The 71,336-nt window shown below is 47.7% G+C and overlaps 1 protein-coding gene and 2 long non-coding RNA genes across 3 annotated transcripts in view; 2 read left to right on the forward strand and 1 right to left on the reverse strand.

The window, feature by feature from the left end:
* Positions 1-6,745: 6,745 nt before the first annotated feature.
* Positions 6,746-37,267, reverse strand: LOC137447795 (uncharacterized). Its single transcript, XR_010988930.1, has 3 exons — positions 37,135-37,267; positions 8,873-8,966; positions 6,746-6,826 (listed from the first exon to the last, which is right to left on the reverse strand). It is a non-coding gene; the product is annotated as an uncharacterized lncRNA (long non-coding RNA).
* A 20,965-nt stretch (positions 37,268-58,232) lies between these two features.
* LOC137447796 (uncharacterized) lies at positions 58,233-62,142 on the forward strand. The gene is made up of 3 exons (XR_010988931.1): positions 58,233-58,357; positions 61,052-61,229; positions 62,047-62,142. It is a non-coding gene; the product is annotated as an uncharacterized lncRNA (long non-coding RNA).
* Positions 62,143-68,774: 6,632 nt separating this feature from the next.
* Positions 68,775-71,336, forward strand: part of SOX9 (SRY-box transcription factor 9) — a 3,819-nt gene continuing 1,257 nt past the window's right edge. Inside the window, exons 1-2 of the mRNA XM_068151175.1 lie at positions 68,775-69,623; positions 70,577-70,830. Coding sequence (XP_068007276.1) covers positions 69,193-69,623; positions 70,577-70,830 — 685 coding nt within the window. The 5' untranslated portion in view covers positions 68,775-69,192. The remainder of the gene's footprint in view (positions 69,624-70,576; positions 70,831-71,336) is intronic.

A 71,336-nucleotide genomic window follows, 5' to 3' on the forward strand; every position in this document is an offset into this window, starting at 1 on the left:
ATTTCTTCCAGCGTGGTGTTTTAATGAGGGACTCAAAGAAAAATCACCCTTCAAATGTAAAGTTCTTATTTTCTTGTGACTCAAGTCTCACTTAAGCGATGGACAGATCCTTACGGATGAGCCAAAATGACAGCAACTGGGTTTGGGGGTTGGGTTTTGGAACCCGCAATCACTTCCTTTGGATTTTTTACTTTTAAGTTTAAAAAAGCCATCAACATGCTCAGACACAACACAACACATGTTGCAGTGACCCAGACAGAAGGAAAAAGGGTCCTCCACCTCCAGAGAGCCGCGGCTGAGTGCGCCTGACAAATGCCACCGCGTGGCACCGAGCAGAGCCAGGCACTGCAGAAAGCATTCCCGGGGCGACGGCCTGGTGCCTCTCCAAGCTGACAGAGGAGGTTTATATTAACATCACATGGCTGTCTTCAGCTGCATTTGTTAGCACAGCCCATTTGGAGATCTTGCCATGTTGGGCTGCACAGGAAATGGCGGGGGGGGGGGGGGGGGGGGGTGGAGGGAAGAGAGAAAGTGTAAAAACAAAGAGCAAGCAAAACATCTCTGGGATTTGAACAGCAGTGTCTTCATTGGCAACACTCTCAGACTCTTGCTCCTCTGCCCTTCTCCATGCAAAACCTTTGTACAACACTTGTAGGGCAGCTTTGTAAATTTTAATATTTTTTTTTTAACACATAACACATAGGAAAATAACATACTGTAGAAACTTGGCAATGAGTTTGTCTCAGGTTGCCAAGTTGGGCACGGGGAAAAAAAAATTATTAGACAATAAAAGGTCAATTCTAGCCAAGCTTTAAGTGAGTATACAATACATACCTTTTTTTTTCCTTGCTCTTTGCCTTCGTTATTGGCCAACTTGGCTAAGAGCTTATGGAAAACACTGAAGTGGAATTATTATAATTAGTTGGGTTTTTTTTTGGGGGGGAGGGGGAAAGCTCTTTTTGACCAAGCAAAAGTTCTTACAAGCAATAATTTCATTATAGCACGAGAGTAACACAGGCACAGTTTTTAAGGATGTATCATCACATTAAAAACCCAAAACAATCTCTTTTCTACACCATGCTTTAAACTAAGGCTACATCCTCAGCACCAGTGACCTGACATTGATGCTTTATGAGTTATTTTCTTTTCTTTTTAAGAATCATTTATTCTAAAGTGTGTCATAAAGCGGAACATTGCTGCTGCTAATCACATTTCCAAGCAGGCAAATTTAGAACTGAGTGCTGTAAGTCAATTAGGATAACAAATAAAATCCCCAAAACAACCAATCCTGCTGGAGTGAGGAAGGATCTCCCTTGGAACTGACATCTCCATCCTGCTTCTGGCAAGCTGTTACATGGGGAGCAAACAGGAGATGTTTAACCTGTGGCTTCTGAAGCCACCCTCCCAGCTTGCCCCTTGTGTGGTTGCTCTCCTCTGAGATGGCTTCAGTTGGTTGCAACATGTTCCCACAACCTCCTTCCTTGCCCCCAGGTAGTTCAGGTGCCTCAAATCCTTGCTGACGTAGGCTGTGCATTTCACATCCTGCTCTAGTTCATACCTATGTGCAGCTTGAGTTTTATTTTAGGGTTAGTTTAGGGGTGGGTGTGTTTGTTTGTTGGTTTGGGGTTTTTGGTTGGTTGGTTGGTTGGGTTGGTTTGGTTTGGTTTTTGGAAGGGCAGAGTATAAAGACAAAAATCAGTTCAAAGGAAATATGGGATTTTTGTTTTCCTCTCTGAGGGTCTAACTTGAGGCATCCTCCTCACATTTTGAAGGCTGGGGGCTTTCTGTCTGGAGATCTCCTGAGAAGTTTGACTTTGAAACATGGATAACTCCAGCTTGCATCAGCTGTGTGGCCTGGGCCAGGTACTTCAGAGAAAGCTGCATAAGTAGCTCACTGAAAGCAGCTTCTGTGCACTGGAATATCCTCATGACACTGAGATAATTTGATGCAAGGACACTGATGTAAGATGAGTTTGAAAAGCTGATCTCCTACATAAGGTGGAAAAGGAGTTGAGCATAACAATGAATGGGGGGAGGAGGGGGAAGAGATTTGAAGATGAAAAGCAAAAGGAAATAGGGTCCACAAAGCTGAGATCAACGGGGAGTTTATAAACTGCAGGTTTAAGCTGTCTTTAAATAAGAACAGGGAATTCCTCTCCACCACTTGTCAATTAAAGAAGGCAATTGGTTCTCAACTGCACCTCATATTCTCTTGGAAATGTCCTTCCAAATTGGAAGACTTTTTCTTGATAAATGAAGCTTTTGCCATTTTTGCAGTCACCTCTTTGTAACTTTGGGGTTGGGTGGGGTTTTTTGGGTTTGTTTTGGGTTTGTGTCGTTTGTTTTGTTGGGGTTTTTTTGGGGGGGGGAGGTGGTCTTTTCACAAAACAAGAATCTAAAGTGTAAAGAAAAGAAAAAAACCCAAAACCAATATTCCCCTTCAATTCCTGCTGATGGAAAACAGGAGGAAGATAGATACAGCAATGGAAAAGGCAAAATATCTTCAGTTTGGGGAAACTGATCTTTTTGGAATAGAAAATATTGATGGCCAGACTAATTGTGCAAAGAGAAGGGCATTTCCCCCCAGCAATATTTCATAGCACAGCTCCAGGCTGTAGCTAGTGTAGCTGTAGCTAGTGACCTCCAAGCCCACGCTGGTTGCAATATGGAAGCAGCGAGTGAATGGGAATGGGCTGAGTGCAGCACAGTCCAAGGGTGCTGTGCACATCCCCAGGCAGGTCTCCAGCCTGTGATTTGGCACTGAGTGATGTACCACAACGCTGGAGCAGCCAGCCCTCTGGGCAAGCTTCACTGCAAGCTGTTTACTGGTGCTACTGGGGGGTTTGCAGCTCAACAAGCCTCGTCAAGCTCAACATGTATAAAGCAGGTGTGGTGATCTCTAATTATACCCTTTGGGAAGGACTTACATGACCTAACATATCTAGCACATAAGAAGTCCATTCCACACTGTTTAGATGGCATTTGCTAGCTGGCACAACTGGTTCTGTGCTGCAGGGAGCAGGGAGTTGGATGGAAAGTAAACATGGTGATTAACACCAGAGTCATGTTGGATGGGACGTGTAATAACTTGATCTGTGACAAAAGCAGTGGGGAGCCTGGCTGAGCTGGTTGGATGCCTCAAGGAATTGTCTCTGGTGATGTCCTGCTGATGCTTCACTTTCATGAGTTTGTAGAGAGAATCATCTACAAGAGAAAATATCCATAATGTTTCAATGTATCCATAATGTTGATGAGCCAATGGGAAGGGTGTGGGATTGGGTTACACAGATCCTCACTGCCTGGCCTGTCTCCATCCCATCAAGCCACACATTTTTGGGCAAGGAGATTCCCTTTCATTCAGCATGTGCCCAGTGCCTCTTCTGCTTCCTTCTCTTCTGCTTGCCTGTTAGCCATGCACCAGCAAAGCTACTGAGAAATGAAACCACTCAGTAGATGTATGTGTATTGCTGGGGAATCTGCCCAGAGAGAACTGGGGATGGGACATGGCCTCCTGCCACCCTCTCCTCACTGACAGGACTGGTGTCTGCCATAAAAGCAAATTTCAAGTGCCATGCAGCAATTGTGAAAAGAGGAACATGCCTTTTGCTTGCAAAATCCAGAACTCACCCACTGCTATATCATCTTGTCCATTCTTGGTCTCTGCTGTCCCTCATCTCTTTTCCTCAGCCTAGCCCAGACACCCCCCATTCATTCATCTTTTGGGTTGATGGGACACAAAGACTCACCCAAGTGCAAGACCCTCAGAGCACCAATTGGACATCTCTGGCCAAACAATCTGGAGACTTCCAGCTTTTATGAGCCATTGTCATCATCTCAAGCAACAAGAGAAGGAAATTGCTTCAGGGCACTGTTTGAAAGTATTTGTTGACAGCATAATGACTGTGCCAGTTATGTGAACCTCAGGCTGGAGTAGATCTGAATGCAAGATTCCCAGCTTTAGCATAGGTATGTTGGCCAGCTGAGCTGAAAAATTAAGGTCTCAGCATCACCAGGAGCTGGCAGTGACTTAGAAGTTACTACACATCTTTGTGCACAGTCTTTGCCAGTGACAAATAAAACAATAGGGACCTGGCTTAGCTGAGGACAAAAATGTAATTAAATGTCTACATACCAATGTAATTAGAAAGAGGTAGGTGATTAAACACCATCACAGATCTGGACCCAAACCTCTTAGAGGAGACAATAGGTTGCAAATAGCTACTCACACTTGTGCCAGTGAGTTACACAATCTTACACTCCTACTGCTACTGCACATTTCCAGGCCTGGCTGGTGCTCCCATGGTCTGATGACATCACCAGGAGGATGCTCATTTATTCCAGGCAGTGAAAGTAGCATAGACTGGATGTTTCCCTTGTGACTGACCCATGTGTCATCCACATGTGTCATCAAGACAAGTCACTAAATTTAGTATTTCCAAAAGAACTTGCAAGCAGACATCACAGCTTCTACTCAAAAATAGGTGTGCATTAGCAAGGATGCTAACTGCTGGGTCATGTTCCCCCAGCTTTACCTCCTGGACAGCTCACAAGATGGTAAGTCTCCACCTTCTTCACCCCAGTGATGAGCTTGGATTTGGTTTGAGGTTAAAAAGATAAAGGTAAAAAAGATAGAGTGAGAAGGGAAGTCTCAAGCCTGGATGGAGGAAAGAGGCAAAGGGATAGACAGACAGATGTGATTGTCCTAATAGAAGTTAGCTCTCCTGTCCTTTCCCGTTTGGAGGCTCTCCCGTGCTGCTGAAAGGTAGGGATGGTGCCTTTTCAGGAGCAAGCTAACAGCTTCACAGAGGTGCACTTAAAAAGCAATGAGAACATCCCTGTGTGGAAGGTGTGCTGATGGGGAGAGGTGGTCAGTGCAGGTAGAGACGAGGTAAACAGCACAGAGCTTCCCTCCAAGGGTGTTTCCCATTCCATGCCTTGGAGGCAGCTTCATCACTCCAGGCTGTTGACTCACCCTGACAGTTCTGGATGCGTAACCTCATCATCCTCTCAGCAGAAAGACATTTCTGTCTCCATCCCCCCAAAAAAAAGAGGAGAAGATTTGAGGAGGCTAAAGGAAAAATCGCTGTGTGGCTTCCCTAAAGGAGGTGAAGACAAGGAGGTGATCATCAGCCTTCTCTTATCATCTGATGGGGCTTGAGCGAACATTGTTCAAAACGGGTGGACAAATAGCAGTGCTTTAACTCCAGGATAACCCACTCAGAAAAACTGGCTGAGATCCTTGTGTAGCTGAGAGCAGCTTGAGACCTGGCCAGCCCGGGCAGGGTATTTTGTTGTTGCTGTTTAAAAATGATCTTCATTAAGACCGGAAGTCGGGCAAAGTTCCCCTCTTCTGGTCAGGCCAGCACGCTCTTCTGCTCTTGCTAATACTGAGGGAGGGAGATGTGGGGGGTGGGGGAGGGTGGTGGTGTGGAAAGAAACCTAAGAAACCTCAGAAAATAAAACTTATTTGGCACTGCTGATTAAATCCAGTTTGTGTTTCATTGTGAGCGCTGCATTTGCTCAAGGTTTATTCAGTCCTGGTCTCTTCCATCCACATAAGGTTTGTTTTAATGACCATGGAGTTATATGAATCTATTAATTTCTTTCTTTTTATTTTTTTTCCTGAAGGTTTCATAATAACAATTCCTGGTGGGGTTTTGGGGTTTTTTTTTGTTTCTTTTTTCCTTTTTTTTTATTCATACAGCACTTTACAGCCATGAGTCTGGAAATGCATTGCAAACGGGCAATTAGTGTCAGCCCTGGGCTGAAGGTTGCAGATTCCAAGCAAGATGATTCCTAAAGAGCAAAGCCAGCAGCAGGCATTCCTCTGGATCTTAAAATAAATAAATAAAATGGATCTAAAGCTTGAGAAACCTCCCCCCAGGCCTGCTCAGCCAAGGACAAATTAACAAGAGAAGGGCCACGAGGATGATTAGAGGGCTGCAGCACCTCTCCTACGAGAGGGGATTGGACGTGGCACTTGATGCCATGGTTTAGTGGTCGTGAGGTCTTAGGTGACGGGTTGGACTTGATGATCTTTGAGGTCTTTTCCAACCTTATTGATTCTATGATTCTATGAGGACAGACTGAGGGAGTTGGGGCTGTTCTGTCTGGAGAAGAGAAGGCTCTAAGGAGACCAGATTGTGGCCTTCCAGTATCTTAAGGGGGCCTACAAAGAAATCTGGGGAAGGACTTTTTTAGGGTGTCAGGTAGTGACAGGACTGGGGGAAATGGAGAAAAAAACTAGAAATGGGTAGATGTAGATTGGATGTTAGGAAGGAGTTCTTCACCATGAGGGTGGTGAGACACTGGAACAGGTTGCCCAGGGAGGTGATACAGCCCCCATCCCTGGTTTTTAAGGCCAGGCTGGATGTGGCTCTGAGCAATCTGATGTAGTGTGAGGTGTCCCTGCCCATGGCAGGGGGGTTGGAACTAGGTGATCCTTGAGGTCCCTTCCAACCCTAACAATTTTAAGATTCTGTGATTCTAAATGCATAGCATCTCATTCAGCAAGGAATTGTGGAGCACAGAGAAGGGATTGAGTGACACAAGGACTCACCATCACTCACCAGGCAAGCTCGTGTTGTAGACAAGCAGGAGTCATCAGTCATCTGCCCTCAGGAGAAATGATTCTGCAAAACCTCCAGGTCTCCTGGTCCACTGCTTGCCTGTAAATAGGCAAAGTCCTTGGGAGATGCAGTCTCCTACCACCAACCCTGGAATGCTGACAGATGCTCATGGCATCTGTTGTAGAAGTGTGGTGGCCCAGGATAGGCAGACAAAGGGAGGGTAGCAGGGATGTATTGACCCACATGGGTGGTGTCTTCTGAAAAAGAGAAGGAGGAAGAGAAGTGTTTCAGTAATTCAAGACTTCAGTGAGGAGGCTGCAACACTTATATCCCAAACCCAGTGCTGTGGACACCCACTCCAAGGAGAGGCTGATGGTCACATGTTTAGAGGTTCCCTTTTTTTGACAAGACCTTGTGATTAATTTTTTTTTCCTCTCCAAGTGTTTTAATGGAGAAATCTGAAAAGATTGAAGCTTGGAGTTGGAAAACAGTAAGATATTATTTGAGGCAAATCTCTAACCCTTTACTTGGGTTCTGTGAGAAGCAAGACCAAAATGTTATATGCAGGGGAATATTAAAATATTGTGCCTAGATTGAGGTTCCAAAGACACATGACTGCCTGCTGCCTCCTCAGATACCTGCCCCATTCCCTGATGCACTTGACTGGATGGGCTTCTGCAAACGAGAGGCTGTGGTTGTGCTCAGCCACAGCTGCTGCCAGAAATACGGTGTGCATATGTTCAGCCCTTGTTGGAGCTGCTGGACAAAAGTCAAAAGCCCTGCAAAAGCCTCTGCAGCCTGCTCTGGGTCCACTTTCTTTAGCAGGGAGCTGGGAGTAGATCTTTGAGGTCTCTTCCAACCTTGGTGATTCTGTGATTCTGTGACTAGATGATCTCCAGAGGTCCTTTCCAATCCCCACCACACTGAGATTCTGCATGGCTCTCAACCTTTCTATTGGGCCCAGCCCATGCCAGGCTGGATCATCCCAGGATTCCTGTTCACAGATGGTGCTCCCAAGCCTCTGCCCACTGACAGGCCACCCAAGAGCCACAGAGTAGCAGCTGAGGTGGTGCTGGACATGTGTGCTGGGTAATGGCAGACAGCTGGGAGGAGCCAACAGCAGGTACAGGACATGGGATGGGGCAAGATCAGAACCAGCCAGAGCGAGCTGCCCCCCATATTTCACTTTTCTACTGATCCTCAGAAACCTGCCTAGAGATCATTCCACAGGAGCAACACGTGGATCTAATTCTCTAGTGCCAGTTATCCACATAAATCCTGGAGCCCTGACACAGCCTTTTCATCATTTAACTGGAGTTTGTGGGCAAGAAGAAGAGGAGGGAGCATAAGCTGGGAGGGAGAGATGTGTCTCAGAAGCAGGCACAGCTCCTCTTTCCTCATGGCCTTTCTCCTCCTTAATAATCCTCTCTCTATTTCATGTACCAGCTGATAACATGTGGGTCCTATTTCCCCCACCCCTCCCCACATCTGAGCTAGATGGCAGATAAAGCTGTCCTGCCATCTGAGGCATGTTTGCAACTGCTCTTGATTAAAAGAGAGAGAGGGGGAAAAAAAACCTTGCTGTAATGAGTCCAAGGCTAGGGAGGGCTCCCCATGCCACCACAACGTGCCTGGGGTGGCCAGGCTCAGGCTTCGTGGTGCTTGTGCTTGGAGCTGATTCTCTTCTGCCTTCAACCTTCTGCCCCTAGTTTCAAGTTCAGTGGCACAGGGAATATTTTGCCTTTAATTGTCTCCTTAAGAAATAAAAATGCATTAAATAATTTCAGGGAATTAGGAATAAATCCCTGTGTTTTGGGGTAGATTTTGAGAGGGGAAGAGTGTTTCATCCTAAATAATTTTTTAGTGTGGAAAATGGGTTTTGGTTGATTTTTGTTGTTGATGTTGTTTGAAAGACTAGAAACATAAGCCTGAAATTCTGCAACTTTAAAATGAATAGGGAGGGATTAATGAAGCAAAACTTCTTCTCCTTTTCTTTTGGGGGTTAGAATTAATACAAACGATTTGGATAGTGGGGGTGGGATACAGCAGAAAGAAAAAATACCTGGTCAAGTGGAGTAACAGCAAAAATATCAGCCCAAACTGGGGACCTTTTCACCATGAGATGTTTCTGCTGATACTTGTAATATAAAAATGTAGGAAGTTTGAAATGGACCCTGAAGAAGATTTCTATTTCTTCAGACAACTCTGTTGCCAGAGTTGCCGGCAGGGAGTACTGTCCTCCAGGTTTGGTTGGAAGCTGGGGGCAAGGATGGGGCCAAAAGCAAGAGAGCAAAAGGACTCACATCTCCTGTGCCATGGACAAACACTTCATTATCCAGAGCTTCCAGCACTTCTAGGTGGCTTTCAGTTGCTGCAAGTCCATGAAGTTCTTCTTTCCTAACAATAAAAAACAGGGAAAGACCAAAACTTCAGTGAAGGGCCCAGGACCAGTTTTGGCCTGAATTCACCTCCCAACACCATCAATAGTATTTTGCTTCACACATTCATTTATCTACCAATTCACTTGAGCAGATGATAGCCTACATTTCCAGCCTTCCTCTTGCATTGCCCTCCACCAGCTGTATCAAGCCCTCCACAGGTTTTCTGTGGTTCAAGCTGCTTTGCTGCCCTCCTCATTGAGGGCTTGGAAGGTGCTGCCATCCAGCCCTGTGCCAGGTCTCTGAGACTCATTCCTGTGCCTTGGGTAGGTGCCGATGCTCCACCTGGAAGAACAGCCCCTGCTAAGCCCTGTGGTTTGGAATGATCCTGCAGCAGACTGGGAAATCTCAGTTAATTCGATTAGAGAGCAGGTCCTGCTCTTTGAAGCTGCACAGGCTGGAGCTTAGGAGAAGTGAAGAGTGAAGAAAAACACTAAAGGAGAAAAGATACTGCGAGGGAAAGAGATGGTGAATGGCAAGAAGGGAGTTAAGGAGAGCCAGAAACTCGAGTTGGAGAAATGTTGATTTTATTTAGCATTAATTGCAGGAATGAGCCTATAAAGTGCGGTCAAAAATTATTAAGTACCACTATGCAATGCCAGCTTTGTGCCAGCCATCCCCACCAAACAGGTGTATTATTCCTAGGTCCCTAGGTAGGAATAAATAACTGCTTTTCCACATTTTTATTTTTCATTTTTTATGATGGCATTTCATTATTTTTTACTGCCATATTGTTATGGCTCCAATTCCCCCAGAACAGGCTTGGAGATCCGCAGGCGAGGGGAGGCGTGGGGCGTGCTCCTATGCATGCATGCATGGGTTGGCACCTGTGAGCTGTGGGACCTGGGTGAGGTGTCTCAGAACACAGCATCCCAGAGGAGCATGCAAAGCCTGATCCCCCTCCCACAGGTCAAAACATGGTCTCGCTTGTGGTCAGAGCTCTGACAGCAGTGTCCAGACAAAGAGAGAAAGGAAAATTGCAGCCATGATCATAAGATGCTCTGCACCATGCCAGGGAACCACTCAGCAAATCCAGAGGGAACAACTGCAACAGGTTGTCCAAGTTACCTTTCCTGAGAGAGGGACTGCCCTGGGACAGGACATTTTAGAGGGCATCACCCTGATTCAAGCATTGGTTTCATCTCAGCCCATTTATCTTGGGTTTCCCTGAGCTGTCCCATCCACCTCTCACTCTGTTGTGCATGTGGTGAGACTAGAAAAGGAAAATACAACCTGGATTCCACTCCACTCTCAGTTTTCCACTCATGCTCTTCCCAGCATCACTTCAGGCAGACTGGTAGTGCCTGAGTTAAGAACAACAAGGGCAGTTCACGTTTTTCCTGAGCATTTTGGGGCTTGTTTTATCTAGTCTCTCACTTCTCAGAAGGAGACTCAGCAGGGAGATAAGCACTGGATGCATTTTCCTAGCAGTGCCTCTTGCCTCAGAGGAGGCCACCAAAGATGTTGGGGGAAGCAATGATTCCCTGGTAATGCTTCAGTCCAGGCTGTGACCTGGAACCGTGGGCTCTGCAAATATGCATAAATCTTGAGCTCACGTCCAAATCACTGCAAGGTTCAGTGAGAACAGCAAAACTGCCTGTGAATCTAACCTAAGCTTTAATCCAGCTCCAGCATGATTTATGAGCTCAGGTGGAAACCAGGAAACATGATGGCTTCAGCCCCAAAGCGGGGCTGGAGGACCAGCAACTACCCCAGCCCAGAGGTGTATGCATGCGGTGAAGAGCTGGGACAACCAGAAGTAGAGATGAAATTAAACACCACAAGCACCAAGTCTTCAAACCCTCTTCACTGTGTCTTGAGTACACATAGCTGACACACAAACCGGTGTCCTGCTCACGTCAGAGACAAGGAATTAAACACATCAAAGAACAATAAAGATAAGCAAGCAATAAAGCTATGTTTCCTGATCGAAAAAGCAGCAATTTGGTGGCTTCAGCATTTGTGAAGAGCACTTCCCTCTGCAGCAGTGCTAAGGTATTCCAGGACATTTATAATGTTTTTTTTAACATTTATTTCCCTATCAAGATATTATTCTAGACAGTAGGAGACACAATTGTTATTTCCTACCCACCCAGCTCCCCCCCCCAAAACAAAGAGAAAAAGAGGAAAGGGAGAAGGATGCAGCCTGAAGGACCTCATTTTCTAGGGAAGAACAGGGAAAGATGCTTCTGTTCTCTGCTGACAAAGATCCCCCCCAGCCAGAAGCAGGAATGATTACCTCTACAGAGCCTTTCCTTCTCCTTTCTCTGACCCTTGTTATCTATCTATTAGCTCGGAAAAACTGATCCCAATACCCTTTATCAAGGTCCCAGGTGATGTGACCAAGAAGACTTTTGACCAGTCTGGGTACCAACACTGCATATCACAAGTAACCTCCACACCATCGTTTGCATTCAGCCTTGTATTTTGAGTCTCTCTAATAGCTTAGCTGAGAAACTGGGAAGTGGGGAGGGAAAGGATGGGTGAAGGAGGGGGATTTCTGCAACATTACCCTATTGAGAGGCAGCCACCAGGAGCTGCTCAACTCCTAGTCTGTAGTTTCTAACCCATGCTGACGTGGGCTCATGGCTGTGGCGTCTGAATCCCATCCTGGTGCCAAGTTCATCTTTTTTCCAGTACTTGGCACCCTCTCCCATGTGTGTGTAAATCTCCAAAGGGAAACACTGCATCACAGGCTGTGACCAAAAAGGTAATCTCAGGAGGCACATTACAGCAACACCTGCAATGTGCTGCAGCTTTTCCAGCCCAGACTCTCAAGGCTGTGGCACAGGGCTTCCACCAGCACCTCCAGGCCCTGCAGACAGCCCTGAGCTAATTAACCACAACACAGATGGTTTATGCCACCCCACAGGTTTGGGGGTCAGGAGGCAATGGGAAACATGTCACCCAACCAGTGACACTGGGGGAGCAGAGAAGGTGAAGATGCAACACCCAGCTCAGTGTGGGAGGGGCTGGTGGAAAGGGCATGCATCATGTCAAGACAGAGATGTTAAGAGCAATCAAGGTGCCAAGGAATGGGAAAGCTGAATTCTCTGGAGACATTCAAAAGCCAGCTGGACACATCCCTGTGCAACCTGATCTGGGGAACCCACTTTAGCAGTGGGGTTGAACCAGATGATCTCAAGAGGTCCCTTCCAACCCCCACCATTCTCTGATGCTGTGAATCTCTGCTTCCTGGTTAGGTAGCACCCAGAATCACAAATTCTCATTTGCTACTTCCAAGCTCAACTTCAGCTGCATTTTTCTTTCATTGCTTTATGCTCGTGGTGAGCAAGCACTGTCACTATAGGAAAGCTGAAAACCCAAGTCCTTGCAGCTTTTCCCAGTGCCCCCCATCTCTGCTGGGTGCTGTGCAAAGGAAGCTGGAGGTGAACAACCCTTTCTGACAGCAGTGCTGTGAACATCATGCTTCCCTGACTCTGGGATCATTATCAACCTACCTCATCTGCTCTGTGCCCCTCTAAAACCTCTGGTGTATTTACCAGGCTCATGACACAGCCACCTTTGCCTTCAGAAGGCTTAGACCAGCTGGAGATGCTCAGAACAACATCCCTGATTCTGAGTTTAATTCACTGCAGAAGTAAGAAGCTAATGACTTTACTTTTATACCACACCACTTTCTTTAGGCAGAAAAACCTAAGGCAGTCTCCTAGATTTTCATAGCTATTTATCATCCCAGCATCAGTAACTGTAACATGGCCATAGATGTCACAAAAAGCCACCTGACCTCATCCCTCTCTGCTCAAGCCTTAGGCCTGTCCTAGTCTGATCAAGGCAAAACCATCATTCAGAAGGTTCATTCTCTCACTTTCTTTCAGTGCAAAACCAGAGAGACTCCTGTCTGCTCTCATAGGAAAAAACAACCTTGCACTGAAAGGGTTTATGCGGGACCTCTCTTGTAAATGCAATTAGATTAGTAACAAAGTTTTTGCCTTTATATATATATATATATATGTTTTGAGTGAAAGAAAGAGTGTGACAAGGAACCAGGAGTCTGTCTGCCATGGAATATTCCTGCAGTACTTGGGGCTGTGGTTTATTTTACTAGTGGTGACTAGTTCAAGCCACATTTAGTCAATAAATATGAGATATGAGGTCACTCCACCATTTAGCTGTTACCCTGTCTACATATTTCACAGCTGGGTAGTAACCTTTTAACTAGCGTCTACCTCGGTGGGGAGTCTCCATAAAAAAAGAGCCAGGATCCATTGGTCGTGGTGGGGGATCAAGACATAAGAGCAACATGTAGATTTCTGAGCAGGCTGAGGGGGAGAAAGGGAAAGGCAAGGGACTTTCTTTCACTTTCTTTCCCCGGTTTCCAGGGTCATAGCACCCAGCCGAGGAGCAGGAGGCTCCAAGCAGGCCCTGCACCTTCACACAGGTGATGAAGCAGCACATCCCACGTGCTGAGTTTTGCAGGGAATTGCCCTGTCTTTTACAGAGAAATGGGCCAAAAGGCAAATTTCCTCCAGTTTCCAGCTTTACAGAACAAAACTGTCCGAGGCAAACATTTCCAAGGGGTTAGTTTCTCCTTTTATCCACATCTTATAGGATTTAATAGATTCTCAGCTTTTTTAAAAGGTTAGTTCTCCCTTTACCGAGTCTGTAGCCTTTACTCATTGCCTTTGTTTTGCTTTGGGCTGAGGAGGACCCTTCTCTGCTTTCTGAGCTGGTAACTCTGGGCTAAGGTCTGGTCAAGGTGGAGAATCTCTGAGTCCAGCATTAAGCCCTCACACCAGAACAGGATGCAACAAGAATAAACTTTCTGTGATGGTCCCAAATATAAGCAGGCTGCATCCTCAGACCTGCCCTTGCCTTGATTTGAAACCTCCAAGGTTTGGAGTACAGGGATCTTCTGTAACCCTAGCTTATGACCACCTCACTCCATCACTGGCATGATCCCACACAGAGCTCAGCCTCACAGACAGTGGCAGCAATCCACAAGAAAGCACAGAGTGTGAGAAGGGACCTGGGCCAAGTCACCTGGCCTGGCTCCAGCAAGGTATTGAGGTATCTAACAAATGAAACACATGAGTGGATGTAGCAAGAAGCGGGCAGGGAGGAGAAAGCAAACCCATGAGTAAAAGAGGCCACACTAGGGAAGCCAGCTGTGGGCCAGGCCAGGGGCTGTGTTGCTTCACACTAGCTCTGCCCATCGTGCTGGTGTACGTGCGCTGGAGACACACAGAGATCCAGGACCTCAGCTGGCCTCATCCTTCCCTGCAAACTCCGGTACCTGCAATGCAACCACCAACAGTGAGCCCAGGGAAAGGGGGGAGATGAATCCACCCTGCAGAGCAAGGTGCTAACAGTCCCCTCCAAGGTGCTAAACAGTCCTTTCCAAGCATTGCACACAATCTCCAAGAGGAGAGCCAGGAAAGCAGCAGCTCGGCACTGCTGGCAGGGTCACAGCGATGGCTGGGGTGAGTGCCCAGCTCCTGCCCTCGGCACGCCGGGAATCCCAGCCTGGCTCTCCCTTCCCCAACGTCATGGCTGGGACTCAGCACCAGCAGACACGGCTTCGGCGCCAGCAGACGTGGCCAGCTCCTCCCAGGTCAGCTGGAGCCTCCAAAATCAGAACCTCTTCTGTCAGCTGCCTTTTTAGAAGGGCTATAAAACCACGAGTCCATGGACAAGTCTGTCAGATGTTGGCTGGCATCAGCTTCTGTCACCTTCATCACCACCTCCCTGGTTCCTGCACATGTGTGCTCCCAGCTACCTCCATCTCCAGAACCACCATCTCAGAAACAGCACCCCTCAGATGGAAAAGTGGCCATGGAAAGATGGACTTAGAGCAACTCCAGCTCAGATGGACATGCCCAAGCAAAACAGGGCACAAGTGAGGCAATGAAATGCTCTCTCTTGGAGACTCCCCATGCTGATGATGTTTGGTGGCATAAACATCAACAACACAGGGCTGTGGCTGGACACCACTCACCAAACCCTCCTCACCAACCACTGCCACAGCCCTCAGCCCCTCACAGGGGGCAGCTGTGCCACAGGCTATTATCAGACACCACTAATAACGTGGACACTTGTAATGCTGGGCCTGGTGACAAGAACAACATGAAATAACACTGCACCCACCCACTGAGAACACCAAGTGTGTCACACTCCTTGGTGTCATGTGTTTAAAAATATCTCTACTCATAGTTTCTCCTTTTTTTTTTCCCCCTTTTTCCCTTTTATTTCCATATTTATTTATTTATTTTACATGCCTGACTTGGCCAGGTGGAAAAAGTTTGCATCAGAGCTGAGGATGGTGATGGGTGTCTGCTTGTTTTATATTAAAGAGAAGGAAAAGGAGTCCAAAAAAAAAAAGAAAGTTTGCAATTATATGTTCTTTGAGGAAAGGTGTGGCCATTGGCATGGAGAGAGGCTTCAGCCTAAACCACACAGACAGATGCTCAGGGAGGTGGCTTTCGTGGCCAGTGGAAATACACAAACAGGGGCAGCCTGCAGCTGAGATTTTATGGGAGCAAAGGGATTAGAAGCTAATTGAAAGGCTGAAGAAGAATTTGGTCCTCCTGAGAGCTTCCACTTGGTGTTAATCACTCTGCCCAAAGCTGCAGAAGAAGTTGGCAGCTCAGGGTGACAGCGCTTGGGTCCTCATCCAGATCCACAGGCGCTCACTGCAGTGGGGCTGGTGGCTGTGGCTATCCCAAGCAGCAGGTCTCCGCAGGAGGCTAAAGCTGCCTGAGCCCTGACTAGCCAAAACCAGCAGCACACCAAAGGCCATGCCCTGCAGAAACACTTTTTCTACTCTTTTACTGTCTGCAATTATCTTTTCCTTTAAAAAAATAAGCACTGAGATTAGCATAGGTCACACAGGAAGGCATTCAGATGGGTCTTGAAAGTCTCCAGAGGAGACTCCACTACCTCTCTGGGGAGCCTGTTCCAGTGCTCTGTGACACTCACAGTAAAGTTCTTCCTCATGTTGAAGTGGAACTTCCTGTGCTGTAGTTTCCATCCACTGTCCCTTGTCCTATCACAGGGCACAAGTGAACAGAGGCTGTCCCTGTCCCTTCCTTCCTGACCCCCAGCCCTCAGATATTTATAAACATTTATTAAATCCCCTCTCAGTCTTCTCTTCTCCAGACTAAGCAGCCCCAGGTCTCTCAGCCTTTCCTCATCAGGCAGTGCTCCAGTCCCTTAATCATCCTTGTAGCCCTCCCTTGGACTCTCTCAAACAGATCCCTCGCCCTCTTGAACTTCCAGTGTCCATCACAAGAAAACATACTAGAAATTAATGGCTGAAACAGTCCCAGCTTGAAGCCTTTACACTTCACTGGGTTAGGTTTTGAGGTTTGGTTGGTTGGATTTTTTTTCCCAAGCATAACCACACAACAGCCACCTAAAAATACTTCAGTGGTGCTGAGGTAGTCATGTCACTATTTGGGACGTGCCAAGCCATGGGAGATCCATTATGGCCATAGCTGCACTGCTCATGCAAACCCGCTGGCAGAAAACACATCCCTGAGCCCTCCAGAGCTGTGGCTGGAGCCCAGCTCCACCAGAACTCTTCAATTCACCAAGTCCACACAACTCCACCTCACCCAACAGGCATAAAAGCACCAAGAGCTGGACAGTGCTGTTTCTGTCCTCTCTTCAGCCTAATTTAATCGTGCAGAAAAATGAGTTTTGAGCTATTTTGGATTCTATTTCCAGGATGGGAAAAGGACAACAACAATGCAATGGGAGGCCTCAAGCTTAAAATTTCTCCCCCTTTTTTTTTTTTTTCCCCTGCTTGCTTTCTTCCACAATAGCAGGGCTGAGACACCAAATCAAATTGCTGGCCTGTAACACATGGCTGCTGCAGGGTAGGAAAAAAGCAACTGAGTGGTGCCTACAATTGCCATGTTGTGGCTTTCGGGAGGCTCTGCTGCTGAGCTAATTTGGTGCAGTTTCCTGTTTTCCTATAGCAGATACAAGGAGAGAAGGGAGATGCAGCTAATCTGAGCTCCTCAAGATTGCAGCTTTTGTGCTCCTGTGCTGAAAAGCTCAGTGCAATGTGATCAGAGCCCCAGCTCAAGCCCATGCTTAATAACAAACCCAAAGCAGTTTATCTGCTGTGAGGCCATAGATACACAAAGCACCAGCTGGCTCTCACAACTGGAAGCCAAGGGATGGGGTTTCACTTGATTGCCTGGCAAAGGTTTGGGTTTGCAGCATGGACCATGGCTGATCAGCCAGCTTGGAGCTTGCACAAGCCCCTTCCAGCTTTGAATGGCCATGGAATCATAAGTCATAAAATCATAAAAGCGTGTGTTGGAAGAGACCTCTTAAGGCCATCTAGTCCAACCTCCCTGCAGTGAGCAGGGACATCTGCAACTAGAGCAGCTTGTCAAGAGCCCCAAACAACCTGAGCTGCAGTGGTTCCAGGAACAGCACATCTGCCACCTCTCTGGGCAACCTGGGCCAGGGTCTTGTCAACCTCAGCATGAAAAAAAAACCTTAAAGTCTTACTTCAGTCTACTTTAAATCTCCCTCTTCTAGTTTCATATCATCACCCCTTGTCCTGTCACAACAGGCCCTGCTAAAAACTCTGTCCCCAGCTTTCTTATTGGCCCCGAATAGAATAGAATAGAATAGCATTAACCAGATTGGAAGAGACCTTTGAGATCATCGTGTCCAACCCATAATCCAACACTAATCAACTAAACCATGGCACCAAGCACCCCATCCAGTCTCCTCCTAAACACCTCCAGTGATGGTGACTCCACCACCTCCCTGGGCAGACCATTCCAATGGGCAATCATTCTTTCCATGAAGAACTTCTTCCTAACATCCAGTCTGAACCTCCCCTGCTGCAGCTTGAGACTGTGTCCTCTTGTTCTGGTGCTGGGTGCCTGGGAGAAGAGACCAACCCCCACCTGGCTACAACCTCCCTTCAGGTAGTTGTAGAGAGCAATAAGGTCTCCCCTGAGCCTCCTCTTCTCCAGGTTAGGTAACCCCAGCTCCCTCAGCCTCTCCTCATAGGGCTTGTGCTCCAAACCCCTTACCAGCTTTGTTGCCCTTCTCTGGACACGTTCCAGCAAATCAACATCTTTCCTAAACTGAGGGGCCCAGAACTGGACACAGGACTCAAGGTGTGGCCTAACCAGTGCAGTGTACAGGGGCACAATGACCTCCCTGATCCTGCTGACCACACTGTTCCTGACACAGGCCAGGATGCCATTGGCCTTCTTGGCCACCTGGGCACTCTGCAGGCTCATGTTCAGCCTACCATCAACCAGTACCCTTTCTGTCTGGCTGCTCTCCAGCCACTCTGACCCCAGCCTGTAGCTCTGCATGGGGTTGTTGTGGCCAGTGTGTAGAATCCGGCGCTTGGATGTGTTAAATTTCGTGATCTTGGACTCTGCCCATCTGTCCAGCTTGTCAAGGTCCCTCTGCAGAACTCTCCTACACTCTAACAGATCAACACCTGCCCCCAGCTTGGTGTTGTCTGCAAACTTACTGATGATGGGCTCAATCCCCTCATCCAGGTCATGGATAAAGATATTAAAGAGCATGGGGCCCAGCACTGATGCCTGGGGCACACCACTAGTGACTGGCTGCCAGCTGGATGCAGCACCATTCACCACCACTCTCTGGGCTCGGCCCTCCAAAATAAGGTTTCCCTGGAGCCTTCTCTTCTCCAGGCTGAACAACCCCTACTCCATCAGTCTGGCCTTACAGCCCTTGGAGCTTGGATCAAAGGACCTCACTGAAATATCTGCCCCACCACCCTTCACGCAGTGCATCTGTACAAGCCAACTGGAGCCACTCCAAGCAGCAGCCTTCCCTTCGGCATGAGGCACAGGCTCACCTCTCACCAGTGACCATGAAGAGGTTCCTCATGCCACAATCCCTTGTTTTAACATCTGCTGGCCCTAACAGGAACAGCAAAATGCATCACACTCTATGTCCTGATATGGACGATGATGGATGGACTTTAACAATGCATCTCATCATCTGTCCTGGGGAAGGGTTTCACCACTGCCAGTTGGTCCCAGCACAGCATGCAGCATCATCTCAGGTTATGTGACACTGCAGCCAGGGACTTCAAAAAGGACAGGATTATTGTCTAATTTGGTTTCTGGTCTCAATTACATGAGAAGGGAAACCAAATCAAAGCTGGCATGGAAAGCTTCAAACACAGAAGCACAACAAATGGCTAATTTACAATGCATTCACCTAGAAGCATGAGAGCAGGATGCAGATGATCTTCTCCAGGTAACCAGGGACTCACCTGCTCACAAAGGAGCCCACAGATACTTCAGGTCAGTAAAGATCAAACATATCCAAATGCCACCTCCTTTCCCTGCAGCATCGCAGTGACATGGATGGTACCTGAAGGAGAAAGTTTAGCAGGTGATCTCTGACTCCTTCCTCCTTCCAGACACAGGCTGGGCTGCAGGAGACAAGTGGGATTGAAGGGGGCAGCACCCCTGCAGCTTGTCTGAGAAACCTCAGGAAACTCAAATCGGTTTCACCTTGAAATCAGACAGAGATTAGGGTCTAACAAGCAGCTAAAGCAAAGTAATGGCCTGGGCCACATGTTGCAGATCAAATGCCATGTGAGGCTAATTACTGCATCCCAAAGGTTAGAATGGCTGCTCAAGCATTTCCACATGGGCTTGCAGAGCTGGCCCTGGGAGCACCAGAAAGAGCTGAGTCAATCAGTACAGAGGTACCAACAGCTGATGGCCTCTGCTTATGCTGTGCTGTGGGGAGAGGACAGGTGGGAGCCAAGAAGCCTCCCGTGGCCAGTGCATCTACTGGTGTGGCTGTGCCACCCTGCACCTCCCCAGCACCATCCATCAAAGGAAATCAGAAATCTTTAGGTTAAGTTCAGGCCTACCCTGCTCCTTTTCATTGCTAAAGCAAAGCAGTGATGGAGTCAATCCAGCTGCTGTGTACATAGGGCACATACCCCCATCCCAGTGCAGGAGATGAGACCAGAACGTGTCCCAGGTCACCCAGTTAACTGCCACTCGGCTCTGCTGACCAACATTGTGATGATGGCATCACCACCTTTTGCACAATCCAGCAGAGGCAAGGGGCTTCCTTACAGTTGCTAAAATCCAACAGCCACCTACAGCTTTCCAAATCTCATCTCCTGCGACATAAACCCTGGGAGCAGCCACACTTCAGGCTCCTGCTCTTCCTCTACTGGCTACTGGACCATGGGGACTGTGTATCCCTCACCCCCAGGACCCCTGCAACAGCTGAGAATGGAGCAAGAGCCACTTCCCCATGCACCAAGTGTGGCCAACAACTGGCTGCTGGCCCCTGAGAGCCCAAGGCTCCTTCTCTCCCACTCTGACTCCTCAGGCTGGACCCTTCAAAGGCAGAAGCATCCCCACAGCACCTTGGAGAAATTTTCCTCCCTGCCCTCTGAAGGACATCACACGTGGAGCTGGGAGACAAGCCCATTTGTCCTCCCTACGGGAATAGACTCTGGGAGCCTGGTGTTTCTCTGCCAGCTCTGCCTTCCCCTCTGCCAGGGCAGGGGGCTTGTGCAGCATAAATGTTTCCCTTCAGGGCTGCTGATTACATTGTTTAACTCTATCTTGGCAGCTGATATAAAATTTGGGTTTGCACGCTTTTGCATAGCACGTTTACATACCCACAGGGCTAAACTCCACTTTGTGAACGTTCCATAGATGCAGGAGCCACAGTGGCTCCACAGAATCCCACTGCTACCTTGGCATCACAGGGCTAAGGGCTGTGCTCCCTGGGGCAGGGAGCAGAATTACATTAACATTTGGGGTGACAAACCCCTCGCTCCCCCTACAAATGGTGTTGATAACAATGAAAAAAAAAAAAAAAGCATGGTGTTTTTTTCCCTCTCCCAAAACAAAGCCTATTTCTCTCTGAGCCATTCACCAGCACCCCCAGAGATGCTGGGATGTGGTGCTGTGACCCACAGTCATGCCACAGCTGTGGCCAGGCTGCATGGGCTCCCTGCCACCCCAGCAGGGGGGACCCAGCCATGGCATGCCACACAACCACCTCTTATTTATGACAGAGGTTCTAATGATGGGCCACAGCCACGAAGGAACTCCCAGCAATTTCCACCCTCAGCAGACACAGGTTTTTCAGCACCAGCTATTTTTGCTGCCCACAAGTATTTTCATTGAGCTGGTTCAAAATCAGTGCTGTAAATGAAGCAGGGCTGGATGCTGCTGAGTGGGTGCAAGCAGCTCTCGCTCCAAGTCCAAGGGAGATGCTGCCATTCTCACCCACATGGCATGAGATGATTGCTTGGGCTCTTTCCAGAGGGGCTTCCAAGCTGGTTTTTCCTTTCTGCTGAGAAATCTGGAATTTGATGTTTCTCTGCTGTGAGCTCTCTCCTCAGCAGCAGATGTGGACACCGAAGATTCAACGCAGCTGAAGGAGGGCTGGAAGCAGACCTCTATGTTTGGAGTGCATCAGCAGTAGGACTGGGAAACAAACCCCTGGCAGTCATCAGTGCTGCCTCCTGTACAAAGGCAAAGAATTACATGACATCTCATGGGGGTGGCACAAATAGCAACCTGAGTGGAAAGAACAAATGCTTAGGAGAAGAAAATAAACCAAACCACAAGAGCTGCAAGCAAAGTGGTTATAGAAAATGGGCATCGTTTAAGTGCATGATTCAGAGAGCCTTGTCTGAGTGTCAGTGCCTCAATGCTATTGCCTCCAATTTAAATCATCTTTAAAAGAAGTGCAGAAAAAAAAGGTGATGAAAGGGCCCTAACGTTGTTCCCTGGTTGGAAAAACACAGCCCAGTTGTGTGCTCCGCTAGGGTTTTGCATTTTGGCGAGACACCACGTGCAGGGCTGGGCTGCAGCCTGGGATTGTTTTTCAAAGTTGAAGCCACCAGTGATCCAGAGAGGGAGAAAAATGCTGTTGTCTTTGAGGAGGATGCTGAAGGAGTAGCATCTTCCAGAGGAAGGGAGCACAGCTGCTCCTGGGGGGGTGCTCCACATCATGGTGCACATGCACACCTTCTGGTCCAAGAACACCAGATATTGGATTTCCACCTACTACTCCTCACTGGCTAAGGTTTGCTATAGACCATGGGATGGTTTGGGTTGGAAGGGCTCTTCGAAGATCATCTAGTTCAAACCACCCTGGGCAGGGCCATCTTTGACTAGACCAGGTTGCTCAAAGCCCCATCCAACTCAACCATGAGCATTTCCAGTGATGGGGCATCCACACCAGGGCAACCTGTTTCAGTGTCTTAGCACCCTCCCTGCAAAACATTTGCTTCTTACATCCCACCTAAATAAAATCATAACTGTGCTACTCTCTCCACTCCTGCTTTGGAGAGGTGCTTGAGGTCATCAGAACTGCTCACAAATGGACAGTGGCAGGCAGAAGGCTGTCCCTTCAGCTGCTCCACTGTGGGGACTGAAGCACACACATGCTGAGACCATTCTGTAGCTCTCACAGCACCATGTGTTTGGGGTAATCACTCAGTGGCAAAGCTATCCCCATTCCTGAGCATGCAGGATCCCAGCAACCCTATTCCTCACCCTCAGAGGCACAGGCAGCAGATTTTGCCACACTCATCCCAGCTCCCAGCCTCACCTGAGATTCCCGGTAGGGAAGGCTGAACCCTATAACCCTTCTCCAGGATAAATACGCTGGGCTTTAGGCAGTTTATGGAGACCCTTTGCTGTAGCTCATGTGCTCTGCCCAGATGCTGGAAGTCCCACAGTACCCTGTGGGAAGTGTAGACCTTTCCAGAACTTGGGTCCATTGGGAGCTGATGGAGTGGCAGCCCACTTCAGGGTCCAGGTCATGGCAGTGCAAAGCCAGGATTCTCCTTGCAGGGCCTGAGGTCCCATGTCCAGCCCTCAGCAGAGCCCATTCTGACAGTGATGCCAAACTCTATTGTCCTATGAAGAGGATGGAAAAACTGGACACAGGCATTGCCAGACAACACCAGAAGGCTGGAAACAGCTGATTTACTGATGGAAACTGCTCTACACCCTTAAAAAGAGAGAGAGAGAGGAAACAAATCGTTTTTCCACAGGATTCACAAACTTAGAAATTCCATGCACTGATCTGGGCTTGATAACCTCACCTGAGCAGGAATCACTGCTGTCCCTGCCCTGAAACTTCAATTTTAAGCTCAGCATGAGCTATTATTATCATCCATTTCCTTTGTAACCCAGGCCGGAGACTTTCACTGCTGTATCAAAACAAAAAGCTTTTGGTTAAGCCTGCCAAAAACTAAGTGGATGTTCTTTCTGTGTTCTAAAGAGAGCGAGAAAACTGTCCAATAATCACCCTTCCATTCCAGCAGCCTTGTGAATTTGGGGTGCCCAAGGTGCATATTGGCTCTACTGAAAGAGAAGTTTAACAATTGTCTGATTTCATCATCATCTTTTGTTTTTTCTTTCTTTAACTCCCCTCCTGCTTATGCAGTGAGTTACTAATATCCTGATTGGAACCAGATTTGCATGAATTAGAAGTCGAAATTGGAGCAGCAACTGCTGTGCAGAGGATGTAAAGGGAATAAAATGAATGGGGTATTAACCTTCAACCACTGAATATTAATCAGCATTTCACAAAAAAGAAAATACAGAGGCTGCCACACTAAATATTTTTAGCATTTATTGACGGGCTTGATTTCCTCTCTCTTTTAGACCTTTTGCTTCCAATCATGGGCCATAAGAAAAAAAAAAACCTCACACAGAAAATGGGGAGGGCTAAAGAGGGGGAGGGGTGAAGAAAACCAAAACCAAAAAAGATAGAGGTAATCCATTTTCCTTCAATGCTGGATGATACCTGTGAGCTATGCCACGCAGAAACCCCTCTACCAAACAGAGCGCCTTGTCCCCCAACTGATCAGTTCAAAGGCTCATTGCCACAAGTCCCAAACCAAACAGAAATCTACCCTGAAGTACAGCGAAGCCTTCGGAAATGAATGCACCATAAAGAAATAAACTTCTTAAAAGCTAAACTTCCCCTGTGCTGAAAGGTAACATGCAGTTGAAAATCAGCCTAATAAAAGAAGCAGCTCGTTAAACCAAGGCTTTATTTATTTTTTTTGCTGTTTGCCCAGTGTGTTCAGTGCAGTTCATAAAACCGCTCTGTGGAGAACAAAACACAAAAGCTTACCCAAGCACCCTCGGAAATGCTGACATCTCCGCTGCGCTGGAAACACTTGGGCCTGAGAGCAATGGCCACAGCTCAGCTGAACATTGCAGGCCCAGGTCCTTGGGGAACTCAGATCTTCTACCAGGTCAACTGGGAATTTTATTCGTGTTAGCAGCAATGGCCGTGAATAGAATAGAATAGAATAGAATAGAATAGAATAGAATAGAATAGAATAGAATAGAATAGAATAGAATAGAATAGAATAGAATAGAATAGAATGAACCAGGTTGGAAGAGACCTTCAAGATCAAGTCCAACCTATCATCCAAAACCATCGAATCAACTAACCCATGGCACCAAGCACCCCATCAAATCTCTTCCTAAACACCTCCAATGATGGTGACTCCACCACCTCCCTGGGCAGCCCATTCCAATGGGCAATCACTCTCTCCATGAAGAACTTCTTCCTAACATCCAGTCTGAACCTCCCCTGCTGCAGCTTGAGACTGTGTCCTCTTGTTCTGGTGCTGGGTGCCTGGGAGAAGAGACCAGCCCCCACCTGGTTACAACCTCCCTTCACGTAGTTGTAGAGAGCAATAAGGTCTCCCCTGAGCCTCCTCTTCTCCAGGCTAAGCAACCCCAGCTCCCTCAGCCTCTCCTCATAGGGCTTGTGCTCCAAACCCCTCACCAGCTTTGCTGCCCTTCTCTGGACACGTTCCAGCAAATCAACATCTTCCCTAAACTGAGGGGCCCAGAACTGGACACAGGACTCAAGGTGTGGCCTAACCAGTGCAGTGTACAGGGGCACAATGACCTCCCTGCTCCTGCTGGCCACACTGTTCCTGATACAGGCCAGGATGCCATTGGCCTTCTTGGCCACCTGGGCACACTGCAGCCTCATGTTCAGCCTATCATCAGACAGTACCCCCAGGTCCCTTTCTACCTGGCCACTCTCCAGACACTCTGACCCCAGCCTGTAGCTCTGCATGGGGTTGCTGTGGCCAGTGTGCAGAACCCAACACTTGGATGTGTTAAATCTCATGCTGTTGGACTCTGCGCGTGTTTCTTCATGGGGGGGGCTATGTGGTGTTGGGGTGGGCTGAGTGGTGGGAAGCAACCTGATCTAATTGGAGATGTTCCTGCTCACTGCAGAGGGTTTGGACACGATGACTTTTGAGGGTCTCTTCCAACCTGGTGCATTCTGTGATTCTGTGAAGGGTGGGAAGTTGGGTGTGATGGGTGAGTAGGACTGGGAACTCCTCAGGAGGTTGGGGTCCATTGGTGGGAAGCATAGCCCCCCTCAGCCTTCTGGGTGAAACAACCAGCAGTGAAACCACAGCAAGTTGTATCAATCAGACCATGGCAGGCTGAAGTTGTCTCACAAACATTATCTAAAGTAACAAAAGAGAAAAACAAAGTGGGGGGGAGGGAAATGCAGAAGTGGAAAAGTACAAAGCCTCTTCTTTTGCCATTTCTCCCCTGCAAAATTTGGCACAGGGGGGATTTTAAAACCAGATGTACCTTGAAATCTCTTTTCAGCAGAGACAATTCCCTGCCTTCCAAACGCTGCTGCCCTTCTCCTCAATGCACCTTTGCAAAACAGAATTCATTTGTTTTCATTAACTTCTTATCAAGTTACCTGGGTTTGTTTCAGTACTCAGAATGTATTAGAGAGAGGGAGAGAAAGAAAGAGAGAGAGAAAAAACAGTGGTAGGTTTTCAGGAAATAGCAAGTTCTTTTTCACTGAGATAGAAATCATTTGGCAAGCCACAGTGAAATACTTCTAGGTTCCAGTAGAAAGCAAGGCGGGGTAGGGGAAGCAAGCAAGGAAAGGGAAGATGCTAATGAACTGCAGAGGAGAGAAAAATGAAGTTTAAAAGAAAACAAAACCAAAAAAAAACCCATGAAACTCAATGGTGGTTGCACATCCACCTCCATCTGATCCATGAAGGGAAAATGCAACGTGTCTCTGAATCACTAGATGAGGACCTACCTGCCTTTCTTGGGGAATGGTAAAGAATAGGTGGCATTAAAGTCCCAGAAATAACTAATATTTAGACCCTTTTTGGCCAATAAAACCCTAGTCAGCAAAAATTTTTAGGAGCATGCTTCGCTTCTGCCTCGCTCAGACGAGAGCCCAGCAGGTATCTGTGTCACTAAACACACCTAACTTTAGCACACGCTGAAATGCTTTCTTCTGGAATGGCAACGACTGTGTGGAATCACGGAATCACAGAATGGCTTGGAAGGGACCTCCAAAGGTCATCTAGTCCAAGTCCCTCTGCAGTAAGCAGGGGCATCCTCAACTAGATCAGGTTGCCCAAAGCCCTGTTGAGACTCACTTTGAAGCTGTGCTAGACTCCTGCATCTGGTGTTCTAGAATCTCATCACATACAAAAAGGTTTGGGTTTGCTTTAATTCCTGTCCTTCAGCTGAGTGCCAGATCAACACAATGAAGAACTGGATCAGTGCAGCTGGAACAGGGTAAATACCAGCATCTTTTTCCCAGGAGAGGGCCAGGACAGCCTGACACCTCCTCAGCCACCTCCCAGGGAAGCACTAAGGACCACCCTTTCCCGTGCACACACACCTTGCTGATGTGTATTTGCCAGCTCCAAGCACATACAAGTAGCAAAACTGAATTATTTCATGTTCTCAGGCCTCCGGTGCTCACTAGGCTTCTTTCCTGGGGAGGGAGGGATTCAGGACTTGGACTAGGTGACCTTTCAAGTTCCCTCCAACTCAAACCAACTTCTGTGATTCAGTGAAAGGGGGAGTTTAGAGCTTCTTTCTTTGCATTTTCTTGGACACAAGGCTGCATTCTAATTAGTTTGCATTTACAAGCTGCATAATGGAAATGTGATCCCTCCTCTAACCTTTATCATCTGTTTCTTATCTTCAGAGCTGCACAGTCCCCTTAACTCTTAGTGCACAGGAAGACATTTAACAGCCCTTCTGCTCTGAGGAGAGCCGCAGTGAGATGGGAAGGAGGAAGAGGCAGCAGCCCCAACCCCCACAGGTATCACAGAGGGAATGGGGACCTGGATTTCTCATTACACCCCCGTTTCTGCTGGCACAACACCCCTAAGAGATGTATGAGAAGATGTTGGCTGATATCTTCAGGTGGGCTGCATGGCTGTATCACTGAAGGTACAACAGCACCTCTCGCTTATCCTCTCTCTGCATCTCTCTGTGCTAACCTCGGTGGTGGGAGGACAGTGTGATGTGCCTCAGGGCTGTGAGGGATCTTTCTGGGTGGTGGCACAGAGAACATAAGATAGTTATTGACACTATCTATCAGACATGCTTTGAATGAATCCCTGTTCTGGCCAGAATTTTCACACTGAATGTTAGGGGCTGGAAGGGACCTCGAGAGATCATCCAGTCCAACCCCCCTGCCAAAGCAGGATCACCTGTACCAGGTCACACAGGAACTCATCCAGGCAGGTCTTGAATGTCTCCAGAGAGGGAGACTCCACAACTCCCCTGGGCAGCCTGTTCCACTGTTCTGTCATTCTCACACTGAAATAATTCTTCCTTCTGTTTCCATGGAACTTCCAATGCCTCAACTTCCACCCATTGCCCTTGGGCATCACCAAGCAGAGCCTGGCTGCATCCTCTTGGCGCTCACCCTTTACATATTTATAAACATGAATGAGGTCACCCCTTAGTCTCCTCTTCTCCAAGCTGAAGAGCCCCAGCTCACTCAGTCTCTTTTCGTAAGGAAAATGTTCCACTCCCTCATTTTCATAGCTCTGCACTGGACTCACTCAAGCACTACCTTGAGGTCCTTCTTGAACTGAGGGACCCAGAACCGAACACAATATTCCAGACATGGCCTCCCCAGGGCAGACTAGAGAGGGAGGAGAACCTCTCAATTTTGCACTGGAGGCTGCAGCAGCTCAAGGACCAGGGTGCAAACCAGCATGAAAATGTAGCAGGTGGGAGCCTGCAAAGGTGCTCGGTCCCCGCTCTTCGCAGCTGCTGAGGCTGCTGTGGCCAGCACTGGTGGGAGCACTCCCAGAGCAGTTTGGCAAGTGACTAGTGTTTCTGCAGAGCTAAAAGTTTAATCACTTGTTTAGATCTTAAAGAAGCTGCATGCCTGAGGGAAAAAAAATTAAGTCCTTCTGCAGCAAGTGTCTTCAGGCAGACGTTTGCATACACAGCCCCTGCGAGCCGCACCTTAATTGTAGGTTGCTATAAAAAAGGTTTTTTCCCCCTTGCACATTTTTAATCTGTCAGTTTGGATTTCCATCACAGGCTACTAATGTGAAAAGTCCTGGGGACTCTCTCGGCGTGGAGCAGGGCTCATCCCGAGCTGGTCCTCCTGCGCTGGGAGGGGAGGAACCTCCTTTGAAGTCCTCTTGGTGATTCATGTCTGAGTTCTTCCTGTCCCCTCCCCAGCAGAGGTTTCCCCGGGCTGACCTGACCTCCTCTCCTCTCCACCTCCCTGGCAGAGGCAGGGAAGATCAAGTGACCTTCCCAAATCCCAGCTCAAGGAGGAAAGCCTTCCTGCCCCGCTGAGCCTTCGACAGCCAGGGGGCCCAATTCTTCCAGTTTTACATCAGAATAGGATTGGATTTGACCGTCTGGGAAGAGAACCTGTTCCAGCCGGGGGTTTGTTTCAGCCAGGAGGGATCCGCTGGGATCTTTTTCAGCATGAAGTTCACAGAGTTTCATCACTGATTAGGACAAGCAAAAGCCTTATTTATTGGCATCCACAGCTCTCCACGCTGCATCTTGTGTTGATAACAGAAAAGTACCAGCTGGATTTTTTTGTTTTTTCTTTTCTTTTTTTTCTCCTGTTTCTCTTTTTTCCTCTTTTCTTCTTTTTTTTTTTCTTTTTAACCAGTCTGTGTTGCTTTTTAACCATTATCCTGTGCACGTGGTTCAGCCTTTTTACAAAAACAAAGCAAAACAAGAAAAAAATCCCTAGGTGTGAGAAGATTAAAGATTTTGGAGATCTGGACATTTTCAAATCAGAAACACATGTTTAAAGTAAATCAGGCTGGCAGACAGCCACCACTTTTAAAAGCCCAAGAGCCCTTGAATTAAAAGGATCTCTGAAAGCCTGAAAAGAGCAAGAGCATCAGCAGTTGCCTCCACCTCAATAGCAGGACCAGGACCAGGACAACTTCCACGGGGGTTTCTCATGCATCTCCATGGTCTCCATGGCACAAGCATTTTTTCAACCAGGCCTAGAGATTTCTGTGTGCATACACTCTGCCTATCCGTCCATCAATACTTCAGTATGCTGTCTTCTCTGAGAATACCAGGTTCAGGATGGATCTTAGGAAGAAATTCTTCACAGAGTGAGTGATTTGCCATTGGAATGGGCTGTCCAGGGAGGTGGTGGAGTCACCGTCCTTGGAGATCTTCAAGAAAAGACTGGATGAGGCACTTAGTGCCGTGGTCTAGATGATTGGATAGGGCTGGGCGATAGGTTGGACTGGATGATCTTGGAGGTCTCTTCCAAACTGATTGATTCTATGATTCTATGACCCCAAAGCCCAACTTCTTTCCTGTATGGCCTGAAAAATTTCTAGGTGAAACTGCAAGGACAAAAGCTGCAGAAGCCTCACCTGAATGCACCAGGCAAATAAAATAAACAACCTGAGAAGGACCAGGGAGTGGCCAGAGCCTTCTCCTCTCCTGTGAACAAAGAACTCATTCCTATGGGGATGTCAGGAAGAAGGAGCAGCTGAAGCTGCAGAGGAGCACTGCTGGAATCAAGTCTCCTGGTTCAAAAAGCTGCAGGTATTCAAGAGGAGATGGCTACAAGCTGCCTCTTCTAGCCCTTCCCAGATACTTTCTGCTTGCAATATTTGAGGTATGCATCAAGTCTTGGACTAGCTCATCTCCCAGTCAAAACCTACACCATAAAAGCACACAAGATGTCAGGTCCATTTGATTTAGCTCTAATATGCATCATCTCAACAGCAGCAAATGTTGTGCCGTACCAGAGAACCTGACCTACCTGGAATGTTGCTGGCTGAGCAGAATCTAGCACAGCTGGAGTGTCTGCCCAAGAGGGGTCATCACAGCTGGGATGGAGCTGCAGCCTACCAGAGCCTCCAGAACAACCAAGTTTCTTCCTACATGACAGAGTAGATGCATTTCCAAGCAAGAGGAGAACACTTCAGAGAGAGTACCAAGGCCTTTGCTCACCACCACCCCATTTCCTTACTCCTGGCATTTTCCTAGTTATTATCAGAACAACCCAAAACAGGGCTCTGGGTTTTGGGGACCCAATTAGCGAGGAGAAGAAAAGAATGAGCATAAGTACCTCGCCATGACAGTCAGAACCTGTTTTACATGGAGCAATATTCTTCATCCTACAGTTGTTTATAGGGTCTTTAACTCTTCCCTTTTTATGGGGAGGGGGGTTCTGAAATCTATTTTATTAGGGGAAAAAGATCTGAGTGTATTAGGCACAGTGCCAGTAGCCATGGCAACCTTGGATTTTTCCATCTTCATTACAAGTTCAACTAAAACCTTCATATAAAATCTAAATGAAAGGGTACATTATAAGTCCATTTTGAAATGTTTGCCTGGAAGTAAAACTTTGGACTGCATCCTTTCTTTTTTTTTCTCTCTCTCTCTGCTGAACATTCTGCTTCTATGCGGAACACATTTTTCAAGTCAGATTTGTGTTTTCTTTCAAATTTTATTCCGTTTGCTCATACAGGGTGGGTCGTCTAGTGGTTAGAGCAAGGCATCAAGGCAACTGGTTTCCAGTCTCAGTCTGTTCCTGATCGGTCAGGGAGTGTTCCCAATTTTCTCCAGGTGATTTGGGCAAATCCTGTCAGCTCCAAAAGTCCTTTTTTCCCTCAGTATTTTTTTACCTTTTCTTCCTTACCAATCTAACAGTGCTGATATATTGCTGTGCTGAGGTTCCACCAGGACTCACCCAGCATTGAGAAAGAAGTTGCTGCCCAGAAGAGTAGCTTGTCTCCTCCGCTTCATTTTCTCCTAGGCCTGGAAGCCAGACTTGAAAGGTTAAGGAGAGGTAGTGGTTAGAAGATGGCACAAATTGTCTGGTTTCTTTTCAAAGGTTCCATTAGGTATCCATCCTGGCATGCATCAAGAATAGTGTGGAGAGCAGGGAAGTCATTGTGCCCCTGTACTCTGCATTAGTTAGGCCACACCTTGAGTACTGTGTCCAGTTAGTTCTGGGCTCCTCAGTTTAAGAAGGACATTGAGACTCTTGAATGTGTCCAGAGAAGGGCAATGAGGCTGGGGAGAGGCCTCGAGCACAAGCCCTATGAGGAGAGGCTGAGGGAGCTGGGATTGTTTAGCCTGGAGAAGAGGAGGCTCAGGGGAGACCTTATTGCTCTCTACAACTACCTGAAGAGTGGTGGTAGCCAGGAAGGGGTTTGTCTCTTCTCCCAGGCAACCAGCACCAGAACAAGAGGACACCATCTCAAGCTGTGCCAGGGGAAATTTAGGCTCGAGGTGAGGAGAAAGTTCTTCATTAAGAGAGTCATTATCCATTGGAATGAGCTGCCCAGGGAGGTGGTGGAGTCACCATCCCTGGAGGTGTTCAAAAAAGGATTGGATGTGGCACTTGGTGGAATGGTTTAGTCCTGAGGTCTGTGGTAACAGGTTGGACTTGATGATCTTTGTGGTTTCTTCCAACCTTGGTGATTCTGTGAAATACTAGATGCGACTGCCTGGTGCAGATACTGATACAAAGTTCTTCCAGGAGATACTCCACATACTCTGACAACCTCTTGGTGCCCCTTGAGCCAATTCATATTCACACTGCCCTCTGGTTTCATCCAGTCTTGGGAGGAGGCAAATTCTGCAGCTGCCTTTCATTTCTGGGCACCATCTCACCTGGGGCCACAATCTTTGTGAGGACTTCCTTCTCAAACAGGTCCCTCCAGTGTACAGAGCTGAACAGATTATCCAAATGTGAATCAAAATGAGAAATCTCCTCTCCAGCCTCTGTTCACTGCAGCCCAGCCCTGGGAAGCATGTGAAGCACCCAACTGTTTTTTACTCGGAACATCTTGAGACTTGGTCCATGGCTTCTTCCTGAGGCTACAGAAATGTATAAACTGATGCACTGTAAGGAAGGAGAAACCATAGAAAAGCTCTGTACCAATCCACTCATATTTCAGCTCATGGATGGGCATCCTTAATGGCCAGACTTGGCTTGGGCTCAATCCCTGTCCCTGGCTGCAGTTCATTTTGTCTGTGCATGGGCTGGGGGTGAGTCAAACTGGCATTTCGGTGCTTCATCCTGACTCCAGGTCAGCTGCAAACCTGACTGCAAGTGCTGTGGATCATGACTGCCACCCACTCATGCTAAAAACACTATTTACCTTCTCAAACTGGGTTTTATGGGACCAGACTCCCTGGCCCACCCATTACATAGGGTGCAGCATCTGCAACTTGCAACCTAAAGGACCACCATGTGTGACTCAGAAGAGCTGGAGAACACTGACAGAGATAGCAGCAGTCAAAGCGAGGTAAACCATGCCATGCTCAACCTGATCTACTTTGGGATGTCCCTGCTTACTGCAGGAGGGTTGAACTAGATGACCTTTAAAGATTCCTTCCAACCCAGACCATTTTATGTTTCTATTCTGTGGTTCTGTGCTACAAGCCAAGAGGGCCAACAAGTGAGCCAGCACAGCCACCCTCACAAGGCAGGGACAGGCCACAGCCCAGGCTTTAGTGCTTTTCATCCTTCCTAATGATGCTGGAAAACATATTCCACATCTGCTATCAGCCTGAAAGGAGCCCCTGCTCCTGTGGAATCCGATTTCCCTTCTGCTGTTACAGTTCAGACTCCAACCTGCTGCCTCCTGGGCGCGCATGTTTCAGTGAGGAGAGAAGGGGAGGAAGGGGTGAGGGGAGGAGGGGAGGAGGAGAGGAGGGGAGGAGGAGAGGAGGGGGCTCCAGAGGGCGCAGAGGCTTTTTCTTTTTTTGATACATCCTTCCTTCCGCTCTTCGCAATCAATTAGCGGGCAAAGGCTTCCGAAAAGCTCCTTCCTCCCTAACCCTTCGCAGCCTGTTGCGATAATGACTCTGGAGAGCTCGACCTGGGCCTTTGCGTGGGGTTTGTTACCTTCCCGGGGCAGCGGAAGGTGACCTTCATCACTCCCTCCTCTCCTCTTCCTTTCCTACCCCTGCAGCTCAGATGGTCTCAGGGAGGGAGGAGGAAGGGTTGAAGCTGCCTCACTCCCAGCAGATAGAGTTTCTTTCCAGTGTCATTTTTGCAATCAGAAGTCAGAGGGTGGTTCTGGAGATAACAGGGACCCTGGGAGGTGGAGGGGAGCTGCCCTTAAAAATGATTATAATTATGCATACCTGGAATCAAGACATCAAAAGATGGAGGGAAAAGGGGCTTTCTGGTTTTCATTTGTAATTTCTTTCCCCCTTTCTCAGGAGGCAAGCTGACTTCAAGAAACCAAGCTGCAAGCTGGTACAGCTTCTCCTCAAATCACAACTTACTTTGCCAGCAGTAGCAGGGCTTTTGGGTGCCTCCGTGATGCAGACACATGGCTAGGATGTACTGGCAGAAGTTTTCCCTGGCACCTGCAGCCACTTTCACAGCCCATCTGCCCAGGGATGGTGTATCATGGGCTTTTTAAGCAACACCTTGTACAAAATCATCCCTGCTCTACAGGGCAGCTTTGTGCTGGCTCCCACACAGCAGGAAAGGACCATGGATGTATCCTGGACAAGCACAGCCCACTCAGCATTTACACAAGGTCTTCCCCACAACTCTGACAACACTTCCCAAATCTGGCAAGCGCCTCTCTCAGTGCACCACCATCACAACCTCTCTCTCCTCTCCTTCACTGCTTATAATATTCAATTCTCTGGAGCCACAGTCCTGCCATGCCACAGGTGACACTACAGTGGTTCAGTGACTGACATCACTGTCCCCAGAGAGGAAGCTTCCAACTCATTTTTCCTCCTGTCACCAGCAGGATAAATGAGGGAGGCACCTCCACCACAGCCCACAGAGCAGCTGCACATGGGGAGATGGAACATACACAGGAAAATAGCTGCTAAAACCAGCGATTGGGACGAAGCAACCCACTGAACACCTCACACTAAACACATCGCCCTGGCCCAGTCACAGCTGCAGTGGTGTGGCTCCTTCCCCAAGAGCAAAGTGACCCCCACAGGAAAAAAATAAGAAAAAAAAAATAAAAAGGGAGGGAAAAAAGAGATAAAAGGGTTTTTTTTGCAAGCTACTGCCAGATTCAGGTGATCATAGATCCCTGGGAGTGTCCAAGGCCAGGTTGGATGTGGCCTCGAGAAGACAAGTCTAGTTGCAAGGTGTCCCTGCCCCTGACAGGGAGGTTGGAGTAGATGATCTCTAAGCTCCCTTCCAACTTAAGCCATTCTGTGTTTCTTCTTTTGCCATTGTTCTGGCCATAAAATAAATTTATTTTTAAAAAACCAATCCAGAATCTTTATTAATGCCAAGTAAATGTGAATGTGCCCCCTTGGTCCCCACTGAGTTTTGCTTAATTTTCTTTAAGCTATGAAGTCACAGCTGAATGTGTATGACACAGAAGGCTGCTCTGGATGGCTTTGTTGGCATGGATGGATTAGCATTGATTTACATCAAGTAAAGATTGGGCATATGGTGCATATGTGCAGGCAGAGAGTCAGTGAGAACAGGTCTTGGCCCAGGCAGATTTCCTCCTCCAGCATCCACTGAAACCCAGCGGTCCTGGTGTCCCTCAGCACATGGACTGCATCCCCACTGCTGTTTCACACCAGCTCTGTGCAGAAGGAAAAATACAGCTTTTGAGCCAGTGCCATGAAATAAAGCTCTTTTTTAACTCATCTTCTCTAGATTATGTATATATATATATAAATATATCAATTACCCTAACTTTTCTTCTTACAACTTTTCACCCTTGGCCCAGAAGGGTTGGGGAAAGCTGCTCTCTGGAAGTGGGAGCTGAGCAGATCCATGCCTGTGGCATTGGAACATGGAGTCTGCGCTCCTCAGATTTCCAGAAAGCAGCTAAAATGTGCAAAATTACACATTTTGCTTCCCTATCTACTCTGCTTAAACTGGTTCCACCACCTTCTGACCCTGGTCCAGCAGCCCCCTTTGGAGAGGCAGGATTCCCTTTCACATAACCAAATACATGGAAAATCAAAAATTTTAATCACAGCTGGTCATTAACAAGCCCAGGATGGATCCATGGATTTCATGAATCTGCCTGAGACCAAAAATCATAGAATGGCTTGAGATGGAAGGGACCTTAAAGATCATCACATCATATCACATAGAGTGGCTTAGGTTGGAAGGGACCTTAGAGATCATCTGCTCCAACCTCCCCGCCATGGACAGGGACAGCTCTCAACTAGACTCAGCTGCTCAAGACCTCATCCACTCTGGCTTTAAACACCCCCAAAAAGGAGGCATCCACAACCTCCCTGGGCAGCTTATTCCAGTGTCCCACCACCCTGATACTGAACAACTTCTAAAGATTCACTCTAAAGCTGCTCTCTCACAGCTTCAAACCGGTCCCCCTTGTCCTGTCACTAGACTATCATAGAATGGTTTGGTATGGAAATGATCTTAAAGATCACCTAGTTCCAACCTCCCTGCCATGGGCAGTCATCTCCCACTAGGTCAGGTTGCTCAAAGCCTCATCCAACCTGGTCTTATACAGAATATACTGCTCAGGAGACCTTCATAACATTAGGACAGAGCCCATCACTGCACACTCTTTTTAGGATCGCTGCTTTCCTCCTTCCATGACATCTCATCTCTGCCCACTAGAAGCAGAAGAGAAAGCCAAGAGACAAGCAGAGGACATGGTTCCTACTGCTTCACCCCCTCCTTCACCCAAAATCTAATAAAGATGATTAAATTACATGTCTTTTCCTCCCATTGAAATCACCGCGCGCTGCCCGAATATTAGAGCTCAGGAAATCAGGCACGACAACTTCCCTCATGAAACCTAAGAAGGCAGAGCAGGGGTCTGGAGCGACAGGCCTGCAAGACTGGGCTGCTCTAATTAAGAAATCACCCTGCTGAGCAGAACCTAATCTAAATAAAATAGAAAAAGGAACTTAGTTCAAAACGCTGCCTTGAGCTCGCCCCCCTCCCCGCCAGCCCCAGCTTCCCTCCCCATGAGGAACCCATCCAAGGCACAGGGAGTTTTTCTCTTCTGCTCCTTCTCGGAGGGTGAGGGAGGCTCACACAGAGCCCTGTGTGTGCTTGGGGTGGCCAACATCCAAAGGAAAAATACACCAGCAATCTATGGCAAAAGGCAGCGATTTGAGGGGGCTGGTGGTGATTCTTCTCTTCTTTTGTTGTTTTAAATGATACTTAGCTGCTCTTTGATAAAGAAGGGGTAAGGAGAGAAAAAAAGAAAAAGCCCTTCTGATGATTACATTGTCAAAACCGGTTTGGGACAGAAAATTGGAGCTTAGGTTACACTTCCTCCCTCCACTGAAAAAGCTTCTGCCTTTCGCGGAAAAATGTTTTTTAAAGAAAAAATAAAATTGAATATTAAAACTAAACTAACATTTTTAAATTGGAGAATTTAGAAGCAAAATATTGAAGCCAAAAACCTCAACTGATTTGATCCTTCACCATCTCTTCTCAATGTATTTCCTTATGTTCCTGCTCACTCAGGATTCCCCAACTGAAATCTATCTCCCATGAACCAACATCCCCACCCGCCGCATGCCAGCACTGAGGAACACCACCCGACCAGCCTTCCCCCCACCCCCAGCCTCGACCAGAGACCTGACCATCATCTGCTGCTTCTCCAGGGCTCCTCCAGCCCTGTCCTCCTTTCACCATCACCCCATTCCCCGTGTGCCCCTGGTTTCTCTTCCCCTCTCCAATGTGGAGTAGATGTCCCACCATGCACCACAGCTGCTTGGTCCATCAGCTCCTCACCCTCACCCATTTCAGGAGCACGAAGTTGCCATGTGAATGGCTGCTTAAAAGTTCAACCTCAGCAAGATTTATGGTGATAAACAGAGGAGCACAGACATTCCCGTGTATGCTTTAAAAAAAGCACTTACCTGCTTAAAAGGGAAAGTGCTGCTACTGGAAGGTTTCCTGGCCAGACCTGGAAAGTAAATCAAACAAACACTATTTGCATTTATTCATAATTCCCAGCAGATTGTTGTTCTAGTAGCTTTTGACTCCAGTGGAGTTAATCTGACTCCTGCCAGCAGAGGACCTGGCTGGCTGGCTGAAAACGTTCTCCTGATGACATCAGGAACAGGGCAAGTCCAGAACACTAAAACCAAACACCCCAAGTGCATATTGTGCAAGTAGACACCAGCTGAATGATCACATGGATTGAGAAACCTCAACTAGAGGACATTTCCTTTCCTCCTCCACATGATGGGATGCAATGTTGTCAAGCAGCAGTCACCAGCACACACAAGGGCCGTTGTTGCCAGCATGCCATTTAATCTCTGGAGGAAACAGAGGAGAAATGAAGAAAGCAGAGCTCTGTGCAGCTCACCCAAGCTGGTTGACCACCTGCAAGACCACATCTGCAATGCCATGCCCAGCCTTAGGCCCTCCTTGTACAAGATGGACATGAACATGCTGGCTTGAGTCCAGAAGACACTGAGATGTTGCAGAGCTGGGGACAAGGTGACAGAACTGGGTTTCATCAGCCTTAGAAAGGAAGATGAATTTTATTGCTATCTTCAGTTGCTTGAAGGTACAAAGAAGATAGAGCAAGCTGCTCTTGGAGTGGCACAGGACAAGAGACAATAGTCACAAGAATGGACACAGGTTATTAAAAGAAACTTATTTCACCATCAGGATTACCAGACACTGAAACAGGGATCCAGAGGGGCTGTGGGATCTCCAGCCTTGAAGATATTCAGACCTTGACCAGACATGCCCCAAGCAAACCAATGCAGCTGGCTCTGCTTTGAGTGGGATTGGACTGGAGAGCTGCAGAGGTCCTTTTCCGCTGAAATTATCTGCAGTTCTGCATCTCTCTGCCCATATACACTCCTGCAATGCTCCCAAGTGTCCTTCCAGCCTGCACTTCTTTCCAAGCCTTCAAAGGGGCTCAGTGTGCTCCCAGACCCTCCCAGACTCTTGCAATTTCGTTTCAAACAGGAAAACCATTTCTCCATACCTTGGCTAAAGCATTAACACTCCCGGTTCAGTTTCTTTTATGACAACCTCAGGCTACTGCCAGCCAGGTTCCCCCTCACCACTCAGCCCATCGCAGCAGCTCCAACTTAGAGTGCTGCCTGTGTTCCAGTGAAACAACAACAAAAAAAATACATCAGTTCATTATAGAAGAAGACCATCAGCCAACAGACCATGGAAATGAGCCAGCATGAGTCCTCAGGGCGACACTGCTCCCACCCCACATGCCGGACGTGGCTCCAACCTGCTTCAGCTGAGGGTGCAGCAAGTCTGATCAGAAGGACAGAAGGGATCTGCTTGGTTATCTGTGGCATTTCTGCCCATTCTTCACCTCTCAGGCTTTAAAGGAGAAAACAAGGGGCTGGAGTGCAGTCTAGTGGGGTTTCTCCCTTGTGTTTTCTCTCCCATTTTCCACAGGGCTTTGCACAAGTCCCACAGCTGCTCCTCTGACTTGGTTTCTTCCCTCAAAAACAGAAATAGGTTAACTTTACCAAGAGTCATTTTAACTTTACCCTCACAAAATATGAGCTGAGAGATGCCTGCTGTTGTATAGAGGGAAAAATCAACTCCTGCCAAACTCTGCTCCCCAGCGAGGGGGCATCATCAGCCCCTCTGTGGTGGGAGCTGTGTTATGCAGCAATACTGCTCTGGGATGGCATTCCTGTTTTTTCTACATGTGCTACACTGAGGTATGCTGCATTGGGCTCAGGAAGTAGCACCAAACAGAGAACATATTCCTGCCCTGAAGAGCTTATGGCCTGAGGAGCTTTTGAGTCTGGGGGTGTGATGACAGACGATTTCTCAGCCTGTGATATTTTATCACAGGGTCAGAGGTGTCCCTTTGCATCTGCTTCTTTCTCTTTTTTATTTTTCTTTCTTTTAATTTTTTTTTTAGTATAACCAAAAGGAGACTTTCCTCTAACACCCACCAACAACAAACTCAAGGGAAATTGTTGTTTCCCCTCCACTCTGATTCATTCACCACAAATTTCTGTTCACTTCAGCACTCAGAACAGACCCTTGGCATTTAAAGCAAATTTCCCATGGAGGCCACTACACTGACAAGAGCCTCCCCTTATGGGCATGTGTGGGAGGGAGAACTCAATTCATTTTTAGAATCACAGAATTGTTTCAGTTGGAAAAGGCCTCTAAGATCATTGAGTCCATTACCTAACTCTACCAAGGCTGGTGCCACACCATGTTCCTCAGCACGTTTCTGTGTATTTTAAAGAACTCCAGGGATAGGCAGCTCCCTGAGGAGCTTGTTCTGGTGTTTGATAACCTTGTAGTGAAGAAGTTTCTTCTAATATCCAGCCTGAACCTCCCCTGCTGCAACCTGAGACCATTTTCTAAGCATGGTGCTTTTTTTAACCACACTGTCCTGCAGATACAGAATCACAGATGGGTAGGGGTTGGAAGGGACCTCTGAGGATTGAGCCCAATCTCCCTGCCAGAGTAGGATCACCTAAAGCAGATCACACATGAACATGTCCAGGAGGGCCTTGAAAGTCTCCACAGACAGAGGCTCCAGCACCTCTTTGGGCAGCCTGTTCCATTGCTCTGCCACTCTCAGAGTAAAGGTTTATTATGTTTATATTGAACTTCCTATGTTGTTTATTCCTATTACCTCTTCCTGTGCTGTTTATTCCTATTACCTCTTATCCTGTCACTGAGGACCACTGAGAATAGTCAGACCCCATCTTCCTGACACCCAATCTTCAGCTTTTTGTAAGCATTAATAAGCTTAATATTAATCCCTCCAGAGAAATTCCACCACTCACAGACAAGGGTTGTTTTTTCCCCGCTTCTCAAGTCTTCCATCTCTCCTCTCTACATTATCCCTTTCTTTCCCTCTCTCTTCCCTTCATCTCATGGCTAGAACACTTTGGCTCTGTTCCCTGCATTCCTGTGGGCCTGCTCCTTGCGCTGCCCACTCCGGGCTCGCTCCACGCACAGGGATGCACAAGGTCTGCATTCAGGCAGGGCAGGGCAAGAAAGCCAATCTAATGTACCCAGGGGTGGTTGTGCCATCAACTTAATACCTGCCCAGGGAAAAACAAAGGCTCTTTAGAGAAGCGACCGTCGGTGCTGTGACCCTGCCCCCAGCTCAGAGGAACCTGAGAGATAACAAGCAAGGCTGAAAGAAAAGGCACAAACATAATTAAAACTACCCAAGCGATTTCTGGAGGTATTATAGATGATGATAGGCCAGAGGATGACGGTATTCCTGGTGTTATTAACATCCACTGGCACAAAGGGACAAGTGGGTGGTTTGCCTTTTGTTTCAAACTCTTCAGTGTAATTATTTTGGAGAGGAAGAAAAAGCTAGAGATTGGAATCGTCTCCCAAGAGAAGCAGTGGCGTCCCCCCACACTGGACAGTTTTAAGACTCAGCTAGACAGGATGCTGGGCCAGCTCATTTAAACTATGCTATCACCTAGAAAAGTTGGAGCAGATGATCCTTGGGGGTCCCTTCCAACCTGGCAATTCTGTGAAAAAGCTCCTTTTTGGGAAGGAAACCTGGGTGCAGCCAGGGCTGGGAGTGGTGCTGAGCCCAGGCTTCAAGGTGCTTTCAGTGTGCAGAGCTGTAGTCATGCTCAAGGCACAACCACCCCATGCCCTGCCTGCAGACCACTCCAGTCTGTGTCTCCTCTTGTGCCCAAGAGGTGCCAGGGCTCCACTTTGCCAGCTCAGGATTCAAACTCATGTCAGGTCTCCCTCCCATGAGCACATTGAGTGAAGGCATGGTTAATAATTCTGCTGTAGCTGGTTTCTCCTGGCCTGCAGCATGGTGCTTGCTGATGTAACCCTGGCCAGGGCAGAGCAAAGTTGAACAAAGACTTACCAGGCACAAGGGATTAACATCCCGGACAATCCTTTTGTTCATGTGAAACAAATTCAGGCTCTCAACTAACAAAGGCCAAAATCAGGCAAGTTGTAACTCTGGCCACAACAACACTCTCTTAATCAGGTCAATTGATTCCCAAGCCCAGGCTTGTAGCATGAGCAAGCAGCCCCTCCATCTCTGTCCCCAAGCTGCATGTCATGGTGGCCAGGCAGATGCCAGCTCTGTCCTTCTATTGGCTTCAGATGCTTTGCCAGCTCCCTCCCACCACTATCAAAGTAGTGTTCTCTAAGATTTACATGTTCACCTAAAGAAATACCATCAGTCACTTGGGGAACTGACTGTCCAGCATTTCTGACCCATAACACATGTTCAGGGAAGCCAAGTTCACATGCCATGACCAATCAGACCTCAGCTGGGAGCTGGACTCAAGGATCCTTATGGGTCCTTTCCAATCTGAGATATTCTAGGCTTCTAATCTGGGGAGGTTCCCCTTGAGTGCAGACAATACTCCACATCGGTTTCAGTCTGGATTACACTGGTACCCTGGTGCAGAGCAGCATATTGGGGATCCAAGAGGGAAAAGCACCAGCAAAGTCAAGGGCAAAAAGGTCCCTGGGTTCTTTCATCGGGGTGCCTGGAAGCCAAACCACCGCAACGGTTAAGGCAAGAAAATGATGTCAGGAGCATCGCAGAAATGGAATTTTCCTAGAGAAATCACGGAGATGTTTGCAAAGAGTTTTTCAGCCCAGTCTGTTGCTAGATAGAGCCAAATTCCATCCTATTCCCGTTGCATAATGTAATTAATAGTAATACAAGCTCTGCTGTTATGCAAGAAAATGGGGGCACTTTCTGTGCCAGTCCCGTCTCGCCTTAATCACCGTTTCCTTGCATCGGAGTTAGCGCCGTTTCCTCGCCCTGCACTCAGCGTAACCTCATTAAGCCAAAGCAGAAAGTCTGTGTTATTTGTTTATTCCCCAGGATAAACCCAGGATATTACCCACTGTGATAACAGGGGTTAATTTTCAGCGAAGCCTCTCTTGGCAAACTTTTAATACAATGAACAACAACCTCTATCAGATGCCAGATAAAAAGCTGTCACATCCTAACCTCATTTCAGTCTCAGGCCCAGTAAGGCTACACTTCAAGGTGCTGTAATTACTTTCCATTGAGAGGTTTGTTTTGTTGGGGGTTTTTGGTTTGTTTTTTTCTTAATTGTTGCTCATGCAAACCAAAGCATAAAATTAAATTAGTTCAGTGTTATTTAGCATGAGCTTTGTCCAAAGACAGAGCCCATGTCAGGCTGGGAAAGGTTAAACTCCGCTTCCAACACACCTCTCTGCTGGGCCTTCAGTTTGACTTAATGTAGACAGCAACTGAGGTCAGTCAGATAAATATTGTCACCCTTCCCCTTCTAAATACTGTCACCCCTTCCCCTTCTAAATATTGTCACCCCTTCCCCTTCTAAACATTGTCACTCAGCCTGCAAGGGCAAGCAGAGTTGGGAATAGCCCTTGGCCATTGGAGTCCCCAAAGCTGCACCTGGAGCAGGTACTTCAACACCCCTCTTCTACAGCCAGGAGAAAAATGGGGGAGCAAACACAGAAAAGCAAAGAAGAAAAAAAGAGAAGGGAAATGTGGGGAAATGGTGGGGAACAGGGTGGGGTGTGGTAAACAGCATGGATCTGTTAGTTCGAGCTATTTTTTTGTAAGCCATTACAATTTAAGGTGGAAAAAATGGGAGATTGTCAGAAGTTCGAGTCACTATTTTGACCCACAACAGCTGAAGCCCTGGTGCAATGCTAGACCCCAAAACCAAGCCTTTCCTCCTGCATGAGGCTGCTTTAGTCCCAGCAGAACCCAACCAGCACTGCTTCTGGGGCAAGCCCAAGCAAGATGGGCAATGCAGGTAATAGTTCCTGAAAGTATGGATCGGCCTCACTGACCTCAGATCACTTCTCCTGGCTTTATATTCCACCAGTGTAAGCCAGTAGATAAAAGGCCTCTCAATTCAGGGACAATGGGTTTGAAGTTAGAAGAGGTTTCCAATAAGCCATTCCATGAATTTGTTTTGCAACTTCACCCTTTTCTTTTTGACTGTCTAGGACACAGCAGCACAGTAAAGGACTACTCAAGGGATGGCATGAAGCATGCTATTAAACCAGGGAAGCCTTCACAAGGTGTCAGAGCCATGATAAGTCCTGTTTAAACTTTACCCAGAGCTAAACACTGAGTGTCAACATAAGCTGCTGCCCAAGCCCTCTGATCAGGCCAGGCAAACATCCAATCAGAAGGATAAATCAAAGCTGAGATACATCCAAGTGAGACTAGAGTGTTTAACTCTACAATTCCCACCAGAGCAGGACTTTCCCAGCAGGTTACCCACAGCCAGGTCTCTCCCCAGACATTTATTTATATAAGAAACCCATCTGTATGCATTATTCCTGTATTTATTTTCCCCTGGTAGGCAGAGACACAAAGCAAATGCTCCAAGGGTACATGGTGTACCAGCCCTGCAGCATCCATGGGGAATGCTAGTGGATGTTGTATTTGCTTTTCCTCCCACCCCATCTCCTCCCCAACCAACCCTGCTGGCCCCAGGACTTGGCTTCTGTTGGCTGGCCCAAAATTGCAAATAGCAGGAGAGCAAAAACCACTCTCCTGATTCCACCAAGTGGGAAAGGAGAGGGAGGCTCACAGGTCAGCATGGGGGTCATCAGGCTCCCTCCATATCACCTTCCTCCCCCCAAATCAGGGATTATATTCCTCATATGAAAGGGCACAGCAAGGAGGTCCTCACCTTTTGGGAGCACTTAAAAACAACACAAATAAAATGTCCCTTTTTAAAGGCTCCATCCCAGCCCACCATTCTCTGCAAGACCAGACAACTACAGCCAAGGACAACATGACATTTTGGTTGCCTCTGGGAGCTGCTGGCCACAGCTGGTCACCAGTTGGTCTCCAACTGTTCACTTCCAGGAGTGGATTTTGCCATTTTCCCTGCCCTCCCTGGTGCTGGGAGGAGGGGGGGGACACTTGCTCCTGCAGCCCCCCATCCCATCACCCTGCTCCAGCACATCAGCATCCATATACCTGAAGACACAAACATATTCCAGGCTGGCAGCTCGTCTGTCCTCTGAGTTCACCAAGCCTTTGGATTAGGCCTCCAGGTGATGCAACCCATAATTAAAACCCCCTGTCAGTATTCTGAGAACTGGGGGTTTTTCTTGTTGGGTTGGTTTTTCTCCTTTTCTTTTTCTCCAGATTGGGCAAAAGAAAGGTTAAAAAACACCATCTGTCATGGTAATTTCACCACCCCCTCACCCCCCCATTTCTCTGTCCTTTCCTTGTTGAAGGGAAGTGGAGGAAGGGAGAATGTTCACTTGAAGCTTGCAACATGTTTTATTAATTGCTGGCAAATAAGCCTAAGATAAAGTGCACATTTTTTTAATGAGAACATATGGTGGGGAAAATTGATAGGACTGAGCCTTTGAATATTTCCTGGTGAGTGCTGTTACAAAAGGAGCAGGCAAAGACTTACTTGCACAGGGGAGCCCCAGCACTCCTCAACAGGAGACCAAGGCAAAAGGCAGGTGGGGGACCACTGCACTGAGCACTCCAGTTAGTTAAGGTCCCCAAAGTGGTGGTCCAAGACTGGCTGGTTCACAGATGGGCTAAACATGAAAGTGTTAGACTTCTCTAAACGTATCTGTGACTGGTCCATGCTGATTGCCCTGGTGCCATCAGCTCCAGGAATGCTCCTTGGCATCAGCTGTCCACAGAAGAGCAACAAAACTGGTGACGAGTCTACAGCACAGGTCTTGTGAGGAGTGGATTTGAGCTGGGGTTATTCAACCTGGAGGAAAGGAGGCTCAGGGGAGACCTTCTGGCTCTCTACAACTCCCTGGAAGAAGCTTGTAGCAAAATGGGGGTTGATCTCTTCTCCCAAGTTACAAGCAATAAGACAAAAGGAAAAGGCCTCAAGTTGTGCCAGGGGAGGTTTAGGTTGGACATGAGGAACAATTGCTTCTCCAAAACAGTTGTCAAGCCCTGGAAGAGGCTGCCCAGGGCAGTGGTGGAGTCCCCATCCCTGGAAGGATTGAAAAGCTGAGTCAATGTGGTGCCAAGGGACATGGTTTAGTGGTGACCTGGCAGTGCTGGGTTAATGGTTGGACTCGGTGACCTTAAAGGTCTCTTCCAAACAAAATGGTTTTGTTATTCAATGTTTAGGAATGGGCTTAAACTACACTGAAAGAAGCTGCTCATAAAAAGCAAGTGGCCCAGGAGTTTATGCCTGTTTGGCCACCTGAATTGAATAAGAGTCTGAGCATGGATGCAGGCTTGCATGCATGCAGACCCCACCCTGGAATAACTGGCAAAATCAGAAGGAAAAAACCTTGTGTTTTCACACTGCTTCCTGCTAAACTCCACAGATGACCTTTAGCTCCTCCCTGATTTACTCTACAAGGTCATGGGAGACCAAAACCATGACCTGTGCCAACTGCCCTACAGAGCATCCCCTGCCCCTCCTCCCTCCCCTCACTGTAAAACTGCCACAGCTGCTTTGGGTTCCGTCCTAAGAAAAGCAGCGAAGCCCAAACTGAAGGGAAATGGCCAACAGCAGGTGAGGAGCCTGTCTATCATGAAATGTTTTTGCTTCATCATGCAATTCATTTACTTTAGATTTATTAGCAACCTCCAGCTGTGCTGCAGACAAATTAACCAAAACCAGGGAAAGCAATGGGGAGGGGGAGACAACATTTAAAGCAACATCTCTGACAAAACTAAACAAACAATAATCAGCTCCCAGGAGCAACCTGGTCCCTATGCAACCATATCCACATCAAACACAAGATTCTTCCAGGGATGAAGTGATTTAGGAGAACAGACACCCCCCACCACCAGCTGGTTTTTAGAGGACTTGTGCTCACTTTGGCATCTCCAAACATCCCATTCTAATACAGGTCCATAAACAGTTACACCCTCCAAACCAAACACACCTTGGCCCTTAATCCACCACTCCCAGAGGAGCCTGAGAAAACAGCTCAGTCTTGCAGGGTATAACGAGAATTAGCTCATGTATCCAAGTGCTCCCCAACACCCACCAGCACCTTCCTGAACTGGTTCTGCACCAGCAAAGCCCAACCCCTTCCTCAGAAATGTCTGGCTGCTGGTGACAACATCTTCAAAAGAAATGAAACTCACTGCAAGTGTTTTGGGAAGGAGTTTTGCTTTGCACCCCTCAGCTAGACACAGCCCTTGAAGATTCAACACATTCAGCATCCCCTGGACCCCCACTGCAGGGTGTGCATACACAAAAAGCCCCAGGGATTTGGGCTCAGGCTGGTGCTGCAGGGCTGCCAACCTGGTGCTACAAGCAAGAAGTGTCTCCAAATCTCATCGAATAGTCACTTTAGAATGGAATTAAATCCCTCATTAAATAGAAATAAAGACATGAAAAGGGCATCTGGCTTTCACACCAGTCACGGTCGTGCAGGGTAGTGGCTCTCCTCCAGAGAAATTCAGCTTCCAGGTAGGTCAAGGCAGGATTTACATGGTTCTGGGAGCTGGAGCTTTAAGCAAAATATCCTGAGTGTGGAGAGCCTGGTGCTTGTGCAGCCTGTCGATATTTCTTGGCCTCGTTTGATTTAGTCATGAGACCTGGCTGGGGCACCTCAGGTCAGGAGCTGGAAGTGCCAATCTGCATCTGTAAGCCATTAACCACAGGCAGATATGGATATTGAAAGAACTTTGATTTAAAAACATAGAGCCCCCCCTCCCAAATAAGAGATCTTGCACCTGGGCTTCACAGCCTTTTGCTGCCATTCATATGGGACTCCTGCCTAATACTTCTAAGGCCTCTATGAGATGGACAAACAGTTCTGGACCAGGAACACACTGGAGGCTTATAAATATTTTTCAGTAGTGATAGTGGGTGCTGCCACTTTCAAGCTACCAGCCCTACAGTCATTCAGGGGGGTGATGAAAACCACATCTGTTGAAGATACAAGCCCAAACTAGCCACCAGCTGCTGGTGCCACCTGGCTGCTCCTGCAAGCTCCTGCCCTGGGTAGTGCAGAAGGACCCACAGCTTCCTGGCTGATCCCAGCACGCTCAGCCAGCAGGATTCCTCTCATTCTTCATGTGGACTTTCACCACTCAAACCAAACACAGGAGCAGAGCTGCTGGGCTGCACGGGGGCTGTGCCTGGGGGAGGACAGGAGGTTTGCCCAAGCCTGCCAGCATTCCCACGCTTTCCATGATCCCTTTTTATCGGAGTCGTGACAAGAGATGTCAAGGACTTTCTAATGGTGCCAAAGGTGCCTCTCTGGCCTCGGGGGGGTGGCATTGCATTTTACCTTCCTGTTGGGGGTTCTTTGTTGGCCCAGCAGCTGGACCCAGGGCAGTTCTGGGACCTGATAGGTAGGAACTTCTTAGTGATATCCTTGGGAGCAAGATACTCAAGAAGACCCCCAGAGCAGGCAGACCATTGCTTAGCAACCAACCCACCAGCACCAACTCCTGCAAAACAGCCCTAGGGCAAATGAGGATTCCCCCCAAAAGGAGAGGAAACAGTTGGTGGAACTCCAAAAAGGGCTCAAGATCCCATTAGGACCCTGGAAATGCAGCAGTATAGCCCCAGGGAGGAGCATCTGCCAAGTGCCCAAATACCTTCACTGGCACCTGCTTTAAGGAAAAGCTTTTGGAGAAGCCAAGGTTGCTATTGGTTTGTTTAACACAGTATCCTGGGAGCATCAGAGACACCCTCATGAGCCACCAGCTCTAGCAACTGGTCCTTCATCACATCCTAATCTCCTCATCCTCCTCTGCACACACAGTCCATTCCCACAGCTGTGCTCCCTCTCCCTGCTCATCTCAAGCAGGATTTCCAACTTTCCATAGCAAAGGTGGTTTGGCATTTCTCAAGTCAAAACTAAACACCTAGCAGGGGCAGGAGGAGGTTTAGGGTTTAAGAAAGGACACTTCTTGGAGAATCAGGGGTTTAAAGGCTTAAAGAGCCAAATGCCCACCACTGCCCTTCCTTCCTGCCAGCTCCCTGCTCTTCCCCAAAAGGCACATGCACAACATTCACTGCTGTTCAGGCATCTACTTCCAACAGGCTCCTCTTTATCACTGCCAGTTAAAGTCCTGGGACACAGGCAGGATGGACAGGACAGGAAGATTTTTTTTTCCCTGTTACAGTTCCTAGAAATTCAGATCTCCAGAAAACAAAGGCAGCAAACAGCAAAAAAAACCTAAGAAACAGCAAAAAATATTGTGCAGCATTTGTCCTACAGCACCACTGGAGCAAAAGGCATTAACAGAGAACTGAGGTCTTGCCTATAGCTCTTGAGCCCTGGCCAGCTCCTTGAACACAGCAAGGGCAACGTGCAACTGTGTGTATCTGCATATTTTTTTCAACATATATACGTCTAACTTTTCCCACAGAACTTTGGACTAAGTGGAAAGCTGGGCCAGGAATCCTATGAGAAGAGAAGAGGATTTCCCAGGAGATTTCCATCACTTCCTCCCTTCCCTCAGGCCAGAAAGTTGGTGTTGTGAGAATTGTCCTTCTGTGGGTAATTTGGCCCATCCTCTCCCAGTGCTCAGCAACTCAGGGCTAAACTGATGGGAAACATCAGATTACCTCTGGGGTTTTAATTAATTTAAAACAAAACAACAACAGAAAAGGTAAATTGATATAAACATTGTTTACAATTTGGACAAAAGTTCAGACCTGAGAAGCCATTTTCAAAGTGGGACTCTGTGATCAGACAGGGGTGAGAAAGCTATTGGAGCTGGAGGATGCTCCAAAATGGCATTGCTTTGCAGTGGGACACAACTGAAATGTCAAAGCATTGATAGAGCCCAGACCAGTGAAATATTCCATCCAAGAAAGAGAAAGAGTGGGTGGAACTCTTGACTGGAATGGGTTGCCCACAAGAGATGGTTGAGTCTCCATCCCTGGAGAGGCTTGACTGGGCTCTGAGCAACCTGACCTAATTGAGGATGCTACTGCTTACTGCAGAGGGGGTTGGATTAAATGATCTTTAGAGGTCCCTTCCAACCCAAACCATTCTATGATTGAGTAGGATGCATGTTTCAAGAGAGAAGAAAAACATTCCTTACAGGATCACAGAATCACCAAGGTTGGAAGAGACCACAAAGATCATCAAGTCCAACCTGTCACCACAGACCTCATGACTAAACCATGCCACCAAGTGCCACACCCAATCCCCTCTTGAACACCTCCAGGGATGGGGACTCCACCACCTCCCTGGGCAGCTCATTCCAATGGCTAATGACTCTCTCAGTGAAGAACTTTCTCCTCACCTCAAGCCTAAACTTCCCCTGGTGCAGCATGAGTCTGTCCTCTTGTTCTGGTGCTGGTTGCCTGGGAGAAGAGACCAACCCCCTCCTGGCTACAACCTCCCTTCAGGTAGTTGTAGAGAGCAATAAGGTCTCCCCTGAGCCTCCTCTTCTCCAGGCTAAACAATCCCAGATCCCTCAGCCTCTCCTCATAGGGCTTGTGCTCGAGGCCTCTCCCCAGCCTCATTGCCCTTCTCTGGACACATTCAAGAGTTTCAATGTCCTCCTTAAACTTCATGCTCCAATCTTCCCCAGGACCAAGAGGTCAGCACATTCCACCCTCAGTGGAGTCTTTGGGACAGAGCACTGTGTATAAAGTGGAACTTCTCTGCTATACAAAAATAAAAATACTTTCATTGTTTTGTTGTTTTTTTATTTTTTTAAGTTGGGCTAAAGAAACTTTTCCTTCCTGGCTGGTGTATGAAAGAATAAATCAGAAATCTTACCTCATTTTAAGGCAGTGGGGCTCTGTGAAGCAAATGGAAAGGCAACATGCAGCCCTGTCATACTTGGTTACTGTCCCCATCAGTAGGCTGGCCAAAGGGAGCCCCAGGAGGCCAACAACTTGCCTGATGCCAATGAAAAATGAATCTGTGACTTCAGAACTTCAGGCAGATTAGGAAATATGATGGATTTAATTTTTTGCAGGCCTACAATAATGAACCACTTTCTCTTTACAGTCACAGGCAGAAACCTGCTGAAAACATGCTGCCCATCTGCTCCATCCCCGCAGAGCAATGCAGTACCTGGAATTCTTCTTGTCTGTCCAGAGAGTCCATGGCAGGACCTTGGGAATCTCATCACAGGATGGGCAGCAGCACTAAGAAATTCCAATTTTTATAAGAGATAGAAAATAAGGCTGAGATATCAATGAAAAGCAAGCTGGAAGCAAGATTTTTGGCTGTCCCTCACTCCCAAGCATCCAAAGCTACTACATAAGCAAAACCCAGCAAAGCTTTCTGACCTTGCACCAGGGAGAAGGTTTCCCCAGATTTGTTTCCTCTGTCACTGGTTTTGCTCTGATTGCCCTCAAATGCCAAATTAATTTCTTGACAGCAGATTTTTTGGAGCCACTGTTCCCAAGCAGACACCAAATTCAGCCACAGAGCCCCATCACCACCCACCACTCACCCAGGGATTTTCTCTCTGGGGTGGGGGAGGAAGCTATGGAAAGATCTCAGAAGATGGACTAGGCCTTTTTCTGACTTCAAAACCTGGAGGTCTCACCTTTGTGAGGAAAGAGCAATGCCCACACCCAGCCCTGTGTGCTCAGCAGCCATAACTCACACACATTTCAGACAGTGATTAGTGTCATGTGTCCGTCGCCCCCCCCCCATCCCTGCCTGCTCTCACGAAGCTCTCAGGTCAGTGGGAAGGGGGTGGGAAGAGAAAGGAGGGGTGTTCAGAGTGAATTTCAGGCTTTGGCATCTCCAGATGTGCAGGGTAAGCAGCTGGGAGTGGAATCTGACTCCGGAGGAAGGGATTTAAGCCATGATTTAGCAGTTTACCTCCAACGTTTGTCCTGAATTTTTTACGGAGCAGTTCGAAGTCAAGCTGAGAAGTTTCTCAAGCCCTTCTTCAATCTGGCAGGGCTGCTGTGCTGATGCCAACCCTCACCCTGTACCTCCCTGTAGATTCTAGGAACTTCACCCAAGCAAGGGAGGAATTTTTTCTGCAACCTCCCTACCTCGCCCTGTGCTTTTTGGCTGGGGCTGCATAATACCATTTGGCTTCTCCTGGCAGCCAAGTGCCAAGGTATATATGTACCTACCCATCAAAATGAATGGAGCTGCTGAATTAAGCATTGGAGCAAAACCCCACAGGACAATAAAATCCATTGATACTAGAGTGGAGCCCAAGTCTCCGTTGCTCCAAGCCAGAGCTCCCACAGCAGAGCCCTCTTGGTCACTAGCCTCCCAGCTGGATTCCTCCAGAGGAGAGCCACTTCTCTCTGGAAACAAGATGGACAAACCTCTGCTGCCAGTTCAATGTGGGTTTAAGCCTTCTCATGGGGCCCCTACCACCTAGCTAGTAACCCTCTCAAGGGCTGCCCAAACCCATGTTCCTTGGAAGAGGAAGTCCACACACAGACAAAGTCCCCTGGTCACTCAGCCATCATGGCTCAGCGGGCATTGGTCTAAGCCAGGTTCAGCACATGGCCTGGAAGCCTGTGTGACCTGAAGCAACAGTGGCTGCGTGTCAATTGCTTTCCAAACCTTTCATTTTGCCATGCAAAGCAAAGAGTGAAAGCAGCTTCCAGCTACCACACTGAGTTTGGAAGCAAGAAATCCCACCGCGACTCCTAAGTGAAGCAAATGCAACAGGGACAGCCATTGACAAGGGGTAAATATTTAATTAAAACCCTAGGATGTAATTTTTACAGTTGCTCTCTGGCTCTTTTCTGATCATAACCACACTTTAAACACTAGTTTATGATGCAGACAGCCAGCAACCTACTGCTAGAAGCTTGTGGAACGAACTGCCCACTTTGCAGAGATAGCAGCAGCCCAGGTAGGCACGGGCAAGGCAGCATGCTTGAAGGCTGAGCCAGGACAAGACGACTTGCTTGGCTCTGGGGATGCAAGCCACAGCTCTGAGCCACTGGTGCTGGCCATCTGCATGTGAAAAAGCAAACACATAAATAAAAATTACTGTGAATGGTAGAAAACGATGCTGGAGAACATTCCCACTGGCTTGGCTTCTCCTTAGGCTTGGAAGCAGAGCTGCAGCACAGCCAACTCTGGGCCAGAGCCAGCCTGCATTTGCTTGCCCACCTCTGCGCCCAGGAGTGCAGGCTGGGCTGCAAACCCTCTCCCACCCACGCTGGGGGGAACAAGGGAGAGGTTGTAGGCTTGCAGCTTTGGGGGAAAAAAAATTAATAAAAATGTCCAGCAGTTGGTCAGAGCTTTGCTTTCTTTCTTTTTTTTTTTAATGTATTTAAAATAAAATAAAATTACTTTGGAATGACACAAACCCTCCTGTACTGCAAACACTCAGCCACCATGGGGCAGCTCTGCAAATGGCAGAGTTTGCTTTCTGCAGAGGTTTGAGCCATCATCTGCAAAGCATTTGGGTGAGAATGGAGGTCAAAGAACTCACTGGGCTGCCTCTGAATGGGACCTGCTGCTTGTTTTAGCTCTCTCCTGTCATAGCTTGTTTCTGCCATTGAAGGCAGGGGAGATTCACACCCAGTGGATACACCATTGCCACCAAATCTGTTCCTGGGAATTGCTGGCAGTGACACCCCAGTACACACATGGAGTGCAGAGCCAGCAAAAGGGCTGGGACAGATTCTGAGCCACATTCCCCACCTTCAAAGTTACTCAGGTAAACCTTGAAACAAGATGGACAAACTTCTGCTGCCAGTTCAATGTGGGTTTAAGCCTTCTCATGGGCCCCCTACCACCTAGCTAGTAACCCTCTCAAGGGCTGCCCAAACCCATGTTCTTTGGAAGAGGAAATGCACACACAGAAAAAGCCCCCTGGTCACTCAGCCATCATGGCATAGCTCAGCCCTCTGGCCAGTTTGGGAAAAGGGTAGAGCTCCTAAAGTATGGAGTTCTGTGGCAGAAGTTGGTCAGGGAGAGGAAGAGATGCCCATGTCTGTGGTGGCTGAGAGAGGAGTGCCCTGTGGGCACACATCACATTGATGCATTGGACCTAAGAAAAAGCTTTTGTCAGCATCTCAGTGATAAGGAAAGCTTTCACCCACCCACCCTGCTAACTGAGTAGAAGCTTCTCCAACTTCCACCCCACTTTTGGAACAGGATTTATAGGATGGGGGCAATTTCTAACCCCCCTGAGCCAGATGTGCAACAGCTGCACACCAGCCCCAGAGCAGGGTCTCATACCGTACTCAGCTCTTCCACAAAGCCCAGCTGTAACCTCTTACACTTGCTGGTTACCACATTCCTGCAGCCTGGGCCAGTGCCACTGCAAAGGCTGGGACTCTCCAGCAGGCAAGGCATGCAAAACTGGCCATAAAGACCAATGAGGTCACACCACACCATTCACATGGGCTCACCAGCCCCTACAGTTATGACCGTGATAGCAAACCCACTGCTGCAAGCAAAGCCTACTGATCACCCTGCAGCTAGTAGCTGATCTCATAAAGGCAATTCACCCTCCTGAAGATCAGAATTAAATAAAACAAAAAGAGAGAGACAGGTGGCACACCCTTAAATGGCGAGGTTTTCATAATGGTTAAACATTGGCCTGGAGCCAGACCGCAGCTCTGAAAGCTCAGGGGCAAGAGGAAGGGACTTCAGATCCGAACTCCACGTTGCACAACTGGTCCCATGCATGCACAGGGACCAGCCCAAACATTCAGGAGGTTGAAGTCAGATCTCGATCTGAATTTGGTGGCTTGGGCCAGTTTCAAGAATCACAAATTACCTCTACTTATTATTATTATTAATAATAAAGTGTTATTTTATGCAGGAGCTTTGAGGTTCATTGTGATATGCAGACAAGCGGTTAGACCAGGGGCAAAACATGCAGCTGGCAAGAGCAGGTGGGATTTGCATTGTCTCCAGTGGCTTCCAGCACCAGGGCCGACCTCTGCATGAACTCAGTGATGGGAATACACCACGTGAAGGTCTCAGCACCACCTGAGCTCCACACCAGCCCCCAGCCTGAGGCTGCAAGCACCCACCTTGAATCTACCTTCCCAGCTCTACAAAAGCATCAGCTCAGCCTCCTGAACCTTCACCATGAGCACCACTCGCTGGACTTCTCCACAGTAGTGGCCACAGCCCATGGTTGACTCTTGGCCTTCTGCCAGAGAAGAAATTTCACCAGTCAGAAGCAGGACAAGGTCAGATGTCAAATCAGTTGGGTACAAGCCATGCTAGCTCAAGTCTGCATATGGCAATATTAGAATCATAGAATCATTAAGATTGGAAAAGACCCCTAAAATCATCAAGTCCAATGATCAACATCTTGCTGGGCTTTGAAGAAAAAATTTGTCAGCATGGTTGACTAATTCTTCCTCTTGTACTGACCTAATTTTAGAGTTTTTTGAGTAAAAGAAGAAGCAAAACTGTAAAATAAAGATGTTGCTTCAAGCTACAAAAGAAAGATGGAGGACTGGAGCCTGAAGAAGTTGCATTGGAGCATCAATTTCCAACTTGACTTCCAACATATTCCCAAGAGTTCATCCTGAGCTGCTGAACTCCTTCACACTAAGACAAACTGAGCTAGCAAATCCTTCTGTACTCCCTAGAAAAGCACCACACAAGCAGTGTTTCTGCTGATGCCAACCACTTCTCCAGTTCCCACTGGCTTAGAACCTGGCCACAACCCCGCAGGTGACAATTCTGCTTCTCCTTCATCTTTCTCTGCCATGCAAAACCTCACTCCTGACCTCTGACACACACAGCCAGGTCATGTTGTCAGGCTGAGGGGGCTGGAAATGCTGATCATGGTCTTCAATCTGGTTTGCCAGTGAGCTCTCATTTCTCACTGGCCAGATGACCACAGGCTCTTAGCCCCTTTAAAACCTTGTCCTCAGCCAATGACACCCAACACCAAGCAGCCTTCACTGCAGATGCTCAACGTCATCAGCCTCAAGCAGTGGGTAATTAATCCTGAAAGGTGTGACTGCAGCCGAGCAGGCTGTCTAATCAGCTAGTGATTTCACTCTAATGTCCTAGATCATTTAGAAATACAATCTGGAGGTGGAACTGGGATGGCTGTGGAAATGCAGTATCCCTTTCCAAGTCTAAATACTGCACAATTCTGGCAGTGACTCTCTTACCTCCTCACTCAGCAGCCCAAGGCCAAATTCCCAAGCTAAGGAACGTGGATGTGTTTTTTCCTCCAGCCCTTTCCTGCACAGGGTCAAACATGGCTCTGCTGTACAGTGATTCCTTCCAGGATACTCCATTAGCATCTGGGTTGGGAAAACCCTTTGGGGTCAGTTTGGTATCTCTGCCTCCCTTAACCCATGAAGCACAGATACTGATTCTTCCTCCTGCCCTGCTGTAACACAGAGCCATTCTACCTGCCTCAACAGAGCCCTAAGCACAAGAGAAGAACACACCCTAGTCTGGAGAGCTCTTTATCTCAGATACCAACTCTGTGAATTTGGTAAAACCATTTAAAGTGATGGATTGCTCTGACTACATCCAGAGATCCCACAACAAAACAGTCTCTTTAAAATCCTGCACAAACCAAACACCACCACGCACATATTTCATAAGGGCACTGCCTTGTAGATATTAATGGCCAGGGTCACATTGTGATGAGTTGGTGACTGCAAGAAACCATCTGGTCGATGTGGCCTCAGGGAACCACCAGTGGCTCATTGAAACACTGTGCCCCAAGTTCACCATAGCTGGGACCTCAGCAGAGCAGGTAGCTCTCAGAAAGACTTCACACCCAGCTAACACCTGCCACCACATCCCTCCACAACTTCTGCCTTATCCCTAACAACATCCTACCATTAAACAAGTCACAGCAAGGCCATGGTCTCTCAGCAAAGGTCTGCAAATCTCCTTGCCCAAGTTCTTTGTTTCCATGCCAGAAAAACACAGTGGAAAGCTGATACTGTGCTGAGAACCCCATCCTCTCCTTTCTGCAGAGCTGTGAGCCCACCACCAGCTATAGTGTGCCAGGACCAAAAACACTCCACAGGGTGTTGATCCACCTTGTGCAAAGGAGATTAGAAACCAAGATCTGACACTATAAACAATGATGCTTTCCTTCTAGATTTCAGCAGATCACTGCTTTCCCTCCCCTTCTTTAATTAATTGAAACAATCCCTCTGCAAAAATACATTTCTGGGTTTCTAACCCATGAGTATTTCCACAACTTCTCCTCCCACTGTCAGAGGGGAGGACAGCCCTAGGATGTCAGGACAGTGAGAAAGCACACAGACCTGGTTATCATCTTCAGCCAGCCGGCATCCCATGCCATAGCTGTTTGTTTTGGGTGTAAAGCCTGGTGCAAGTCAAACTGACCTTTCCTGTTTTCTGAGTCAACAATCTCAGATCAAGCAAATCAGGCACATGATGTTGAAAATTAATCAGCATTTGGGGCTGACAGAGAACTGCTTGATTGGAGCAATGGGATGTGGTGGGAGGGAACAGACTCATGTCCACAACTGAAGCAAGGACTTCTAATACTCTGCTTAAAAAGCTTTCCTGGGGCCCTCAGGAGCCCCCACAAAAGAAAGCTTCCATAAAGCACTGAGTAGTCACAACCCCACCACAGAATCAGCTGAGAGCATTCAGCATCCTACAAGGTCAAACTTCAAGTGCTGACTGTCAAACAAGGTCAGTTCTGCTGATTGCCAGGAGTGAGGCTGCATCAGTTCCCCTGGGAGGACTCCCCTTGAGGGTAGCAGGACCAGTCAGGGAGTTACCAGGGCGGAGCATCAGCTTCCTTAGCCTGAGTCACCAGATACCCCTAAACAGGTCCAATGATTTCTGATATTTGCCTTTTGAGCCTTACCTATGCAGAAAGGTCTCCTCTCACATGTGGACACACACTCCACATTCACCCAGTTGTACTCCTGGCTCTTTTTCTTTCACAAATGCTGCCAGACCAGTAAGACTGGATTGGATTTTCTTCGGGGGATTTTTTTTCCCTGTCCCAAAACACATCTCTCCTACCCCTGCAATACAGAAAAAATGTGGGCGTTATCTCTATGGTTTCAGATAATTTTGGAGACCTCACATTTGTCACCTTCTCAGGGACTGCTGTTTAGACAGTCTCAGAGGAAAAAAAAAAGAGCCCTCTTGGAATCAGGCTGGATGAGGCTCTGTCCAGCCTGATCTAGTGTGGGGTGTCCCTGCCCATGGCAGGGGGGTTGGAACTAGATGATCCTTGTGGTCCCTTCCAACCCTGAATGAAACTATGAAACTATGAATTCACTTGGTCTGCACAGCCGACCTGGACCATTAGACCCCCAAAAGATAAAAGGATTCAATTCTGGACCTGAAGTTCAGTCTTTGAGCCAACAAATGGACTAAATAAAAAGCCCATGAGGAGTTGTATGGGCGGGAGAAGACAGAAGCCTGCCTTCCTACAGACAGCCCTCGGCACCTGTGGATTCTCTGAGGTCTCGTATAGGGGAAGCCGTGCTTTCCCTCGGCAGTGTTTTACTGTATTTTCACAAAGCACAAAAAAAAAAAAGGAAAAAAAAATTCCCCAAAGCCCTGATCTCTTCAACATCCTCTTTGTCGAATTTGGCTGAAATTAGAGCAAGAGTTCAAAAGGAGGACGCAGGGCACTGAGGAGGGAGGAGGAGACACATGCATAGTCTGTTTGCTTTGAGTTCAGGCACACAAAAGGGACGCTAAGAAGCCTCACTAATAGGAGACTGAAAGAAAAGGAGAAGAAAAAAAAAAAGAGGAAAGGAAAAAAAAAAAACCAAACAACAAACCAAAACCTCCAACTGTTTGACAGAGCAAATATTTCCCATTGCCAGGCCCTGGGGCTGGTGGTGCGAGGATGGTCCCATCCCAGGATTGGCAGAGCAGCCCTGTCTCTCGGGCAAGAGCTGATCCCAAATCCTCCTTTGTTTCTCAACTTGGCTCTTGGAGTTTTCTTTTCTATTTTTTTTTTCTTTTTCCTTTTTCTTTTCTTTCCTCTTTTTTTTTTTTTTTCCTTCTGTAAGGTAACAATACCTCCTTTCAGGCACTGCCAAAGTCCTACTCAAGCCCACTCAGATAAGAGCTGGCAGGAAAGGTAACTGCCATCAATATTTTGGTGAATGTTAACTACCTGAGGACAGACTGGGTGGGGGATCACAACAGTCAGTTGGGAGCACCTGGGCTCCGTTTTAAAACACCACATTAAAAGTCATCTCCCTCCCCTGGATCCCCTCTGAATTCCCAGTAAAGTCTCTCCAGTGTAAGTTAGCAGTCGGGACTAAGTCGCCAGTCATGCTCCACACCAAGGTACGTTCTCATGATGCTTCTATTGGGGCTGTTTCATTTACTCCACTAAAATATTCTTCAGGCAGACTTTATTGTGGATAAGTGAGGCAGAGAGAATTTAGAGCCCTTAAAATATTCTCAAGAGTGGGTTTCAGAATTAAATATTAACCAACACCCCCCCTCAATTATATATTTTTCCATATATATTTATCATAAATATGAAATATATTTCTATAGATTATGTTTTATATCTTATATATTTATTATATCTATAAATATATTTTAAATATGAAATATATGTAATACATTATAGGTAATATGATACATTATATTATATATATTGTATACATAAAGAGAATTAAATGTAAAAAGAAAAAGAAGATAATAAAATCAATAAAATGAAATAATAAAACAAACAATAAAGCAAATAATAAAATTTAATAATAAAATAATAAAATGAAATTATGGTGACATGAAATGATACAATGAAGTGAGAATAAAATGCGATGACGAAATAAGAGTTGAAGTCCTTTTAAAATAAAAATTGAATAGCTACAATTCCATCAAATAACAACATGAAATAAGAGTTAAAAATCACTTTAAAATAACAATGAGATCAATACCATTCCATAAAGTGCCAACATGAAATAAGAGTTAAAAATCACTTTAAAATAAAAATGAGACAAATACGATTCCATAAAATGCCAACATGAAATAGGAGTTAAAAATCACTTCACAATAACAGTGAGATAAATACAATTCCATAAAATGCCAACATGAAATAAGAGTTAAAAATCACTTTAAAATAACAATGAGACAAATACAATTCCATAAAATGCCAACGTGAAATAAGAGTTACAATCACTTTAAAACAAAAAATGAAATCAATACGATTCCATCAAATACCAACATGAAATAAGAGTTAAAAATCCTTTTAAAACAAAAAAAAAAAGGAAAGAAAAAATGAAATCAATAAAATTCCATCCAATATAATGAGATATAACAAAAGTTCAAATCCTTTTAAAATGAAAATGAAGCAAATAAAATCCCATCAAATAGCATCACGAAATGAAAGTTAAAATCGTTTTGAAACAAAAAATGAAGCACAAATAAAATTCCATCAAACAGCAGCACGGAATGAAAGTTAAAATCATTTTGAAACAAAAATGAGCTAGGATAATGTAAATGAACAGCATAAGCTAAGCATTAAAATAATTTAAGACTTAAGGTGAAATAAAATCACAGAATCACCAAGGTTGGAAGAGACCTCAAAGGGCAGCAGATTCTAAAATGAAAGAATGAAATCACGCTTGACATCGTGTTTCAAATTAAAACGAAAAGAAGCCAAACAAAATGTAGTAAAGCAACTGAAGACATTTCAATAGATACCCTTTAAAACAAAATAATTTTTTTGAATGAAATGTTAAATTAAAAATGAAATTAAATTATGTCTTTCCTTTTGTTTTTTTGACACTGGGGGGTTTCCCGGCTATCACTCCCCCACCCAGGGAAAGCAGAGTTTTGTCTGTCTGTTCCGAAGGCAGCACACCTGTTTTCATCCTTCCCCTTCAAAGTCAGAAAAAAAAAAACCCAACCCTTCTTGTATGTTATGAGTAGGAACCTGGGATTACGATAAAGAGCGGTTTCAGACTGACAGCAAATTAAACTGCAAGCCAAGGAATATATACACCCTTCGGAGACCTATTTATAATAGAGTTCTTTTTTTACCACCCCCCCCCTTCAAACCAGAAAATATAATGATATTCTGTCATGGAGTCTGAGACTTTCTGTGTTATTCTTAAGACCTAGCAAACATTTCTAGCTGAAAGCCTGGGAGCGGGGCGGTGGTGTTGTCACAAGAAGCTTTTCCCACTTAGCAGCAGGATGATTTTATTTTTTTTCCCCTCATGTTCATGCTTTAAAACAAAAAAAAAAAGTCAGATTTATTTTTTATTTTTGCCAAGCTAAATGGCCAGCACATATTTCTAATCTGTCACAGATAGGAGAGGCAGGTAGATGGGCAGACGCAGTAAAAGCAGCGCTCCCTGCCCTCCCAATTTCTGGTTTTCTCTCCCCCTCTGCTTTGCTGGATTCATTTTAAAGCCAGGAGCGGGGCGGCTGGTTTTTCTTTCAGCCGTAAGCAGGCTGCTCCTTGCCACAGCCACCCCCCTCTTTTTCCTTCTCCTTTTTTCAGCACAGAAATAAAGGCAAATGAAAAGGGAAGGAGTGTGGAATCGGTGATACATCCCTGCAAAGTTTCATTGTGCAATAAAAAAAAATAAGATAAAGCCAAAGCAATTCCCTTTACAGAGTAAAGAGAGAAATTAAAGCAGCCCTCTCTGTCTGGGCTGAGCAAGTGCTGGAGTGGCTGCTGGGCTGCCCAGTCCATTGGAGGCTCCGGGTTGGGATGGGTCCATATGGAGACTTGGATCCGAGTCCAGCCCCAGGGCAGGTATTTAAAATCACACAACTTTTGAACAAGGCTCACAGACCACATCCCAGCTGCTTGGGCCACCCAGCCCAAGAAACTCCCTTAATTATCAGCACAGGGTGAAAAAGGGAAGACGTGGATGAAGCAATCATGAACATTTCAGGGATGATGGTCTGCTAGGAGCATCCTACCAGTCCCAAGTCCTTGGGTACCCAATAGTGCCATTCAGCCACTACCATCAAAAAGAAACACTTTTAATATGCTTTGCAATGCTTTACCCACAGGAAAAGGAGCCTGGGAACTGCTTGGTGCCATGCTCAGCATCCATGGGGAGCAGGAAAACAATGTTCCACACTCAGCAGCATCCATGGGGAGCAGGAAAACAATGTTCCACACTCAGCAGCATCCTTGGGGCTAGGAAAATGCTCAGTGCTCATCCTGGTTACATCCTGCCTCAAACAGGTAGGAAAACACAACCACATCCAAGAGCAGAGAGACCAGATCAAAATTAAGTGCCCAAATTTAAGCTCAGCAAACTCAAACCATGCAGGCTTCAGCATTCCCTAGAGTAGGTGTCCATCAAGCCTCACACAGGGAGGGAACAGGGATGACTCTGAGCAACCCCAATTCACCCTTCCCATTTCCAGCATCCCCAAGGAAGAACCAACCACAAGGCACAACGCACAAAACTTTGTATCCAAATTCTTAGACACATCTTGAGGTTTATGTTCCATGTAAAATAAAATAGTCCTGTAGTTCTTGGGCACAGAGATCTGAGCTTGGCATAAAAGAGGAACAGCAAGACACAGATATACATACTTCCAGTATATACCAGCGCATGCATACGTAAGTCTGTGTTTAGATATATATACACACATGTATATATATATTTGAAACAAAACCCTGTTTATTGCTCAGTAGAGAAAACTGCAGGGTTGGGGGGAGGGGGGGTGGTGTTTTATTTTTTTTACATAAATAATCCCAATGTAAATAAACTTCCCCACCCTGAGCAAACTAAAAGTGATCCCATAGCAGATTTCTCTATTTTTCAAATAAATCATCGTTCCACTCGAACGTGGACCTGGCAGCTAGAATTTCCAAATCACTCAGGAGCAGCGGTGGGATGGGAGCTGGAAACAACCCAAACAAACAATTTTACAAGTTCCAGAAGTCGATTTTTACTTTTTTTTTTCACCCTCCTTTCTCCCTATATCCACCACATTATATTTTTTTTTTTTTCTGATTTCTATTTTTTTTTTTTGTTTAATTTGAAGAGCAGGAGGGGTGGGCGCTGCCGCCTTCGCTGGCCCATAGGAAATCCGTGACCCAGGGACATCTGCAAGCCATTAGGACACAGACTTCAGGTAGCTCCCAGAAACACGTGCTGTCCACATTACACCCTCCAAGGATATTTCCACAACTTTACTTCTCCAAATAAACAGTCGGGCTCTCCCTGCATTAGCGAGGAGCTGCACAAACAAGTAGAGAGAATGGCAGTTTTATTCCGCCTTCCAATTCTGATGGATTTCTTGTAAGCTGTTGCTGGGCTGTGTAATTTGAACTATTGCTGGGAAAACATAATAGGGCTGGTTTAAAATTACGGCCATTTATTTATCTGTATGTGACTATGAAACATCAGGTACGATTTGCAGAGCATGTGAGCTTGCCTCCACGCTATGCCCCGGCTGCTGCTTCTCCAGGAGCGTGCTGGATGGAACAAACAGGACAAAATAAGACTGAAAAAAACCCCCACCAAAATTAGATGCATTAACTAGAACCCCCCCCCCCCAGGGCTTAGAATAAGGTTGAGAGATTTCTTCTTTAAATTTACAAGCAGGTTTTCTACCTCCTGAAGCTATCCCCCTTCTCTTTAACCTCTCTAAAAGAGCGATGCCCTGCGTGTCCCGGCTCGAGTGCCGGGATAGGAGTGGTGGTGGCTGATGGCACGGTGAAGGCAGGCAGTGATACTGATGGTGAGGTGCTCAGAAAAATGGAAGAAAAAATAAGGTTGGAGATGGTGCTGGCCACTTGTTGCCAGCATGCTCCAGGGTGTTTTTGCCTTTTCTGGAGAGTTCACTATTGTTATGAATGAAAATGACATCTTGTGTCCTCATTACTGGAGCTTTGCTTTTGGCTTTGATCAGTTTACGCTGCATGATTCGAACCAGACTGATTTATCTTAGCATCTGATGGAGAACCACTTCCAGCTCTGGCTGACATCCACTGCAAGGGGACAGCTCGGGGGGATGCTATGGCTGGCAGGCAAGGCAAATCCACAGCCAAGAGGAGACCAACCAACACCTCTGATCAGGCCAAAAGTAGCTGTGCCGTTAAAGGTGCACCTTGAGAAAAAACAAAACACAACAAAATTATTATTATTAATCAAAACAACAACAACAAAGAGGAAAGAAGAAGGGAGAGGAAAGAAGAAGGAGGAAGAGGAAAGAAGGAGGAGGAAGAGGAAAGAAGGAGGAGGAAGAGGAAAGAAGAAGGAGGAAGAGGAAAGGGAGAAGAAAGGGAGAGGGAGAAGAAAGGGAGAGGGAGAAGAAAGGGAGAGGGAGAAGAAAGGGAGAGGGAGAAGAAAGGGAGAGGGAGAAGAAAGGGAGAGGGAGAAGAAAGGGAGAGGGAGAAGAAAGGGAGAAGAAGTAGCAGCAATAATAATAATGATGATGATGATAAACTGGTTTATTTTTCTCCTCTTAAGAGAAAAACCTGGCACTTTTTAGAGGGTATTTCCATTCCACTTTAACTGAGCCTGATAAATTTTCCATTTACCCAAGTTTGTAGAGTTTTGAGCCAAAGACTGTGAGCAAATAAATAAATAAATAAACACACACATGCTCACAAAAAAAAAAAAAAAAAAGTATTGCTTTAATCTCCAGAAAAGAGCTTTCTGAAGTCCAAGGTTGTGCACTGTGCTTTCCAGCTGTGGGGGAAAGAGCAGAAAAGAGCAGTCAGGTAATGTCTATTTACTGAGGTAAACGTTAAAGTGTTAAAACTCCTCCGGTGCTGCTCAGCTCCGAGATCCAGACTCCAAAATGGGAGTGAGAATAAATCCATTGCTGGATTTTCCCGTGGGGGGAGCAGCTCAGCAAGCTGGGGAGCTACTGATCAGCACTGATATTCCTTATTAGCCAAGTTAAAAATCCCCATTTCCCTACCACCACCACTCTTTGTCTCAGGTTCTTTTAGTTTTACCATCTTACAAACCCTTTTAGAGGGCGATAAAGCCTTTCTCTGATCACAGACACCACAGCGCTTTTTTCGCCGTCTCCGAGACGTAGCCTAATCCTCATCACCCCCGGCAGGATCTGGCCCCCAGCAGCTTCTTGTTCCCAGGATTATTTTTTAAGTGCTAAATCTCGACACAATTTAAAGTGATGCTATTTCACCAGCCACAATAAGAGTGCAGCTCTTTAATAGCTAAACCAGACAAGACGTGGTCAAATTATCGCTGCCACCCAGCTCAGCCCCTGTAAATGGTCAGAATCATTTCACTGCAGCCCCGAGATTGTTCCTCTCAAACAGTTGCACTTCTTTCACTTCACCCTCCAGAGCGAGTCCACCAGGATAGTATTTTTAGGCATGAATTAAAGTGCTGTAAAAGCAAATATCCTTCAGGCACTTGCCTTGGGAGTCTTCACGCTCCCTGTTAACTTACACACCGAAAAAAAAAGGGGGGGGTGGTGGGGGGAGGAATTGCCCATACTCCAGCTTTCTCACCCATTCCCTGCTCAGCCTTTGCCAAGCTTGAATCAACACTGTGCTGTCTCCAGCTAAAGCTGTGGCAGCTTTTGAGGGCAGTGTGTTATCAGAGGCCAGAGAAATAGATAGTTGGGGCTTTTTTAAGGAATATAATGTTAATGCGATTAATACAAGGAATTCTCAGCTAAATTTACAAAATGAATGACAGTTCTGCCCCCAGTACATCACCAAGCAGCTACGGCTCATCCTGTCTCTCTGTTGTTTTTTTCCTAACCTGTACCATGACCTCCAGATGAGGACATGTCAGAATGTGCCTGAGAAATGCTGGGGATTTGGCAAAATAAAGTACAAAAGGCGACATGACCACAGCTCTGTGGTCACACAGAAGCTGCAAGCCCTGTCCAGAAGGCCATGGTAGATGTGTCCAACTGGCACGAGGTCACCTCCAGACAAGCTCAAATCCATCCTGGCATCAAGTGCCACCTCAGAGGGGGCTCAACACTGACCTCATGTCCTGGAGACTGCAGCTGGTCCAGCAGCTCTTCAGCAGGTCACCTCTAACCCAAAGCTCTAGCTCCATTCCTGTATCAGTTAGACTTCCAAGATAGGAAACAAATAGTGTCACTTAATACAGTGGCCCCCAGGTTGGAAAGACGTGGGATGACTGCCCTGGAGACCCAGCCACAGCTGAGAAAAGGCACAGGGGGAAAACTACCTAAACTGCTAACATCTTGTGCTGCACGTGAAAAGATTTGGCAGTGACCAAGGGGACCCTTCTCTGCTCACAGCCCTTGTTCATTAGCGAGGAAAAACCCGGAGCGTGCAGAGGCTGCTCGGTTATTTTGCGCTTGGCAGGACGCAGCGCAGCTCTCGCTTTAAATAAAATGCCATCATTGAAGGGGGATTTTTATAGGGGGGAAAGATAACTACACTGCATTTAACCATGCTGAAAAGCACCCCAGGACCTGCCTGCAAAAAGCCACCAGAGTAGATGGTCCCAGATAATTTCAAAGGCACAGTTGTATCTGACAACCAGGCTTTGTTCCATCGATCACTGATTGATGTGTTTCTGATAGCAAAATTAGGGGACCTAGTGCAGGAATCCCTTTTACTTGTAGAGAGTCCACTATAACCTGAATCTTGCACGAGCAGAGACAGGGCTTCACTGAGCAGGGAGGCAGCACCAGCGTCTCTTGGGTTTCTCACTGAGCAAAAGAGACTGATTTGTGCCACAGCACAGAGATGCTGCTGACTTGGCATGAGGTCAGAGGGGACAAGGTGACATCACAGCCTCCTTGGTGAAGTGAACACCCATCCCTTGGCTGGGGGATCAGACCCTGCAATTAGGAGGAGAGGCACAGGGACTTTAAGAAGAAGCAAACTTCATAGGCTCAAAGTGGGAGCTGGATCAGCCTCCTGTGGCTCCCAGAAAACATCAGCACAGTGTAACTTATTTCACCACAACTGATCTGCTGCATATCAGTGCTTTATTTGTAAGGGGTGAGACAAAAACCACCCCAAATCTCCATGGCAGCTGCTAGTCCCTTTGCTACCCAAACCCCTGTCTCCTCCACTCTGCTCAAGAGCTTAGAGAGCTCATATCCTTAAAAACGGTGATTTGATTTAGCACAAGGCAGAAAAAGAGGAAAATGCATCAAATAAGGGCTACGATCCATGCACCTCTCACTAAAATCCTTCCCTGCTATCTGAGCTCACCACTTAGGATAAAACAACGTTAATTCTGTAAAAAGCAAAGAAAACTTCCACCCTGACGTAAGAGCAGCGGCAGCTTGGTCACTTTAAAGGAAACTTCTAACCCTGCAAAACGGCTGCGATTAATCAACTTGTCCCTGTGGTCTAGATAGTCCCTAAAAGTGGAATTAAAAGTAAGAATTTCAAGATGATAAAATGACCAGCAGTCACACAAGTGGAGAGTTCTTTCCCATTCTGCTTTTGGTCATTGTTCAGGCTCGTCAAACCACTTTCTTTTGTTAAAACAGCTCCTTTCGAGATGAAGAAGCAGAGTCCCTTTTGGTAGATGGACTTCCAGGAGGAAAAAAATGTTTGAATTATTACACATTCCATTAAATCAATTATCCTCCCAAATTGCTGCTCTGTTTCTCTCTGCCAATCAGCAGCACGGCCAGGGAACAAGCTCTTGTCACCAGGTTTTTCTCCTCCAGGTACATTCGGTCAGATTTTTGCTACAGGAGCTCCAGCTGAGATAAGAACCATCGCCTGCCTGAGCTGTCTTTGAAGTCCGTATAACAAATACAGGCATTAAAAGCAATTTGCCCAGCTAAGTTCCACTCGTGCACAAGCCTGGAGCTCAAACCGCCAAGGGAAAACATTTCAAAGTTATCTCCTTTAACATTTTCTCAAAGTTTTACCTTTTTCACCACAAATGCCAATACAAAATCCAGCCTGTCTGCTCTTGGAGTGCCGCGTATTTAGCAAAGTCAGGATGTATAATGCTGTGAAAACTCTTTGCAGGCATAAGAACCCCCTAAAGCTCGTGAAGAAACAAACACACAGCCCCTTCTGCTTTCTGTCCCCCTGTTCTTTCAGACAAAGGCTCTGGAAACCGGACAGACACTTACCTCTCAACTCACCCAAAGAAAACCATTTCCCAAAAGATTGCAAGCAAAAGAAAAGAAGAAAAAAAAAACAACAACCCTCAGGGAAAGACAGCAAAAGACAGGCAGGGTCTACCAGGACGATTGCTTCAAACGCATTTATTCAGAGCTCCTGCCCCCGCTGCCTGTTTCCACATTTTATATAATTTATTTTGGTCACTTGGGTTGTTGTGGGTTCCCCCCCCCCAACCCTCCCCCCCCGTGTCATTTCCAAGACCTTTAAAACGCGCCTATTAACCTAACAGTGCCAGTCGTGACAAGGGATCCACACCGGGGGGGAACACCACCGAGCCGGCCGCTGCCCCCAGGATCATCCAACGGGACAAAGGCTGCAAAATAAAGCAGCTTCTCTCAAGCAGCAACTTTAACGCTCGAGTTGAAATGAAAAAGTTGTGGAGCGGGGATTTTTGTAAAGGGGGAGCAGGCAGGAGAGCTGTCCCCCCAAAACCTTCCGGGGAGGGACAGAGGGCTGACGGCACACTGAGCTGCCTCGGCACAAATCTAAGCTCAAATTCAAGTCCTCAAACACCCTTGGGGGGGGGGGGGGGGGGGCGGGGGGGGGGGAAGAAAAAGAAAAAAACCAACAACTTTAAATGGGTTTTATTTCTCTAAAGAATTACTTTTCTCCCACAGCATCTCCGGTGTTCAATTCTCATGCGCACACAGAAAAGCAGTTTGCTACCAAAGGTCCTGTCCTAGACAAGATTTGCGTTTATCTGCAGATAACCCCGGCGCTTATTAGTTCGCTTTTTTGTTTTGATGACACGAGTTGGGTCAACTCGGCAAAACTTTGGGGGAGAATTGAGGAGGAAGGATGAAGGGAGTGGGAGGCAACCTCCTTTCCCCTGCGCAGCTTCATCCAGCACAGGCTTCCCGGAGCCCGCCGGGGCACGACGAGACCGGGCCACCGGGCTGGAGAACAACGTTATAACGAGAAATAAAACCGGGGTGGGTGAAGAGACGGGGGCTGTTATAGACAGGGTAGGCTGAGCGGGGACAGAGGGGGGACGCGCCAGTGCTCACACACCACACCACACACCCCCCAAAAAAAACCAAAAAAACTGAAGTGAGTTTGGGGTATTTAGGGTATCATGCCCCTCCCCAACCCTCACGCACAGTCCGGGGGGGGGAGGGGGGAAATGGGGGGAGCAGCGATCACGGAGATCCCCCCACGCCACCCCTCCCTCTGTCCCAATCTATCCCATCCCCGCTCCGCGCTCCCCGCCCCCGCTGCGCCGTTCCTGGGCTTTTGGCGCCCCCTCTGGACGGCGCCGCGCACCGCCCGCCGGGTCCCGCTCCGGCTCCGTGCCCGCCCCACGGAAAACCCGCACCGGACTGTCTGTGGTGTGGGGGTCCCGCAAAGCTCATCCCGCAGCCAAACCGGGATACACCGCGGCGGGCGGAGCGGAGGGGTTGGGGAAGAGGGAATCCCTACGCCGCCGCTCGGCACTGCGCCCTGGCTGCCCTCCCGCAGCCTCCCCCCGCTTTGCGCGGCGCTGAAGCGGGCGCAGCGCAGCGGTGACGGCGACGAGGACTGGCCCCGCCCGGCGGTGGCGGCTCAGCCAATGGTGTCGACGCCAGCCCCCGGGGGCTGGCCGCCCATTGGCGGAGCTCTGCCGGGCCGAAATCGCCGCGCAGAGTATTTATTCCCGCGGCGCGGCGCGGGCCGCAGAAGCCGCGCTGGAGACCGGCGGGGCGAGCCCGGCCCCCGCTATCCGCACACGGCCCCCGCGCTACCCACTGACGGCCACCCGGCCCCTTCGCTGCCCTGCCCGGCCTCCCGCCACTGCCGCTCCGGGCTTTTTTGGATTTTTTCCCCTTCTTCCTCCCGTCCTTTTCTCTCCTGCAACCCGCAGAAGTCTCTGCCCCGGCCCCTGGTTTTATTTCTTTTTGCCTTAGAGGGGTTGAGAAAAATAATCATAAAGTTTTGCAAGTTTTTTTTTCCACTTTTCTCCCAGCCGGGCTTAACACTGGTAGAGACTTTGCTTTTCCAAGTTTTACTTTTTTTAACCCTTCCCTGACGCTCAGCCACCCCATTTTTCCACTTTTTTCGTCCTCTGCTCCCTCCTCTGCTACTTTCTCGCATGAATCTCCTAGACCCCTTCATGAAAATGACAGAAGAACAGGACAAGTCTATTTCCGACGCCCCCAGCCCCACCATGTCGGATGACTCTGCCGGGTCCCCCTGTCCCTCTGGATCCGGCTCGGACACGGAGAACACCAGACCCCAAGAAAACACCTTCCCCAAGGGGGACCCGGACCTGAAGAAGGAGAGCGACGAGGACAAGTTCCCAGTGTGCATCCGAGAGGCAGTGAGCCAAGTGCTCAAGGGCTACGACTGGACCCTGGTACCCATGCCAGTCCGGGTCAATGGATCCAGCAAGAACAAGCCCCATGTGAAGAGACCCATGAACGCCTTCATGGTGTGGGCCCAGGCGGCCCGGAGGAAGCTCGCTGACCAGTATCCCCATCTGCACAACGCTGAGCTCAGCAAGACCCTGGGGAAGCTCTGGAGGTGAGTGTGGAGAACGGGACCAGGAACTGGGTAGGCTGCAGCAGTCTGCTCCAGTCGGTACTAGCAGCCAGAGGAGGGACGGGATGGTTTAAAGCCTGGAAAACTCACTGAGAACTTTTGCATGTGCTGGCAAACTTGTTTGATGTGGGAGAAGTCAGAGAAGTAGGGGGAAAGTTGAGAAAGTTGTTTCCTTCTGGTCTTACAAGTGGTTCCTTTCCCTTCTCCTTTCCCCTGGGTGGCAGCTGGACCCGGTGGGCAGGAGGGGGCAGGGGGCGAGGGGTCTGTCCTGGCGTTTGTTTGTTTGTGTTCTTGGCCAGAGGAAATTAGGGTTTTCTCGATTGCATCAGCTTGGCCTGGGAGGAGAAGTGATGCGGGACGAGGGGTGGGAGGTAGCAAGAGCCGGGCACTCGCCCGCGATGCGGTGCCAAGCCCCGGGTGGGTGGGTGGGTGCGATGAGTGGTGCATGGCTGGGTGCCCTTCAACTTCCAAAATAAGGCAGGGAGGGGAAGAAAATAGAAGGAAAGTGAGTCACCTGGCCGCCTCTGACTGTGACTGCAGGAGGCGGGGGGGAAGGGGGGAAATATCCTAAACTTGCGGCTGCAGGAGGCAGTGAGCAAACCTGGCCCTGTCAGGCAGTGACAGGGCTGTCACCTAAACCACCCCAGGGATGGGACCTGCACCCTTGGAGGAGCAGCCCCTGCCATGGCTCTTGCACCTCATTTAGTCACTGAAGCAGTCCTGGGGGGCAAGAGCTGACTGACAACCAGTGTGTGCCCCAGACAGGGGGTTCAGCATTTGGGGGGGGGGGGGGTGGGGAGGAGGGAGGGGAGGGTGTGCATTGCTATTTGGGGGATGCAGGCAAGAGGTCTGGCTGTTAATACCATAATGAGGGCAACCAGTGATGACCCCCAGGAGCTGCAGCTTACCCCTCCCCTCCTGTGTACTCCCCTCAGGCTGCTGAACGAGAGTGAGAAGCGTCCTTTCGTAGAGGAGGCTGAACGGCTACGGGTACAGCACAAGAAGGACCATCCCGACTACAAGTACCAGCCACGGCGGAGAAAGTCGGTGAAGAACGGGCAGTCAGAGCAGGAGGAGGGCTCGGAGCAAACCCACATCTCTCCCAACGCCATCTTCAAGGCCCTTCAGGCAGACTCCCCACAGTCATCCTCCAGCATCAGCGAGGTGCACTCCCCCGGGGAGCACTCGGGTAGGTACCACGGAGTGTTATGGGGATGGGGAGCAGTTAAGTCACGGCTACCTAAGTCGCATCCCAAACCCGGCAGAAGCTGGAGTTGGGTAAGGGGTGGGAGAGAGACTGAAAAACAGAACGAAAAAGGGGTGGCTGCACGAGGAGAGGGGCAGAGCTGCCCTCAACCCTTGTGCTTAGCATGGGCACATAAATGCTCGCCCACGAGTGCCAGACCTTGCGGCTGCTTCCACCCCATCTGCCCGTGAGAAACACGAACTTCTGCTCTTTATCAAAACAAACCAAAAGATGGCCCCGCTCTCACGGGCGGTGTCTGAGAGCTCGGTGATTTTACTCGGCGCGATAGACGGGCACTGATAGGGCTCAGGGCTGTGCTCCTCGCACCTGGAGATGTTTGTGTTACCCTACGCAACTGCTTTCAGAAGCAACGCGCTGTTATCCACCCGCGGGTTAACGATTAACGCATTATCGGGGAGCCGCGGGTGCAAGGGGTGCCCGGCTGGCAC

This window comes from Melanerpes formicivorus, unplaced genomic scaffold (assembly GCF_026170545.1).
Source record: "Melanerpes formicivorus ecotype bairdi unplaced genomic scaffold, bMelFor1.0.p_v2 SCAF_21, whole genome shotgun sequence".
Classification (NCBI taxonomy): Eukaryota; Metazoa; Chordata; class Aves; order Piciformes; family Picidae; genus Melanerpes; species Melanerpes formicivorus.